Genomic DNA, 72,089 nt, shown 5'->3' on the forward strand with positions numbered 1-72,089 from the left:
ATATCCTCAAAAAAAAATAAAATACTTGGGAGTCAACCTAACAAAAGAGGTGAAAGACTTATACAATGAAAACTACAGATCCCTAAAGAGAGAAATAGAAGAAGATCTTAGAAGATGGAAAAATATACCCTGTTCATGGATAGGCAGAACTAACATCATCAAAATGGCGATATTACCAAAAGTTCTCTATAGACTTAATGCAATGCCAATCAAAATCCCAATGGCATTTCTTGTAGAAATAGAGAAAGCAATCATGAAATTCATATGGAAAAATAAAAGACCCAGAATAGCAAAAACAATGCTAAGCAGGAAGTGTGAATCAGGTGGTATAGCGATACCAGACTTCCAACTATACTACAGAGCAATAGTAACAAAAACAGCATGGTACTGGTACCAAGACAGGCGGGTGGACCAATGGTACAGAATAGAGGACACAGAAACCAATCCACAAAACTACAACTATCTTATATTTGATAAAGGGGCTAAAAGCATGCAATGGAGGAAGGATAGCATCTTCAACAAATGGTGCTGGGAAAACTGGAAATCCATATGCAACAAAATGAAACTGAATCCCTTTCTCTCGCCATGCACAAAAGTTAACTCAAAATGGATCAGGGACACTGCTACATCGATGTTCATAGCAGCACAATTCACAATAGCAAGACTGTGGAACCAACCTAGATGCCATTCAATAGAAGAATGGATAAAAAATGTGGCATTTATACACAATGGAGTATTACTCTGCATTAAAAAATGACAAAATCATAGAATTTGGAGGGAAATGGATGGCATTAGAGCAGATTATGCTAAGTGAAGCTAGCCAATCCCTAAAAAACAAATGCCAAATGTCTTCTTTGATATAAGGAGAGTAACTAAGAACAGAGTAGGGACAAAGAGCATGAGAAGAAGATTAACATTAAACAGGGATGAGAGGTGGGAGGGAAAGGGAGAGAGAAGGGAAATTGCATGGAAATGGAAGGAGACCCTCAGGGTTATACAAAATTACATATAAGAGGAAGTGAGGGGTAAGGGAAAAATAATACAAGGGGGAGAAATGAATTACAGTAGAGGGGGTAGAGAGAGAAGAGGGGAGGGGAGGGGAGGGGGATAGTAGAGGATAGGAAAGGCAGCAGAATACAACAGACACTAGTATGGCAATATGTAAATCAATGGAAATGTAACTGATGTGATTCTGCAATCTGTATACGGGGTAAAAATGGGAGTTCATATCCCACTGGAATCAAAGTGTGAAATATGATATAACAAGAACTATGTAATTTTTTGAACAACCAACAATAAATAAATAAATAAATAAATAAATGGAAAAAGAGAATTTCTTTGTGACGGAAGAAAATAATATAGATCAAAATCTCAACTCTACATTAAAAAGAGGCACACTAGAGAAAGAATAAATGAATATAAAATAAATTCTATTTTTCTTATTCTTAGTCAATCTAAATCATAATGTTTAAAATGATATCAACATTTGAATAAATCCAATGTATTATGAAAATGTCATACAAGCTAAGAGGAAGAAATTGGGAATACATTGTAATATATTACCTGCACTGATGGCAAGTGAAATGGTATAGTGTTTTTCAAGGGTAGATTTAGTTAAAAATGTACATTTCAAACTCTGGGCAACCACTGAAAAATATTTAAAGGAGAATAATAGTTGTGCTAAGCAAGGAGATAGAATGGGATTAGTTTTTTTAAGTAGGTATAAAGAAAATATGCAATACATAGGAAAAGTTCCATACATAGTAACTATTGATCCAATTATATCAATATTCATTTTAAACATAAATGTTATGAATAAAAAAATAAAAAGAGATTTAGAGTGGTTAGGAAGAAAAACAAGATTTAAATACATATTATCTACATGAATATATTTACTTATTATCTACTTTATCTACATATTATCTACTTTATATATAAGACAGGTCAAAGAAAAAATGAGAGAATATTATATTATGGAAACACCAAACAAAAGAAAACTGGAGGAGGTATATTAATTTCATACAAAGCAGACTTTAGAATAATAAAACCAGGGATAAAGAGGAGTGTTATATAATGATAAGTATTGTGATGACATAACAATCATACACATATATTCATTTAACAATAAAAATATAAGGGCAAAAATTGATAGAACCTAAAGAAGAAATAGACAAATCCACTAGTAAATTTGGAGGCATCCATTCTCCCTTTTCAGTTGTTTAATAGATCAAGCAGGTAGAAATCAGTGAGGGAGGGTATAGTTGTCCTGAACAACCCTTCTAATTTACATTTATATATTACTCAATAAACATTCACCTCAAACTCCCTAAGCATGGAAACTTCATCAAGCCAGTTATATTCTAGACCATGAAAATACTTCAACAAATTTAAAAGAATGGAAATCTTACAAAGTAAGTTCTCAGAAAACAATGGAATTAATTCATTAACAAAAGATAGCTGCAAAATTCTCTGTTATTCACATATTAAATAACATACTTCCTAAATATTCTTCATTGGTTGAAAAAGAAATCGTGAGAAAAATTAGAAAATATTTGGAACTAAATTAAAATGAAAACAAGGAGGTATAAAATGTAGTGAAAGTAGTGCTTAGAGGGATATTTACATCATTAAACACATGTATTTTAAAAGAAGCAAGTCTAAAATCAATAATCTAAATTTCCATGTTAGGAAACTAAAGAAAGGAGAGGAATTTAAGTATCAAACAAACAGAAGAAAATAAATAATAAAAATCTAAGCACAAATCAATTAAATTGGAAGAAACAACAGAAAAAGCAATGAAACAAAAGCTGGTTCTGTGAAATGATCAATAAAAAATTAAAACTCAGTCATGTTAGAAAAAGAAAATAAAAGAGAAGACACAAACACAAATTATCAGTAACTGAAATGAGAGATGTTTCATCACTACTGACAGCACAGATAATAAGAGAGTAATAAAGGAATCTAATCATAAATTTGAATACTTAGATGAAATGAAGTAATTATTTGAAGTCACAAAAGAGTAAAACTCACACAAAAAGTTGTGTGAAAATCTGAATATGCTTATATCTATGGTTAAATAGAATCAGTAATTCATGGACTTCCTAAAAGAAATAGTCACAGATGCTTTCACTGGAGAATTCTATTAAATATTTAAAGAAATTAAACCAATTCTTACCATATCTTTCAGAAAATAGAATCATAGCAAACATTTCCAAACTCACTGTTTGAGGGTAGCATTACCCTAACACAAAAACCAAATACAAGATACTAGAAGAAAGGAAAACTATAGACAAATACCTCTAATGAACAAAGACATAAACATTCTCAACAAAATATTAACAAATCAAATCCAACAATATAAAGAAAGTATTATACACAAAATGTAATTTATTCCAGGGATGCAAGGCTAAATTCTGCCACATCAACTTGATTCGTGATAAAATTTTTCATCAAAGTGAAAATATAGAATAGCTATAAAAGCCCTATAAAGGACATTACAGCTGATGGTGAGAAAATGGACACTTTCCTCTTTAGATCAAGGCAAGCAAGGATGCACCCTCTCATTCTCCTACAAAGCATTTTTACTGAATGTTAATTAATGAAATAACTAAAAACAGGAAATACAGGATACACACATTGGTAAAGGATAAATAAAGCTATCTTTGCATATGACTTGATTTACTCTCTAAAATCCCAAAGAGTTGACTTAAAAAAAATTACCTGAAAACTAAAAATTGAGCATAGCAAGGAGGACACAGGTTACCGAACCAAAGTCAATTGCTTTTCTAAACACTAATAATAATCTGGAATTTGAAAAAAAAATACCATTTACAATAGCACCCCCATATAGTAATATATAGATAAAAATATTATAAAACATGTAAGAATCTCTATTCAAGAACTATAAAACTCTGGTGCAAGAAATTAAAGAAGATTCAAACAAATGGACGCACAGTCTATAGTCCTGATTTGGAAGACTCTTTCCAACATAATCTATTGATTCAACACAATCACACAGTACAAGTTCAGCCCTCATTTCCTGAATTCTTCAGATCACTCCCAATTGCTTAAGTGTCTAACAGTCTTTATAGAAATATGGGATGAAGGGTGGGGGTTACATTATAGCAAAGTGAATGCTTCAGGATTCAACATCAGACATCATGTTCCTAAAAGTTCTTTGATCACTCCACAATCAAACATTATTTTAGTCATCCTCTTTTTTCCCCACAAACACCAAAAATTCTTCCTTTTTTTCTTTGAACACCTCTCTCTATCTACAACTGTCTAAAATTCTCTTAATTTTTTTACTGAAGCAATATGTTCATATCTTTGCTTTGCTGTCTCCTTTTGGACCACATCCTCCAAGTCTTATCTTTTCCAGTCCAACAAGTGCCTCAGTCCGGCACCATCCACTTTAGTATAGATTATCTGTTGCCAAGAATTGTAGGGAAGAAAAAGGACTGTCTTATCCTAACCCACGCAAAGTCTTACAAGAGAAAATAGTTAAATCTATATTTAACATAGATTTATGTGACATGTGAGCCTTCAAAAACAATCACCGCCAAACCCAGAGAAAACTGGATAATTTTATATGCAGTCTGACGAAAGCAGTAGATAGTTGTAAGTAACATGATTAGACAAAAAAAGAAGGTATGACCTAATTATGTAATAAACTGAGGAGAGAGCCCAGCAAGGCCTGCTTGTTCCGATGCTTGAAGAAGCAGATCCTTTAAAAGGTTTTGTCACTTTGTCTTATTCTTCAAGGTCATGGCTCAGGTGGAATAGCACAGGTGTGACTGGCCAGCAGTGACCACTGATTTTCTACTTCATAGTCCTTCATCCTCTTAGTTTCACTTCCAGGCTAGTCACATGACACTGCCTCTTACTGGCAGCATGAGCAGTGGATGGTTTTATACTTAGGAGCCCTGATGAACAAAAGGACATGAAATTAAATCAAGCATAAGAGAAAAAATATATAATCAAGAGACTCGGTGAGCACAGGAGGAATAAGGCTGGTGCAGCCCTAACATGGAATACTGTTTACAGCACACTTGTTTTTCTTAAGTAAAACAAATGCAAGTATGCTCTAAAATTAAGTATACCCTCTATGTGTGTGTGTAATATACCAATCATATGTATAGTATATGTTAACAGAAGTATACTCTGTACATAAGTATTCTCTATATCAGAGTCTTCCACAGGGCTAGACTTATTGATTTAACCTTTGTGCACATATCAGCTTTCTTACTGATTAACCTAGTTGGAAGATGTGGCAAAGCTACGGAACATAATCAAGCTTCATAATATTTGTCTTTCAAATCCAGACTTCAAAAAAGTCTCACATGAATGAGTGTGAATACAAAAGGAGACAAATTCCCATATTCCCATATGCTCCTTACTTCCACTGTGGGAAGAGAGAGACTGAATGTACAGGATGACCAATCCACAACCTGTGATAACCAATCCAAGAAATGAACCCATTACCTACAGCGACCACCCAGGAAGCCAGCCTGCTGTCTATGAGACTGGAAGTTAGACTTCCATCTCTAGTAACCAGAGTAGGAAACTAGTTAACTCCTGTAATAATTAATTAAAAGTGATCAGAACGTAAAAAAAAAAAAAAAATAGCTAATGGCTTCCCTAATTTTTATCAGTACTTCCAACTTAGAACAAACCAAAGCAAACCAAATGTGTAACTCTAATCAATTCTCTAGGGCACCCGGTTTCTGGTTGCCTGCAGCTTCCCCAAGTCAATAGCCTCCAATCAGAGTACCCCTGAAGTTTTGCTTTTTTTCTACTATACAGGCTTCCAACTGCCTGTCTGCCTTTAACTCTGACAAAGCACAAGTGATGTTCGCTGCCCCCCCTTGCTACTGCACATTCTGAATGAATACCCTGTGCTGGTTCTCATTTGGTTGGGCTGTATGTATTTCCACAGAAGAGAGTGAAAGAGAAGCTTCACCATCTGTATCTCAAAGCTCTGGAGGTGCAAACGGTGGGAACAAAGTGAGATGCAAAGGTCTTCCAGCCTGCTGCTCCTGAAGAAGTTTGTGCCAAGCTGCTCAATCCCTGTTTCTCAGTTTTATAGTTTATACATCTCTCCTAGTACCCCAGAGAGTAGTAAGTGAGTTTAGCATAGAGAGAAAGAAGTAGAGAGGAAATACTTTCTCCTTTGGGAAGTTTGAAGAGTATAGATTAAGTGTGGATCTCTAATGTCCAGATAATTATCTGTGTCTGCAACTTCAACCAATCACAGATGACAAATATTTGAAAAAAAAAATAGTGTTCTAAACATGTAAAGACTTTTCTTCTTGCATTATTTTCTAAACAATGTACTACAACAACTATTTACATATCATATAATTAGGTGTTAGTCGTGATCTAGAGATTTTTTGGTGGGTACAGGAGAATATGTATAGGTAATATACAAATCCTGCATCATTGTATAGGTTTTCGTATCTGAGGGTTTCCTCGAATAAATCCTCCTGGATACAGAGGGAAGACTATAGAGTATTTGGTCTTTGCAATCTTAATTCTTTAATTCATTTCAAAATTAGAATCACATAAGTCAAGAAATTACTAGGCTCCTATATTAATCATCTTTCTGTCATTGTGACAGGATACCTGAGATCAACAAGTTAAAGGAGGACAGATTTATTTTGGCTCATAATTTCAGATATTTTAGTTGATAGTCACTTGGTCTCATAACTTTTAGGCCTGTGGCAAGGCAGAACATAATAGTAGATACCATGTTGTAGACCAAAACTACTCACCTCCTAATAGCCAAGAAATGAGAGAGAGAGAGAGAGAGAGAGAGAGAGAGAGAGAGAGAATGTGAATGCAAGCTTTTATAACAAATTACTTTACCCTGAATCCATTAAGTTATGAATCCATAAATGGACTAATCCATTAATGAGGTCAAAACCCTCAAGATTCAATCACCCTCCCAAGCTCCACCTCTGTTCACTGATACACCAGAAACCAAGCCTTCAGTGCAGGAGGTCTGGAGAGACATTTCAGATAAAAACCATAAGAGCTTCTTGCTCAGCTATTCTTTCTTATTTCAGAACTACTCTTCCCAGGATCCTTCCTCTGCTTAAAATCTGCATAATCAGGAAATTATTATTATAGAACTCAACAGGACCTCAAACCTCTGTAGTGGTGAGTTACTGGGGTCCATGCATAAGGTTTCATTCCCTGCCTCCTGACTGGGTAGAAAGGGAAGATCAGAGAAAATGCCTTCTCTCCCAAAGCCTGAATTCCTGGGATTGTGAACACAGGGATGGAGGGGTGATGGGAAAGGATTTCCATAATATCTCCCTATCTCCTTCAATATAGTAAATGTGAAGAAAAGAGGGGTGTTATGTAAGAACAATGCTGCCTGCCAACAGTGGTCCCTGTGAGAAGAAACAGGTACAGCAGTAAGCCCACCTCTCCAGCTGGGTAAGCTCAAAATATGAGCAAAGGATTTGTAAACAGTCCCGGCTGCAAAACTGGGAATTTTTTCAAAGACTCAATAAAACTATTTTGGGCCCAGACAGGACTTACTTTGCGATTCTCAGCTCAGAATCTAGACCACATTGATACTTGCCCTAATATCTTAATTGGATAAATAATAGCATCTCCTAGTTGTCAAAATCATGTGCATTAATACTCAGTTTGGATGATGCAATAATGTTCCCTTCTTAGCACTTCAAGTCTCAGTTGTGACGAATGGTGTGATTGAACTTTGCCTATGCCCTAACACGGCAAAGAACTGGCTATTAGATAAAGGTACAGAACAAAGACAAATGCATCTCCAGCAGAAGCTGCAAGTCACTGCCTGAACAGATGCATCCAGGCTGTGGAACAAATGGCACCTCAGCACATTCCTGGGATGTCCACAGAGCATGAAGTGCAGCTCAGTTCTTTTCCTGTGTGGTAAAAGTAAATGAGTGGGGAGGTGTTAGAGTCAACTCAGGTGGAATAAGAGTCTGTACTGAGAATCCACTCCAAGATGCAATGTATTTTTACATGTGATTCAAGAGCTTTTCATCTCATAGTATGTAGTCATCTTTACTACAGAGTGAGTCTGGGGAAATCAAGGTTTCACCAAAGAATTCAAGACCAGATCTTTTATTGATAGATTAATCAAAAACCTTTATTCAATACTCAGTAATAAAGGTTGTATTCGGTGTTGAGAATCGGATCTGGGTTTCATTTCCACCTCTTTTCAATCACTAGGTGTGTGATCTTGAGAAACTTACTCAACTTCTTCATGCCCCCATTTCTAAACCTATAAGATAGAGTTAAAGGTAGATATATGTACAAGGTCTCATCATAGACACATAAAAGATGATAACCATTACTTATTCTAACTTCAATGAGTGCTGGAATATGAGCCAGGTGTTTTTAATATGTTTTTGCAATGGTTTTATTATTATATTTGTTTTTCCTCCTCAACATGAATTTGAAAGCATATTCACATTGAAAATGTGTCTACCCCCATGGTCAAATTCATGAGTATATATTTCTGAAAAGGACAGCTCTTATCTCTGGGGATTTGAATACACCAGGAAGCAGCACAGTCAGAGAGTGTAGAGACCTGGTTTCGTATCTGCTTGCTTGTCATGGTAAAGGGTACATTAGATAAATTCCTTAATCACTGTAAGTCTCTGTTTTTCCACTTGCCAGATGGGTAAGATGGAAATAATGTTCCCCTTATTGATTGTTCCTCTTATTCCTTATTCTACACTTATGAGCTCATGCAATCCTTACTATAACCCTTAAAAGAACTCCATTCTATCTCCATTGTCCAGATGAGGAAACTGAGCTCAGTGAAATCTGGTGTCCACAGAACCACTCTGTGGTAAGAGTTTTAACTTATGCTCTGTTTAACTCAGCTCAAACACATCCTGGCTGACTCCACTCTGAATAAACTACTCAGCACTTTTTGACTTCAACTTCCTCATCACTTTTTGGGCTTGTCAATATTACAATTAAGGGCTGGGGATGTGGCTCAAGCGGTAGCGCACTTGCCTGGCATGCGTGCGGCCCGGGTTCGAGCCTCAGCACCACATACCAACAAAGATGTTGTGTCCGCCGAGAACTGAAAAATAAATATTAAAAATTCTCTCTCTCTCTCTCCCCTCTCTCACTCTCTCTTTTAAAAAAAATATTACAATTAAATAATTATTGTGTGTTACATATTCAGATTGGTTCCTGGAATATAGTTGGTGCTCATTAGGTTTAAGGATAAAAACCATGTTCTGATATCAAAATGGGGTGGATAGCAAAGGGTACATTGGAAATTTCTAAATCTAGACACAGCTTCAGAGAATACTATTAGCTTGGTTTGTTTTGAAGTCCCTGACATCATCTTCTGCTCTTCTGTCTTTAATCTTCAAAGCAGAAGAGTTCTGTGGTAGTTCCTGATACACAGAGGTATGGTAGTTCATGCCGAAGCATAAATAGCCTTGAACTCAGTTCTCCTGACTTTCTTTGGTTACTGGCTTATGTCAAGGTTCAACTCCCAGCTGTTTTCAAAGGTATATTTGGGAAAAACAGTCATAATGCAAGGCCTTAAGTTTGTACCGGGGCATGGGGTTCATTAAAGAACATATTTAATGAACATCTACACTGTGCCAGATGTCTTTCAGGCAGAGTTACTTTAGTAAATAAGATAAAGATCGTGACACTCAAGAAGCTTATAATTTGGAGAGAGAGACAATAAATAGAATAAATAACTAAATTACACAGTGAGTAAATAAGTAATCAAAGTGCTATGAAAATAAAGATCAGGATAGAGGGTTCGAGGCATGGGGATGAGGGAGACTGACAGCTATTAAATTGGTTGTCAGAGAATTTTACTCAACTAGCATCAAAATTAATATCACCTTAGAGATAATAGCTCTGAGCTGAATTTTTTCAGGTGTTTAATGCTACTTTGTGTGAAAAGTGCATTGAAATGATAATTTAAGAATAATTATTTTAATTGATGTTTGTGTATCAGAGAGGCAATGAGCTCACTGGTGGGATAGGAAGGTGTGTTTATGATCAGGGATGTTCAACTTCATTTATTTCAATGGATTTTTTTTATTCAAGTCTCTTTGCTGGATGGGAGGCAACACTTCCAGATAATCATGAGCAGTCTCTTTATCTGGAAATGTCTACTAATTTGTTCTCTTGTGATGAGCACAGAAGGTTGAAAGCAGCTGTGAGAAATCTTGAAATGATCAGCCAAAGATTAGAGATGAGAGCTCAGCCAATTGGCCAGGAAGAGCACTACTGTGCTTATTGCTCTGACCTGTCCATATGCTGGAGGTAGAAGCTCACAGGAAATTTTCCACAACTGAGTAGTTAAGAGACTCTTCCGTTTCCAACAAAATGAATGATACTGTGTACAATGCCTTGCAATTACTTCATATGCTAATGATGTAAAAAATAATTTTAAATATATTTGCATAATATCTAGTTATCTAGAAAGATAATCAGGATATATAGAATGGGAAAACTCTATGTAATATGATGTTATATTTTGATACTATTTTTATATATAAGTGAAAAATGACTAAAATATTGGCAGAAGTCATCTCAGGATGGACAATATGGTTGAAGTTTCATAAAATTTGGGTATCATTTTTCAAAAAGAAGAAATGAACAATAAAAGTAGTGTTTTGTTGTGTTTTTGGGGATTGAACCCAGGTCCCTGTGTAGCTAGGCAAGCACTCTAGCACTGAAAAGAACTCAAAAAATTTAATACCAAAAGAAAACCAATCAATTAACGAGCTAAGGAACTAAACCAACACTTCCCGGAAGAAGAAACACAATATATATACAAAACTGTTCAACATCTCAAGCCATTAGAGAAATGCAAATCAGAACTACTCTAAGATTTCATCTCCCTCCAGTCAGAATGGCAATTATCAAGAATACAAGTAACAGTAAATGTTGGGGAGGATGTGGGGAAAGAGGTACACTCATATATTGCTAGTGGGACGGCAAATTGGTGTAACTACTCTGGAAAGCAATATGGAGATTCCTTAGAAAACTTAGAATGGAACCACCATTTGAACCAGCTATCCCACTCATTGGTTTATACCCCAAAGACTTGAAATCAGCAGACTACAGAGATGCAGCCACCTCAATGTTTATGGCAGCTCAATTCACAATAGTTAAACTATGGAACCAACCTAGTTGCCCTTCAACTGATGAAGAGATGAAGAAAATGTGGTACATATACACAATGGAATTTTACTCAGCCTTGAAAAAGAATGAAATTATGGCATTCACAGGTAAGTGGATTGAACTAGAGAATATCACGCTAAGTGAAATAAGCCAGTCCCAAAAAAACAAAGGCTGAATATTTTGTCTGATCAGCAGTTGATAATCCATAGTGGGGTGGGGCAGGTAGGGAAGAATGAAGGAACTTTGGATTGTATCGAGGGGAGTGAAGGGATGGGTGGGACTGTGGGTATGAAAAGGACAGTAGAATGAGACAGACATTATCACCCTATATGATTACTCTACTGGTTGACTGCACCATGTACAACCAGAGGAATGAGAAGTTGTACTCCATTTGTTCACAACATGTCAAAATGCATCCTACTGTCATGTGTAACTAATTAAAACAAATTAAAAAATCTGCTCAATGTTAAAAAGAAAAGTAGTATTTAAAACATAATAAATAAATCCAAACCCTTAAAGATATATCTTTATTTTATATTTATTTTATCTGTATTCTTACCAAAATACTTTAAATCCCTTTAACAGTGTTAGGCTGCACTTAGGTTGTATTTTCAATGTATGTAGTTTTAAGAGGAAGTCACTAGTGATAAACAAATAAGTGTTTAACAGCTGGTGTTCCAGCTGCCACTCCCTCCCCACCCCCACAATTTGAAAAGCCCTGATTTTTAGTGTCTGTCAGTTCCTATGGTGTAAATACTCTCTCCATGCCTCCTTGCAAACTACTAAAGTCAAGTCACTAAACATGGTACCTCATGTACTGAAAAATCCATAATGTAAAATTTTCAAAGTATTAAGTGAAAAATAAACCTTATAGGAATAGCTATTTATGACATCAAAAAGCAAAAGCCTTTCTAGGAAAAGGCATTTGCTGCATACATGTTGTCACGGGGATTTGGGGAGATTGGCTCACAAGGCTCTCTTAAACTTGCATGCTCTGTTCTAGTATTCCACTGGATCATGCTTGCCTCTGACTGATCATGGAGGTGGGCATAGAGCATAGAGCAAAAATGGTCTTAGGAACTGCTGTCTCAATGATGATTCTCTTTTCTCTGAAGAAGGAAGAGGCAGACACAACTACCTCTTGTCTTCCATGACAAGGCCTCCAGAGAACCATAGAGTCTTTGTCAACAGAAAATTCACTGCTGTACTTCTTTTATTTCTTCTTTTTAGTAATACATGACAGTAGGGACAATTTTGACATATTTATACAAACACAGAGTATATCGTATTCTAATTAGGGTCCCTGTCTTGTGGATTAACGACTCTCACAAGACTTTTTTCTCTTCAATAGTATAGAGATTCAGGTTCAAACTTTTTCAGTATAGGAGGTTTCATACCCAGTGTTTGAAGAACTTTTCAGAGATTCTGTGACAGGAGGGAGATGGTCTACTTCTACACATTTGATGTTTCTAGGTGGAAGTGGAAATTCAACATACGAGAAAGGACATAGACATGCACATTGAAGCCGTGTTATTACATAAAAATCACAAGGAGTTGATATTTGCCCTGAGAAACCACTTAACATAAATAAGACTGGGTTATGGCAAGAAATCTTCACTGTGACATAATGATTCTAGTTAACTGGCATGTACTACAAGGCAGGGATCCCAGTTACATCTTTCCAAAAGCCCTATGAACTAGGCATTGTGCTATCTCAACTTTATCAACAAAAAAGAGGCCTGGATTTACAAAGATGGTAAGATTGGGGCTCTAATTCAAACCTCAGTCAGCTGATTCCTCTTCAGTGGATCTCAATAGCATGGAAGTGTGCCACCTACCAGTGTGTGGGTTAGTCACTGGAAGGTCCCTGTGTAAGAAAATATTGTGCCAGAGATATTGCTGTGGGTTTTCAAAACCCATTTTGTTTCTTTCCTGATTATATAGCTTAACTTTATATTTTAGTCTTCTTGACATAGCTTGGCACCATAGAACTGAGAATAGGTAGATGAAATGAAGTCAGAAATAATGTGAGCCACCTCCATGCTTGGCCCATGAAAACCTCCCAGGCTGATTCCTCATTCCTTTTACTCTTCCCACGGTGACCTTGGAAAACACATTTTTAATAAGAAAGTAATAGAAAATCAAAAAAACTGTGTTTACAAAGTGGAATGACTGTGTTTCCAGTCACAGAGACATGGGTTTGCTTGTTACAGCAACGTGACAGAATCCACCCTAACTTGCTTACCTACTCTACTGAAACTTCTTGGCTAAAGGGAGACAATGCAGCCAGAATCTTATCCCACTTAGATTTCTTTTCAGCATAGTTCTCCAGACTTCCATAGTAAAATCCACATGATTCTAAGCCTCACAGCACTCACTGCCATTTGTCTTTCTGTATGTTTATAGGCAGAGCTGGCCTCTGGAGCTAGTCCAGAGGTTGCCATGTTGATTGCATCTCACACATTAACCTGCAAGTGAACTCAGAGACCGTCAAGAACCATTACAGCAGTTTGATATTGTTGCAGTGTTTCTTTGCAATGGAATTATTTTCTCACTCTTTCCTCTAACACTCCAACTCAAGTGGTCCCTTTGTCACTGGTCCCAGAAAGGATCTCTTACAGTTGAGAGAGTGTATTTCTATGATTGTGTGACATCTCTTTATCTCACCATACTGAACACTCCCTAAGAAGCAGGACTGTACATCTTGCTCTCACAATACGCCCAGTGTCTGGCAACAGGCCTACGTGTCTGTGCAACATACCCTGGCACTAAGACTACAGGATTCAGGCTCAGAAGTGAGCAACTTGGAGAATGAAGAGGACTAACACAGTTTAGCCCCATGATAGACACTTCAAGGATTCTTCATTTAGAATTCATAGCCTCCCTGTCCCCTGACATGGTGTCACCCTATCTTTACAGGTCAGAAAACAGCTCACGGACTTCTTCTAAAGAATGAAGCTGGGATTTGGCCAGCATCAGATTGACACCAGGGCTTCTGCTCTTTCCATGGAACCCTTCTCCTTTCTTTACACAGTTGTCCCTCTGGACCCTCCTTCTGCCATTGGGGTCAGGACAGACCAGAGGCCAGTAGATCAGAATGCAGCTCCATTTGAGATTCTGGACCATGATCAATGGAGCCCCCCATCCTCATCTGAGTTCCCCAGATGGCTTTTGATTCAGGGCTGGAAATATTTCTACATTCTCACCAGCACCTTTTTCATTCTGGTGGCTAAAAGCAGACGGTGGGGAGTGAAAAAGCAAGGCAAAAATCACAAAAATTCTTTTGAGTCTGTCAAAAAATGGAACACTCTGAGACTGTTGAGAAATCAAAAATACCTTAAAGCTTTTTGAAGAAAGAATCATACCACTTTTATCTACCAATACACCCTTTAAAAAAAAACCATCCCTCCAATTTGCTCTCACAACTTATTTCTTTCCTATATTAATGGTCTTCTATCATGTGTGCTATAAGACATTTACCCCAGTCATCTGACCCCAGTGACCGGACTGAGATTTTTGTACGGTTGTTACTTTTGGGGACCACTGAGTCAGGTTAGGAAAATGGAGGCTGGCAGGCCACTGTCACATGACTTCCCCTTCCCCTGTAGCTAGTTGACCTCAAGTCCCTTTGAGTACATGGAAAATCAGCATTAGGTTGATCCACTATTTGTATCTGAGCCTGGCTATCAGAATATGGAGTGATCAGTATCTGGTCTATATTTAAAACCTATATCTTGAAAGAGAATTTATAATACAGTCAAATAATCATCTTGGAATTGCATAAATCAAGACTTATCTCTTTGTTACTCCTGTTCTCAAATATGCCTAGAAATGAGGGAATGACTCCCACTTTTACGGCAAACGTTCTCCTTGAGAATGCTTAATGCCACCACCCTTACAAATGGGTGTTGTTTCCAGGGAACATTGGAAGGGAGGCAGCTCATCTTCTGTCCTCCTCTTGATCTGATACTTTTTTCTTTTGATTTTAAGAGTTCTTAAGCTTCTCTAGTAAAAGAAATAATTAGTGTATGATGAAGGAACTGCCAACAATCCTGAGCTTAACTTAAAACAAGATAGAAACTGACTTCCTCCTGTGTCACCCAGCAGAAACAAAAGGGAAACTCTCTGAGTTAATAAAATACAAATTCCACAGACTCACTCACATTCTCTCAGGGGAATCTGAAAAACAACTTTGGCCCTTTTCCCAGCTCATTTAAAAGTGAGAAGTCAATGGAATGATGCTGTTTGTGCCGGAGCCATCATAGTGATAAATAATGCATGACCATTTATTATTTCCACAGTCCTTCCCCTCCCTTGATCAAGGACCTGAGCAAACTTTCTCCTCCTTGTGTTCGTTCTCTGCCAGCTGAAGGGTCCAGTAAGAAATGACTGCTGTGCATGTTCAGGCTCATTTGGAACAGAATCTGAGAACCACGTGTGCTCCACAAGGCCACATAGGATGGCGCACCCTGCTAGGATCTGCCCCAAATCTCCATTTGGCCAAGGAAACTCTTCCTAATAAAGCATCTTACAGCAGCCTATGTTTCTTGGATTCAGCCAAATAAGAGGATGGACTGAATTTTCTCAAAATGGCTTGATGTATGCATCAGTAAGAAGGGGGAAGGTAATACATTGTGCTTATTCAAAGAAAAGGAGAGCCTGACTAAATTGTCACTGGGTTTCCTGTCCATGGTCCTACTGTGGTTGAGTCTTTTGGAAGTGAGACTCCAGGTTAATTCCATGAACACCGGATGACTGGTTGGCTTGGATAACCTGATCCAGGGATTCCCGAGTCTGAGTTCAAAGAACTAGTACCTCCAGATGCCAAAGGGAAGGACACAGTGATCTATGGACACATATGTTCAAGAAGCAACTAGTTTTCAGTAGTACAGAAATTCTCAGGGCCAAAAATATATAATTACAAATGGTGAATCTCCATCATGGTGGGGCTGCACAAACAATGATTCTGAAATGTAATTGACCACAGAATTTCTTTTTCCACACAACTCCTATGAATGGCTCCTAGAATTTATATTCCATAGAGTATACTTCAACAACTGTTTAAGAAAAAAGAATCCACTTAACTTAAAAATATCATTCAGGTCAGGGGTTTGGATTATTTCTCTATTTCTTCGTTAGAATCATTTATTAGCTGTGAGATGTTAGGCAAGTTACTTAACTATATTCTTTATTTTCAAAATGGAGAAATTAAAGTGATTAGATGAAGCAATACATGTAAATGACAAAGGATAATGCCTGACTCATAGTCAGCACTATATGATATACTATTACTATTCTTTTGGTGGTTGTTGCAGAATCCAAGATTGCCATGAATTAGCATCCCCAGAGCTTATGACACATTTGTCTCGAGAAAATATTTTAAGTAGAGTGGAAAGGACATGAACTTGGAGGTAGATAGTATGATTTTAAATACTGTCTGTCATTTTTTGGATGAGGGATATTGAACATGTTACTTCACTTTTATGCCTTAGTTTCTCGTCTGTAAGACAGGACTGTTTTAGTATATCATAGGAATATTTTGAAAATTAAATGAGATGAGTTATGTATGTAAAGGTTTTAATACTCTGTCTGCTGCACTCTCAAACATTACCTGCCATCATCATCCTTATCATCTCAGCCATCACCTCAATTAAAATGCACAACATCCGTGCAGTTTGAGAATTATTATGGATGGAAAATTAAGGCTCAGAGGGGTTAAATAATTTATTGAATTCCACAAATTAGTAAGGGATGGAATGTAAACTTGAACCCAATTCTGTCTGGCTTAAAAATCATGAGGACATTTGGTACCACAAAAAAAAAATTGTTGTGTGTTCTTAAATTTTCCATTGTACTAGGACCAAAATAATGACAAGTAGAAATGTGAAAATTGTGAGTCATTTCTGAATAAGGACCCATATGCTTTGTTAGACCTCTTTCACCCCTATATTTCCTGGTCATGTCATGTTTAGAAAACCTTTATAAATACGGTGTGCCACAAGAGACAAAGGCTAGATTCCTGAGTCACCAAGTGGAAGAAAACCTGAAACAGACTGGATTGTGTTAACCCACTAAAATTTTGTAGTTACTGTGGGGTTGATCAATGTTTATTGCAACACCATACTCCTCCAATTCTACTTAATATATTACTCCCATTCTCAAAGAACTGATTTAACTAGTGTGGGATATAAGATATGCACAAATGAAAGTACATCTTTAATAACCAGGAATTTGGCAGGAACTGTATCACTCAGGATCAAATCAGGAAAAAAAAAACATTCTAGGTGCATTAAACAGAAGCTATTTAATGCAGGAATTGATTACAACAGTATTTCAAGAGCTGAAGGATTAAAAGAAGAGTAAATAAAAATATTAATAACATATACAGGAAACTAGTACTGATTCTAGGTCCTCAAAACTAAAATCTATCTAGAGGCTAGTGTGCTGTGCAGCTGAAGCTCCAGCTATTACAACCCAGTGTCATGAGACAGAATCCTGTACACCCAGGCCCCTGCTGCTTCTTTTATAGCTGTTAGTCTGAAACCTGTTGCTGCCATTGTCACCGCCACCAACATAGTTTCTGCAAGCAAGGTTTTCCCTGATTCTGCTGCCACAATGCTACTTGTGCTGCCATTGGCAGAATATAAGCAAGGAAGTCAGGGATACATTATTTACTATTCATAAAAGAGCAGATAATTGGCATGGATTCAGTTGGGTACAATGTGTATAAGAGCAAAACAGTGAAAACAAGCCACTTCTTTTCTTCCTTTTCTTTCTGTCTTTCTTTCTTTTTTTTCTTTTTTCTGTGTGTGTGTGTGTGTGTGTGTGTGTGTGTGTGTGTGGTGCTGGGGCTTAAACTCAGGGCCTTGTGAGCCAAACACTCTACCAAGTGAGCTATATCCCTATATCCCCAGCCCTTCTTTCCTTCCAGGGACACTTAACCACTGAGTCACATACCCAGCCCTTTCATTTTTATTTTAAGCCAGGGTCTTGCCAAGGTGCTTAGGGCCTTGTTAAGTTGCTGAGACTGGCCTTGAACTCATGATCCTACTGCCTCATCCTCCCAAGTCACTGGGATCATAAGCATGTGCTACTGTACCCTGCCTCACTGATTTACTCTAACATTAGAAGAGCATGCATCTGTTACAATGAATAAGCTTGAGAGCACACCTATCAACATGGATAAATCTCCAAAACATAATATTAAAAGAAAAATGGGAAATAAGGCATATAGTATTGATTAAACTATGTGCAAATTTTAAAAACATAAACATTCAGTATCTATTTTTATGGATATATATACATGTAGTACAATCACAAAACCATTCATTAGAGGGATATGCATGAAGTGCAGGGGCATGAAGAGTGTGGGGAGAGTTGAAGGTAGTGCTTTAAACATTTCATTTCTGGAGGAAAAGAAAATAGACATTTGAAGAGTATTTTTTAAATGTTGATCTTTGCAAATCTGGGTGGGCAAGATGCTTATGTTGTATTATTTTATGAACATGTATGTATTTGTGCTATAAAATATTCAAAGTATTCTATAACTTAAAAAATTAGGAAAGAAATTACAGGGAACTTTATAACATTCAGTTCCCTGAGTTAAACTGAAAGTTAAGTTTAGTCAGAGCCCAGTACAGTAAGATGCATTTTTGCTGAATCTCAAAGAACAATTGTTGTCCCATCTGGGAGAGCTGGGAAAATCCAAGAACAGGGAATCAAGCAGGGTATCTGTCTGGCTTGAACCATCCACATTCATTTATTGAACCCACTGTGTCTTAAAATGGGAATTAGAATATTTCCCGCATTCACTGAATTGTTTTGATGATAAAGCTAAAATAAGACAATCCAAAAGAGAGAAAGCATAAATGTAAAGAATGGGGTTCCCCCAGCAGTTCTTCCTCTGGAGGTTAGGGAATCCCCTAAGCTGTCGGCCTGAATGCTCATGTTCATAAAATGTTCATAAAATACCAGATTATTCTGGTCCCATAGCATCGTTCCTTATAAATGTGTTTGAAATCTATTTGGATCAAATGAATCACATGTTTAGTTATGCTTTGGCAATAATGATGCTGCAATACTATAAAATGGTACAATGTAAAATACGACTGTTATTATATAAATGGGCTGTAAGACTGAATACTTTGATATTTCAGCATCTCTCTAAAGTTTATATCCTACCTAAAGGTCTAAGAAATAGAAAAGAAAGAGGGAAACCCTAGTTCTTTTAGAGAACAATATGAGGAAAAGCCCAAGTGAGAATTTCTAATTGCAAATAACCAGTTCAACTGAACCCAGAAAACCCAGATCTATGTTCAAGCAAAGTGACATGTGGGTACCACAATGTCTTTTTCAATAAGCAGCTTCAATTTATTCACATTGTTTTCTGTGCTGTAGAAGTAATTTCTAATCTATAGTATCTGATATGATTCATTAATCTAGAAAATTAGATTTCTGGGGGAACATGGTATGTGTTTCCAAAAATTAAAATCCAACTTACTATTCTCTTTTGTTCACCTTCAAAGAAACTCTTAGGTTTGAAAATGAAGAACAAATTAATTTTGCAAAATAATTGTTTTCATATTTATAAAATAGCATGTCTGACTTAGTTGTGCAGGACAGGAAAACAAGAGTAGGAGAGTGGGTGTAAATGCCAGAGAGTGTTAATTCACAGTGGGAGCAGGTAGAGCCCCTCTGCCTTGGAGGAGACTCTAGACACAAGGCAACCTCTCTGTCCAGGGACTTGAGAACTGACATCTGGGATAGGTGGATTTTATCAGCACTGTATAGCTTGTCACTAAGCTTTTGAAAGCAATGCTTCAGTGGACAAAGTGATCTAGGATGGAGATTTTCAGCCATGTAGTTGGCTGAGGCAGTTGACAATATTTGAAACCGTGAACACCTGGGGTCAAAAGCTTTGGTGTGGGCCAATGTGTCTAGATTTTCTCATTTATACACAAAGAATAATATTTTTTTATTGGTTGTTCAAAACATTACAAAGCTCTTGACATATCATACTTCATACATTAGAATCAAATGGGTTATGAACTCCCATTTTTACCCCAAATACAGATTGCAGAATCACATCGGTTACACATTTTTACATACTGCCATATTAGTGACTGTTGTATTCTGCTACCTTTCCTATCCCCTACTATCCCCCCTCCCCTTCCCTCCCATCTTCTCTCTCTACCCCATCTACTGTAATTCATTTCCCTCCATGTTTGTTATCCCATTCCCCTCATAACCTCTTATATGTAATTTTGTATAACAATGAGGGTCTCCCTCCATTTCCATGCAATTTCCCTTTTTTTCTCCCTTTCCCTCCCACCTCATGTCTCTGTTTAATGTTAATATTTTCTTCCTGCTCTTCCTCCCTGTTCTGTTCTTAGTTGCTCTCATTATATCAAAGAAGACATTTGGTATTTTTTTTTAGGGATTGGCTAGCTTCACTAAGCATAATCTGCTCTAGTGCCATCCATTTCCCTGCAAATTCCGTGATTTTGTCATTTTTTAGTGCTGCGTAATACTCCATGGTGTATAACTGCCACATTTTTTTTATCCATTCATCTATTGAAGGGCATCTGGGTTGATTCCACAGTCTAGCAATTGTGAATTGTGCTGCTATGAACATCGATGTGGCAGTATCCCTGTAGTGTGCTCTTTTAAGGTCTTCAGGAAATAGTCCCAGAAGGGCAATAGCTGGGTCAAATGGTGGTTCCATTCCCAGCATTCCCAGGAATCTCCATACTGCTTTCCAAATTGGCCGCACCCGTTTGCAGTCCCACCAGCAGTGTACAAGAGTACCCTTTTCCCCACATCCTCGCAAGCACTCATTGTTGTTTGACTTCATCATGGCTGCCAATCTTATGGGGTGAGGTGGTATCTTAGGGTGGTTTTGATTTGCATTTCCTTGACTGCTAGAGATGGTGAGCATTTTTTCATGTACTTGTTGATTGATTATATTTCCTCCTCTGTGAAGTGTTTGTTCATGTCCTTGGCCCATTTGTTGATGGGGTTATTTGTTTTCTTATTGTCTAATCTTTTGAGTTCTTTGTATACTCTGGATATTAGGGCTCTATCTGAAGTGTGAGGAGTAAAAATTTGTTCCCAGGATGTAAGCTCCCTATTTACCTCTCTTATTGTTTCTCTTTCTGAGAAAAAACTTTTCAGTTTAAGAAAGTCCCATTTGTTGATTCTTGTTATTAACTCTTGTGCTATGGGTGTCCTATTAAGGAATTTTGAGCCCGACCACACAATATGTAGATCGGAGCCAACTTTTTCTTCTATCAGATGGAGAGTCTCTGATTTGACATCTAGCTCCTTGATCCACTTTGAGTTGACTTTTGTGCATGGCGAGAGAAAGGGGTTCAGTTTCATTTTGTTGCATATGGATTTCCAGTTTTCCCAACACCATTTGTTGAAGATGCTATCCTTTCTCCATTGCATGTTTTTAGCTCCTTTATCAAATATAAGATAGTTGTAGCTTTGTGGATTAGTCTCTGTGTCCTCTATTCTGTACCATTGGTCCACCCGCCTGTTCTGGTACCAGTACCATGCTGTTTTTATTAATATTGCTCTGTAATATAGTTTGAAATCTGGTATCGCTACACCACCCGATTCACACTTCCTGCTTAGAATTGTTTTTGCTATTCTCGGTCTTTTATTTTTCCATATGAATTTCACAATTGCTTTATCTATTTCTACAAGAAATGCCATTGGGATTTTGATTGGCATTGTATTAAACCTATAGAGAACTTTTGGTAATATCGCCATTTTGATGATGTTAGTTCTGCCTATCCATGAACAAGGTATATTTTTCCATCTTCTAAGATCCTCTTCTATTTCTCTCTTTAGGGTTCTGTAGTTTTCATTGTATAGGTCTTTCACCTCTTTTGTTAGGTTGATTCCCAAGTATTTTTTTTTTTTTTGAGGATATTGTGAATGGAGTGTTTTTCCTCATTTCCTTTTCAAAAGTTTTGTCGCTGATATACAGAAATGCCTTTGATTTATGTGTGTTGATTTTATATCCTGCCACTTTGCTGAATTCATTTATTAGTTCTAGTAGTTTTTTTGTAGACCCTTTTGGGTCGTCTAGGTATAGAATCATGTCATCCGCAAATAGTGATAATTTAAGTTCTTCTTTTCCTATTTTTATGCCTTTAATTTCTTTCGTCTGTCTAACTGCTCTGGCCAGTGTTTCAAGAACTATATTGAATAGAAGTGGTGATAGGGGGCATCCCTGTCTTGTTCCAGATTTTAGAGGGAATGCCTTCAATTTTTCTCCATTCAGAATGATGCTAGCCTGAGGCTTAGCATAGATAGCTTTTATAATGTCAAGGTAAGTTCCTGTTATCCCTAGTTTTTCTAATGTTTTGAACATAAAGGGATGCTGTACTTTGTCAAATGCTTTTTTTGCGTCTATCGAGATGATCATATGGTTCTTATCTTTAAGTCTATTGATGTGGTGAATAACATTGATTGATTTCCGTATATTGAACCAGCCTTGCATCCCAGGGATGAATCCTACTTGATCATGGTGCACAATTTTTTTGATATGCCTTTGTATCCGATTCGCCAGAATTTTATTGAGGATTTTTGCATCTAGGTTCATCAGAGATATTGGTCTGTAGTTTTCTTTCTTTGAGGTGTCTTTGTCTGGTTTCAGAATCAGGGTGATGTTGGCCTCATAGAATGAATTTGGTAGAGCTCCCTCTTTTTCTATTTCCTGAAATAATTTGAAAAGTATTGGTATTAATTCTTCTTTAAAGGTTTTGTAAAACTCCGCTGTGTACCCATCTGGTCCTGGGCTTTTCTTGGTTGGTAGTCTTTGATTGCTTCTTCTATTTCATCCATTGATATTGGTCTGTTTAAATTGTGTGTATCCTCCTGACTCAGTCTGGGCAAATCATATGACCTAATAAATTTATCAATGTCTTCACTATCTTCTATTTTATTGGAATATAGGTTTTCAAAATAATTTCTAATTGTCTTCTGTATTTCTGTAGCATCTGTTGTGATATTGCCTTTTTCATCCCGTATGTTAGTAATTTGAGTTCTCTCTCTTCTTCTCTTCATTAGCATGGCTAAGGGTCTGTCGATCTTGTTTATTTTTTCAAAGAACCAACTTCTTGTTTTGTTAATTTTTTCAATAGTTTCTTTTGTTTCAATTTCATTGATTTCTGCTCTGATTTTAATTAATTCTTGCCTTCTGCTGCATTTGCTGTTGTTTTGCTCTTCCTTTTCTAGGGCTTTGAGATGAAGTGTGAGCTCATTTATTTGTTGGTTTTTCCTTTTTTTTGAGGAATGACCTCCAGGCGATAAATTTTCCTCTTAAAACTGCATTCATTGTGTCCCATAGATTCCGATATGTTGTGTCTGTATTTTCATTTATCTCTAAGAATTTTTTGATTTCCTCCTTTATGTCTTCTGTAACCCATTGATCATTCAGTAACGTATTGTTCATTGTCCATGTGATGTAGGATTTTTCCTTCCTTCTTTTATCATTGATTTCCAGTTTCATTCCATTATGATCTGATAAAGTGCATGGTGTTATCTCCACACCTTTATATTTACTGAGGGTTGCCCTATGGCATAATATATGGTCTATTTTTGAGAAGGATCCTTGTGCTGCTGAGAAAAAAGTATATCCACTTGATGATAGTTAATATATTCTATATATGTCAGTTAAGTCTAGGTTATTGATTGTGATATTGAGGTCAATAGTTTCTTTATTCAACTTTTGTTTGGAGGATCTGTCCAATGGTGAGAGAGGTGTGTTGAAGTCACCCATGATTATTGTGTTGTGGTCTATTTGATTCTTGAACTTGAGGAGAGTTTATTTTATGAACGTCGCAGCGCCATTATTTGGTACATAAATATTGATAATTGTTATGTCTTGTTGGTGAATGGTTCCTTTTAACAGTATATAATGTCCTTCCTTATCCCTTTTGATTAACTTAGTCTTGAAGTTGATTTTATTCGATATGAGAATGGCCAGCCCTGCTTGCTTACGAGGACCGTGTGCATGGTATATTTTTTCCCAACCTTTTACCTTGAGCCTGTGTATGTCTTTTCCAATCAGATGTGTCTCCTGGAGGCAGCATATTGTTGGATTTGTTTTTTTAATCCATGTTACCAGCCTATGTCGCTTTATTGGAGAGTTTAAGCCATTAACGTTTAGAGTTACTATTGATATATGGTTTGTACTTCCTGCCATGTTTGATTATTTATCTCTTTTTTTTTCTAATTTAGTTTGTTTCTCCATGATTAGCTTTCCCCCCGTCCTCTGTCTTTACCGAGGCACTTCCCGCTGATGGTTTTGGTTATTGTTTTTCATTTCTTCCTCGTGTAGAGTTTTGCTCAAGACGCTTTGCAATGCTGGTTTTCTGGCTACAAATTCTTTTAGCTTTTGTTTATCATGAAAGATTTTTATTTCATTGTTGTATCTGAAGCTTAGTTTTGCTGGATACAGAATTCTTGGTTGGCATCCATTGTCTTTCAGTGTTTGAAATACATTGTTCCAGGATCTTCTTGCTTTCAGTGTCTGTGATGAAAAATCTGTTGTTAACCTTATTGGTTTACCCCTAAATGTAATCTGCCTCTTTTCTCTTGTAGCTTTTAATATTTTCTCTTTGTTCTGTATATTGGATATCTTTATAACAATGTGTCTTGGCGTTGGTCTACTGTGATTTTGTGTGCTCGGTGTCCTGTATGAATCTACAATTTGTATATCTGTTTCCTTTTTTATTTCTGGAAAGTTTTCTGTAATTATTTCATTCAGCAGGTTACTCATTCCCTTGGTATGAATCTCTGTGCCTTCCTCTATCCCGATGACTCGTAAGTTTGTTTTTTTTTAAGTTATCCCAAATCTCTTGGATGTTTTTCTCGTGATTTTTTACCAGCCTATCTGAGTTGGCTAGACTCTTTTCAAGATGATATATTTTGTCTTCATTATCTGACGTTCTGGCTTCTACTTCCTCCACTCTGTTAGTGATACTCTCGATTGAGTTTTTAATTTGGTTTATCGTTTCCTTCATTTCTAGAATTATTGTTTGATTTTTTTTTATAATCTCTATCTCCTGATAAAGATGCTTAACTTCTTCTTTTATCTGTTTATGTAATTCATTTTCAATGTGATCTTTAAGGTTCCTTTCCATCTGTCTAAGGTGTTCCTTGAATTCTTTATATGGCTATTTTTCTGATGACTCCAGGTCCTCCTGAATATTTAAGCTGTCCTTCATTGTTTGTACTCCTTTTCTTCCTTGCTTTTTTATGCTCATGATACTTCTTTTTCTGTTTGACTGCTGAGTTACTGTTTACTCTTATAAATTTATTTGATGCTTGGGAGGAGAGATATTAGAAGGGAAGGGAAGAAGTCACTAAAGAGAGTGAGTGTAGGCAGGTAGAATTCAAGAAAGGAGGAATAAGAAAATTGAAAAGAAATGCAAAGACAAAATAAAAAAAGTGAAAAGAAAGAAAGAAAAAATGAAAAAATAAAAATTTAAAACCAAAAAAAATTATAATGATAATAAACAAATGGAAATTAAAGTTTAAAAAATAATAGTAATAATAATAGAATAAAAAGAATTTAAAAAAATTGAAACCATTAATAAGAAAGTTGAAGAACAACAACAACATCAACAACAAAAAGTGAAAATAAAATTTTAAAAAATACCAATAATAATCATTAAAAAATAATAATAATAATAAATGCAGTCATAGAGCTCAATTAACTTCTCTTCCAGAAGGTGGAGCTATGCCCACTGGGCCAGGCTTCTCTTCTTGATGGGTGGGAACCAATCGCTGTGCCTCAGCTCTTCTTCCCAGACTGTGCGGGTCTCCAATCCTGAGTGCCTAGGGCCTTCTCTTTTGGTTCCTCAAGCCAGGCCCCGCTCACCTGTGACGCTCACCACAATACTGGCTACACGCCGGGTCTGCTGCTCCTGGGAGCCCTGTTTCCATGGATGCCTGGGCACACCCTTTCTGTTTGCTTCCCTCAGACCCTAAGTTTGTAGGGCTTGGGGCTGAGGACCCCCAGCGAATTTGTTTGCCCTCAGGTAGCAACTCCCCTGGTAGCTGGTGCAAGGGACCTCTGTTGTCAGCAGAGGGATACCCTGGGTCTGACTGTCGGGCTCAGTTGGCTTTTAACTCTCTGAGTTCAGGTGGGCCGACTAGTTATTTCAGCGGGATCATTAGTGCTGAGTCACGAGAAGCAGGCGAACCAGAACTAGAATGCAGCCCAATCTGGGCTCAGTGTGTTCTGAGAGAGGCAGACTGTTCGCCCGGGATCCCCTTCAGCTCAATAGTGCCTAGTGGTCCTGAGCAAACAGTATTTTGACAGTTTACTTCTCCCTATGCCCGCGCAGCTGAAGGGGTTAGAGACGTGATCTCTCCGTGTCTGCCGCCATGTTGGATCACTTAGATTTTAAATTGTCACTCATCTTATCAGCTGTTCCATTTTACTCGACCGCTCACTTGCGCGGTGAAGAGTCTGCTCTATGGTGCTCCGCGGGAAGCGGCGGCGGCGGCTCAGCTGTGGCCTTCGGGACCCCCGGGGAGGGGGTGCGGGCTAGGGGATGGGAGGCAGCGCCTCGGGGCCCGCGCGGGCCGGGTACTGGACCCGCGGGAGAGCGGGCGGGGTGGGGGAAAGAAATTGAGATCTAGATTTAGGGAGTGAGCGTGGGAGGAGAGACGGCGGGGGAGAAGCAAAGTGTAAAGGCAGAGAGGAGAAGGAGAAGGGGCCGAGGGTGTCGGCAGCTCGGGGGCTGCAGCCTTACTGCTCGCGCTGAAGTCGTGATGGACTCACTCCACCTTGGCTGGAGTCGTGGCAGATTCACTCCACCTAGGCCCCTTTCTTGACACGGTGCTGAGTCTTTGTCGACAGATCTCCTTTAATGATCTTTACTTCTTCTTTTAAGACGCGGCAACATATGCTGCGGGCGGCAGCGCGGAGCACGGAGTGGCTTACTCACTTCCCGCCACCATCTTCACTCTGATTCTCCACAAAGAATAATATTCATCCTCTGAGGATAGTAATGAAGTTTCAGTAGAAGTGCTTTGAAATGCCTGATGTGCTGTAAATGAACAGTGATATTTTCCCTGAGAAATCTGGGGACAGAAATAAACTGACATCCATATCTGCCATAATTAAACACTACTCTTTCAACTCAAGTTCTTCTTTTCTGAGTCTACCCAAAGCACTTACTAAGTGATCATTTGGGAACATACAAGGATTTGTCCAGAGGAGTCAATTATTTCTCATCCATAACAACATTCACGGAAAATAAAGCTCAGAAGACGTTCAGTATAGTATCTGTTTTACTGGTCAACATATTTCATTTGGATTAATCTACATTAACCATAATTCTCTAGCTCTTCACTGCTTGTCTCATATCCAAAACATCCTTCCTAAGCTACACATCATAATCACTAGTTTAAACTAATTGGGTGTTGCTTGGATCTTTTACAAAAATGATTCAGTTCTCTGAGTATCCTGGTTTTATATCTTGCATACCATGTGGCTTTAGAACTACTTTAACCTAATATTAGAGAAATGAGATATGCTTATAATCAAACTCCATTATTCATACAATCTAAGCATCCACACTTTTCAATGCTTTTATTTTATACTTGTTTGTTTTCTTTCAAGGGTTGAATCAACTTGATTAGGTATTCTTATTGTTCAGTGTAAGCCTTTGCCTTTCTTTTCAATTTCCTTTCTGGTTACCATACCTCCATTCCTACTCATTTCTATTCATTTGTGTTTGATTCTATTTCATATGAGCATCCCACTTTGAAGCACTGATGCTCAAGGGATTTTCAACATTTTATGAAATTTTGTCCCCTGGCCCTTTAGCAGCATGGCAGCTGTAGCCATGTAACAAATCCTTCTGTAAGTCAAATGGCCATTTAGCAGCTCAGTTTTTAGGGGATGACAATTTTGGGCTAGGCCCATCTGGAAAGTTCTTCTGATCTCATCAACTAGTGGCCCATAGCTTCATTTGTGTGTTTGATAGTTAATTGGGTGGCTGTTAGGATAAATGGGACAAATGAGCTTGTCATTCAGTATGCTAAATCAAGCTGGTCCACAATGTGATTATCCCAGGACCCCAAGGTCATAAAGAAAAAGCAAGCCCAAATATATGAGCACTTTGAAAGCCTCTCCTTGCTTGACTCCAGCAAGCCATGTGACTAAGCCCAGACCCAGTGTGTGTGTGTGTGTGTGGTGGGGGCTGCTAAGGAAGAATGAATGAATCCCTTTCCTGCATCTTCCATTCCTAGGGAGATTTCAGAGGAAGACCTTTTACACACCCTTCTACTCTTCCCTAGATCCATTTTTTTTCTTATCATCTTAGCTTGATTCCAGGGATTGGGAGGTCTAGACACCATGAAATTGGACCAAATTTGAGAAGTCTCCCTAAATGAGACTTAATTAATCAATAATCCCTGACTCACAGAGACGTATGAGATGTGACATTTCAAACTCAAACCAGGAATTGAGATCATTTCTATTATTCAAAAATATTATAAGTCACAAGTTGACTATGCTTTCCTGATGGGTTGGACTGCTTATACCTCAAGACATGATTTGTTTATTTCTATGGAAATGCTGGGTCAAATGGTATGTGTATTTTGAAGCAGTTATTGCCAGATTGCTTTCCCTAAAGACATAGCAATTCACATTTCTAACAGCAATCTGTAAATGTACACTTAAATTTTCCATCAGGAAGGGGTTACAGAGGATTTTACAATTTTTGTCAGTTTGATAGTTATATGATATTTCATTGTTACTTCAATTTGTATTTCCCTGACTACGAGTAAGATTGAGAAGTTTTAAATATGTATGCTGGCCATTTGAAATTCTTTTTCTTTGAATTGCTTATTCATATATTTGGCTCACTTTTCAGTTCAGTGGTTTCTTTTTTCTGGTCCATTTGCAAGAACTTTTTATATATAATTAAAGTTGTTAATTTTTTTGTTGACTGCACTGCAATTTCTTCCAAATACATAGTTTTTGTTTATTGATCTATTTTTTGCTATGCAGAAGGATTTAAAAATTATTTCTACATAGGCAAGTATGTTTATTTGTTTTTAAATGGTTTCTGGTCTCCTTATCTGGGTAACAAAGTTTTTTCTTGGTTTTAGATTTTATATATGTATGCAATCTCCTTTTTTAAACTAAGAATTTTACATTTTTATTATTTATATTTAAGTCTTTCATTCATCTGGAATTTATTTGTATAGGTTATTTAATATATAAGACCAAAGTTATTTTCTTAATAATGAATAACCATTCATACTTTCACCACTTAATTCACCCTTTCTCCACTAAATCAAAAGGGTATCTATAGCATTGATTAACTTTTAATATATGCTGGAATTTTTTTCTGAATTTTTTTGTCTTATCTGTTAGTCTGACATTTCCATTTTTTATTTGATTATAGTATTCTCTAGTATCTGGTAGGATAATGTCCCCACTTCTATGTTTTTACAGACTAATATTGAGCAATTTTTATTCAATACAAACATCTAATTTTAAAAAAACTTTTTCATGTTACAATTTTGGGAAAATTGGCATTTTTATGCATTGTTGTATCTGAGAATATATAATATTTTTTATTTGTTCATATTTTTAAAGGGTCTTCAATGGAATTTTATATTTTCCTTCATGCAGGTCCTTCTTGTTAATCTGTGCCTAGTAACTTAATAGTTTCCTTTAATAGTGCAGGTAATTTTGTTTTCTATCTATATTTCTTGGTCCTCAATTCTAGAATAAAGGAAAGCTCTAGAGGTAATATAGGATAATTATTAGGTCTACAGAGGTAGTATAGAAGACCATGGATTCCAGAATAAGATGGTTTAGGTTGAAATCCTGACTCTACTACTGACACCTGTGTGGTCTTGGGCACAAAGGCTATTTAGCCTTTCTGTGCCTTGTTTTTCTAACCTACGAAGTGGGAAATAATGGTGCTCACTTGTAGATGGCCAGCCACACAGCTGAGGGTCACTCTCCCTCTCCATAACTGAAGAGTTTTCCTGGGAAGTGGCTGTCCAGTACCCATAAAGACTATATTCCCCAGATTCCTTGTATCTTCATAGTTCCAGAAGATTGAGTTAAAGGCCAACAGAATGTAGCCAAAGTATTGTTTCTCAGGTTTAAGCCTGAGTCAAGAATATCCAAGGTATTTTTCTGTATTCATCAGTTGCATATTAATCTCTAGGGAATGGAGGTCTTGAAGTAAATGTGGCTGAACTATCAGCCCAAGTTTCTTGAATGACTCCAAGGAATAACTTGCTTCCACCCCATCTCACCTATTAAATTTTTCATGGGGGAAACATGAACTTCCACTATGATGTGTCACTGGGTTTCCAAGATTTATCTGCTACATCAGTTAGTGTAGCTCTATGTAATATTTCACGGGCCTTAAGATGATATATATGTATGCATGTGTATGCAATAATAGAAGCTATTGGGAGTTATTAGAATTATCTTGTATCCAAGCACCTAGCAAGTACTGTTATTAATTTAAGTTCTGTGTGTGTGTGTGTGTGTGTGTGTGTGTGTGTGTGTGTGTATTGGGTACTGGGGATTGAACTCAAGGGTACTCAAATACTGAGCCCCATACCCAGTCCTATTTTTTAATTTTATTTAGAGACAGGGTCTCACTGAGTTGCTTCGTGCCTCGCTGTTACTGAGGCTGACTTTGAACTCAAAATCCTCCTGCCTCAGCTTCCCAAGGTCCTGGGATTACAGGCATGCGCCACCAATCCCGGCTTTAACTTTAGTGTTGCTGTTATTCTTGCTAGAGCCTCTGGGCTTTTCTGGGTATACCATCACACTATCAGTCAAAGAAAGAAAGAAGATAGCTGTATTTCTTTCAGTGTTTATATCATTCTCTTATTTTCTTATCATATTTTATAAGACAATGTTGATTAAAAGTCTTGATAGCAGGCATTGTATTCATTTTCTGTTAGTAAATGATCTTATTTTATTACTCTTTAGACCATTATATGCTATTGGTTTGGGGAAAATATTATATTTGAGTGGCTCCATTATATAATTTCTATTTACTTTGCAATTTTTATAACTCGTGTATATTTCATCAAATGTCTTAGTGTTTTGATATAATTTAGTTCCCATGTATATATTGTCCTTTGTTAATTGATGTAATGGATTAAATCGAGACTTTTCTAACTTGAGCTATCTACACTTTCCTCAAATAAATCTTTTATGTCATATTGTAATGATCTTTTGTTACATTACTAAATTCCTAATAGCTAATAGCCTATTTAGAATTGTAACATTTTAATTCATGATGAAGGTTAGCCTATAGTTTACTTATTTGTAGGGTAGGAATATAATACAGATTTCATAAAATGAAGTGGGAATTAATTTCACATTTTTCTAAAAAGGAATAACTTCAATACCTTTAGAAACACTTCTTCTTTTAATTTAGAGAGCATTCATTTTGAGCCGACTGGTCCTGGTGCTTTTGAATGGTAGATTTTCTAGGCCTTGCCAATCTCTGTAGCCGTTGATCTATACAAGTTATTTACTTCTTTACTCATTGTGCTCCTGCCGTTTATCTTTTGAAAATCTCAGCTTAAAAACAGTGAATCCGTTGTGTCTACCATGCTGTACCTGAAGCTCCTTAAATACTGTTCTGTTGTTGTCCGGTAGCTCTGTAGTGCTGCGCCCCGACTCTGTTTATCATCCTCTTTCTGGTCTCTGAATCTCCATGGATGAGTTATTATGTTTATTGTTGGTTACTCTGTCTCACATTGTGGTAGCAGTCCCCCAGGGATGGAAAGGAAAACGTTTTGTGCCCTGTGGGATTTTGCATCTGTATCTCTCCTGGCCTTAGAGGTAGAGATACCTCAGCTAGGTAATTAACTTCTCTTCAGGATCTGGAGGACTAAGGACACCAGGGATACTTAAGTGCTGCCCCTTGGTTCACGGTTCTGGGGTCAAGGTTTTTCCAGAATGCACAACATAGGGATCCTTAAAGCCTTGGTGCAGGTCTGACTTGGAGTCCTTGATGAGATTCCCCCAGAGCTCAGAACTTCTCAGCAGTTTGAATCAAGGCAGACACACAGATTATTGTTGAGAACAATGGGAAAGTCATCCATTTTTTCCTTGACACAGTCATAAACTAAGTTTATGAGATGAAATAAAGGCCTCTCTTGATATTCTTTAATTAAAATCTGTAGCCACAATAGGCAGTTCTCATGAAGTGTTGCTCTTGATTTAGTAGCTCTTCTTGTTTGTCATTACCTATTGAAAGTACAGAGTGGGTGGGCAGGACAAATCACTGAATAGCAACTACTTTACATGCAACACACAGTCTACATACTCTATTCTAAAAATATTCCTTCAGACAGGCACAAGCATACCTGTATTATGGAAACTATGGTGCAGTGAGGTGAAGTAAATTGCTTAGGGTGACACATCTTAAGAGGTAGATCCATAAGCAATACCCTGATCTGCAGAAATATGAAGTTTATAATCTCAAATAAAAATCTGCTCTTTTGATTTCAATTCTTCCTTCAGTATTTGAACATGTTTTTTTCTTTTTCTTTCTTTCTCTCTTTCTTTCTTTTTTTGATTTCCAAGTGCAACAAGACAAAGTTCTTGGACATACAGATTGTCTTTAAGATGCAGCCTACAAGAACACAAGCCATCTCAAGGCCAAAGTCAAGCAAAATGACAATATTTCAGGTTAAACAGTGTTTATATTAAACCAAAGCAGGCTGTAAAAGGTCTGATGGCCAACACTGTTATGTACACTTTTATAAGATTTATTTTCTCTTTAATTTAGAATAATTTCTTTTATAATTTATTTCTCCCTGTTGACTTCTGTTTTCCATCAATTTTTCAAAATTATTTGATTCATACATAACAATGGTACATATTTATGAACTACATTGTGATATTCTGATACATTTGTATATTGTTTAATGATCAAATCAGGGTAAATTAGCATATCCATTACCCTAAACATTTATCATTTAATTATGGTGAGGCATTCAAAATCTTCTTGCTATTTTCAAATATGTAATACATTACTACTGACTATAGTCAGCAAACCATGCAATAGGATTCAGGAGCTTATTTTCTTTTTTTATTGAATCTTAACACTGTACCCATTCTGCCTCCCTCTAGTCCCCCACCCACTATACTCTTCCCACTATTCTATTCTCAACTTCTACAAAACCAACTTTTTTAGATCCCACATATAAAAGAGATTATGCTGTATATGTTTCTGTTACTGACTTACTTAACTTACTATTATGTTATTGAGGTTCATCATGTTGTCTCAAATCATAGGGTTTTGTCCTTTCTATGGTTCAATTGCCTCCCATTGTGTATGTACCATATTTCCTTTATCCATTCATTAGATGATGGACACGTGGGATGTTTCCATTTCTTAGCTGTTGTGAACAGTGCTGTAGCGAACATGGGAACGTGCATGTCCCTTCAACATTGCATTTTCTTTAACTACATACCTGGTTGTGGAATTGCTGGATGACATGGTAGTTCTATTCTGAATTATTTTTTGGATCTTCCATCCTTTTTTCCACAATTGTTGAACTAATTTAAAATTTCACCATCAGGGTATAAGGGTTCCCTTTTCTCCATATCCTCACTAATATTTGTTATTGTTCATGTTTCTGATAATAGTCATTTAAATTGAGTTGTGATGTTATCATGCTGTGGTTTTGATTTGTATTTCTCTGATGACTACTGACTTTGAACACTGTTTTATATACATATTGGCCATTTGCATGTATTCTTTGAAGACGTATCTATTTGGATTTTTGCCCATTTTTAATCAGGCTATTTATATATTTGTTATTGTGTTTTCTGAGTTTCTTATGTATCTTAGATATTAATACCTCATTACATGTATTATTTGTAAGCATTTTAGTCTCATTTTTTACTGCTGTGACCAAAAAGACTTGACAAAACAATTTTAGAGAGGGAAAAATTTATTTGGCGCTCACAGTTACAGAGGTCTCAGTCCATAGACAGCTGTCTCCATTTCTTTGGGCCTGAGATGAGGCAGAACATCATGGCAAAAGTGTGTGGCAGAGGAAAGCAGCTGGACACACGGCACCAAGGAGCAGAGAGAAATCGATCCTCTCCAGGACAAAACATAAACCTGAAGGTACAACCTTCCCACTATTCTATTCTCAACTTCTACAAAATCAACTTTGTAAAAGTTAATTCCTATCAGGGGATTAATGCACTGATTAGATTAAAACTCTCATAACCCAGTCATTTCACCTCTAAACTTTCTTGCATTTTCTTATGCATGAACTTTTAGAGGACACCTTATATCTAAGCCTTAACAGTAATCTATTCTCCTGTTCTGTAGGTTGTCTCCCATTGCCTTAATAACTCATGTTCATGACAAACAGCCTGAGATTAATCAGTGATAGAAATCTGAGTTCTCTCATTATTCCACATAAGAACATCCAGCAAATCTTGTGTGGAGGTCTCACATTGTCTATTCCGTATATGGAGCATTCATATATACTATTTTTAGTAAGGTGCTTCATAAAATAAAAAGTTTGCAAAACCATCATCTGAATTAATATATAGAGCCCTTTGTAACTTTTGCATTTGCCTGTCTGGTTTCTTAATATTGGACATAAGAGAGGTACTGATAATACCTTGATATTGAGACAGTAGTGAAACCAAGTCACACCCTCTTTGCTGGTTTATGGCCAACTCCTTAGACAGATTAGAGATCTCCAGCCCATGGGCCCAGAGACCCAAAGAAAAGGCAGAGACAAAAGGGTTGAACCTGTTTAATATACAAGAAATATAGGAATTGAAATAATAGAAGGGTAAGAATTGTTAGTTCAAACCCATTTGATCTGAGACGATTGTTCATAAGTGAAGATGCTTCATAGTTAGCCTGGTTCTGACTTCCTTCTTTGCCTTAGATGTCTATTATTCCTGATATATAAAATCAATCTTGTGTTTGCCTTCAAGGAGCCAGGAGGTAGAATGTAGAGGGTAAAAATGAATCCTAGGAGTATTTAATGAAGACGAAAGATATTTCCAAACAGGAAACAAAAATATGAGTATATAGGTTCGTATGACTTGATGTTAAAAACCACGCAGTTGGTTTTTACCCTCTGACTTTTCACTTGATGTATATGATGGTGAGCATGAAAAAAATAAGTAACAAGACAAGAAAGGGAGGAATTAAATCATGAAGGGCCCTGCCACAGAAAATATGATCTAATAGGAGGATAAGGGGAAGGTCAAAATGTCTGAAAACTGGCCCAGACTTTATACCATCTCCTGATATGCGAGTGTCTTCCTCCTGATTCCTCTGGCCCCTAGGAAATGCCTCATTGATTTCCAGGATACTCTTTAATCATGATCCCACCTCTCAATAAGGAGATTCTAGTAACAAGGCTAATATTCAGGGCTATAAACAACTGACCCTCCTTCCTTATGGCAAACCCATAGCTACTGCAAGTTAGAGCTTAGTTCTTGGTCCTATGCTTTGCTACAATCCCACTCCCAAACTGCCGGAGGCCACGCAGTTGGTTTTTACTCTCTGACTTTTCAAGACCTCTCTAACTCTGCAGAATGGGTGTATGTAAAGAAATGCCTTCCTCCTCTTCCTCCTCTACCTGGATCTCAGAATCAACTGCAGAAACAAACCGCACAAATTCCCTTCAAGGGAAACAATTCTTAAGCAGTCCTTAGCAGAAAATACACTGCTCTTTCAATTCCAATAGTTTTCTAGCTATTGTGTATGATGAAGAAGTCAAATATTCAAAGTTTTTTCAAAGGTAGAAAAACAAATTCTTTCCTGTATGTCACAATCAGGGAAAAAGGGACAAAATGCAGACAAGTGAGAAGATTCTTTACTGTGCTTGTCCTGGTTTTTGGTCACATCATTCCCTAGGGCTGGATTGTTCAAAGCTCTTGTCTGTTCTACACATCCCTGTGGGCAGCAAGTCTAAGAAATATCCATGATAGCTCCCCATAGGTAGCTTTGGTTGTCAAAGTTTCCTTTTATATGGTGACATCTGGACATACTAAAGTCATATTTTCATTTTCTCCAAAGATGACTTATTTCGAAAGATTGGGCACCTGTGCTTTAAAAACATGTTTTCCCTCCACAGAAAAAATAGGGTGAGTAATAACAGAGCACAGAAACTGATTATTTCAGCTGTAAAATATGAGTTCCACAGAGAGTGATGATTTTGAGAATGAGGTAGGGTTTTCAAAGATAAAAAGTCTATATTTTCATCCAGCACTTTTTACTCTGCAACAAAAGAGTTATTATTTCAATCCTGTTTTTAACAACTTACTTTTCCCTTTGGCAGACATGACTGTTCCTTTCAAATGAAGGCTGGGAAATCTGATATCATTAAGTTTATAACTACCAGCTAAAATAGCAACTACGCACGATGCTTTCATTAATTAACTAATACCCTTTATTTATTTATTCAATGAATGCCTAAAATTTTTATGCTATGGAAATGTAAAATAATAATGAGGAATAATTCTTGTTTCTAGAAGCTAACCATCTAATTTTATAGGCAAGACATGCAGACAAATAATTGTGAGACAAAACAAGGACTTTTGAGTGGTTTAATTAGTTAAATGCTACAGTGTGGATCAGGGGCTATAAACACAGATGGCTAGGGGATATGGCAGAAAATAAAGGAGAGAAACTAGGGATTGGTGAGAACTAGAGCAACTCAAATTAGAGCTTAGCCACTACTTAAAGAGGGCATCTTCTCCTTTCACTATTCTTCCTATTTTTCACATGAACCTAAAGATCTGGATTTTTGTCCATGAAAAGCCTAAAAATAATAATTATGATGACAACTACCCTATGTAAATCAAAAATGACAAGCTAATGAATCATATCCACATTCCAAATCAAGGCCAAAGCCACCAGTTTTCAAACACTTTTTATAGCTGTATAGTGAAGAAAATAATTATATTGTAACAGAAAAGAATATAGATTTTGGAATCAGGCAGATACTAACGTTAGTTAATTCACTTCTCAGAGCACTAGCAATAAACAACAACAACAAAAACAAAACAGGTAATTCCCAAGGCTGTTGTGAGAATTAAGTGATAGAATATATATGAAGTATTTATTAAGGTTACCAGAAAATTACAAACACTCATTCAATGATATTTTTTCTTCCCCTTCCCTCTGACACACACACACACACACACACACACACACACACACACACAAAATGGAAGTAATATTTTGGAATTTGAAGGCAGAAATATTTATGACTTCTGTTATTTATTCTCTCTTGCATTGCAATAATGCATTCAGAGTAGATGTTGAATTAAATGAGTACCAATATTCTACTATGGGTCTAATTTCCTAATTCTTGGGGGGATATAAATCAGGTTTATTCCAATATGAATGTGTACTTTTATGTTTTTATAAACTTTTTATTAACTAAAAATTGTCTGATAAAAGTAACATTTTGACATTTTATTAAAAATAACTAAAAAATTATAATGAATTCCACTATTTAACAATCCTTTTTTTCTTTCATATTTTTAATTTTTTTTAAAAGTGACAAACATTATATATACTCACAAGGTACAGTGTTATGGTTTGTGGAATTATTAAATCAAACTTAGCATAATTACCATTTCACTTGTTGTGGTGAGAATATTTAAGATCTCTTTGAGCAACTGTGGAATCTATAAAAGTTGCAATTATAGTAGAAAGTACAATGGTAGATACAGATGCTGGGGCAAGGGAGGGTGGAGAATGAGAAGATGTCACTCAAAGATACAAGCTTTCAGTTAGATAAGAGGAATAAATTTTGAAGATATATATGCACAGCATGGTGACTTACATAGAAAGGATAATATATATTTCAAAATTGCTAACTTCTTATGAACTAGTAATTAGACCTAAATGTTAGGACATATTCAGATTTGATTTTTCACCATTTTGTGGATATAAGGTAATTTTACATATAAATTTCCATTAGGAATACATAATGAATAGTTCTTTCTCTTTTGGGGATAATAGTAGCCATTTATGATCAATGACTGGATTCACTAATTCATTAGAGGTTGTCGAATAGAGGTATAATTCTTCATTCCTTCTTTATTTATTAGCTAGAATACTTCAAAAAAAACAAAATCCTATAAGTCTTACTAAAAAGACAGATGAAGATTTTTTGTTTAATTTCTAGTTTTCAAAATAATGAATATTTTCTACCACTCTAAAAAGTCCAAAAATGAGCTTATTAATTTTATTGCCATGACCATTATCAGTATTATTATGAAAGCATAGATTCTGAGATATTTACTCTCTTTCTATTGCAATTCTTGTCCTTCCTGATAGACAAATTTTTCCTTCTTTGTTCAGTAGGAGCCAATTCATTTGGCTATCAAATCCTTTTGTCATGACCCTGATTGACTCTGATACGTTTCCTGCTTTCCACATTATAAAATATTCCAGGATTAAGCTGTACACCTCCAGCTGTGAACCTGGAATCAGCCACTTCTTTCAGGACTTCTGGTTTCTTTTAATGGGAATTGACACTTAGAAACCACAATTTGGGCATTTAGGATGCTCAGTGATACTTTTCTTCCTCTTTCTCTTCTTCCTCCTTCTTCCTGTTTTTAGACTAAATTTCAGTGCTCTCTGTATGTAATTTTTTCCCAAGGACATGCTACACTCTTTCAACATGTTCAAAAATTTCACAATAGCTAAATTGTGGAACCAATCTAGATGCCCTTTAGTAGATGAATGGATAAAGAAAAATTTGGTATATATACTAATGAATATTACTCAGCATTAAAAGAATAAAATCATGGCATTTGCAGATAAATGGATGGTGTTGGAGAATATTATGCTAAGCGAAGTAAGCCAGTCCTCAAACACCAAATGCTGAATGTTTTCTCTGAAATGTGGATGCTGATCCATAATGGGGATTGGGAGGGAAACATGGGAGTAATGGAGAAACTTTAGATTGGGCAAAGGGGGCATGCGAGTAGGAAAGCTGGTGGAATGAGATGGACTTCATTACCCTAAGTGCAAGTAAAAAGACATGAATGGTGTGACTCTACTTTGTGTACAACCAGAGACATAAAAAAATTGTGCTCTATATGTATACTATGAATTGAAATGCATTCTGCCATGGTGTGTAACAAATTAGAATAAATAAATAAGTTTTAAAAAGTGTATTTTTAATTCAGGGACACTTCCTTTTAGTATGTTTTTTGGTATTTGTTCTGCTCCACTGCTTTGAATTTCTCCTCTCGTGACCACACACACACACACACACACACACACACACACACACACTTTCACATAAATCTGGTTTTTTTTTTTCTAATTAGTTATACATGACAGCAGAATGCATTTGATTCATTGTACACAAATGTGGCCCAACTTTTCATTTCTCTGGTTGTACACGATGTAGAGTCACACCTTTCATGTAATCATACATGTACCTAGGATAATAATGTCAGTCTTATTCCACCATCATTCCTATCGCCATGCCCCTCCCCTCTCCTTACTCCACTTTGCCTAATCCAAAGTTCCTCCATTCTCTGCCCCACCCCCACTGTGGATCAGCATTCACTTATCAGAGAAAACATTTGGCCTTTGTTTTTTGGGATTGGCTTACTTCACTTAGCATGATATTCTTACCTGCAAATGCTATAATTTTATTCTCTTTTAATACTGATTAATATTCCATTGTGTATATACATACTACAGTTTCTTTATCCATTCACCTATTAAAGGGCATCTAGATTGGTTCCACAGTTTAGCTATTGTGACACATAAATCCTTTAAATCTGTTTTTCTGGTTTTTTTTTTTCAAAATTCTTTTTCATGCTTTAATTCTCTAAAGGAATTATCTTTTGTATTTTTTTTTGAGAGAGAATTTTTTAATATTTATTTTTTAGTTTTCAGTGGACACAACATCTTTATTTTTTTTTTATTTTTATGCACCTGTCACATGCCAGGCGAGCATGCTACTACTTGAGCCACATCCCCAGCCCTGTCTTTTGTATTAATTTTACTCATGTGTTCTAGTTTTGTCATTATTTCAATTTTTTATTTCATTTTGTAGTATTTTCTGAGTTCTGCAATCTTCTTACCCAATATTCTTTTCTTCTGATCACCTCACTGCTAAATTTGGATAATCCCAATTTATTCTTATTTTTTTCTAGTTATATTTTGAGACTAACTATTCAATTTTGAATAATGGGTAAGGTTTCCATCTGTTTTTTGAGTATCCATTTCTGGTTTGCTGTCATTATCAGTAAGAATATTGCTGTTTTCCTAATAATTCTATTTTAAAAGTTGTATAGCTTTATTGAGTTATAAATGACATAAAATAAATTACACATATTAAGAGTGTATAAATGGATGCATTCGGGCAAATAACTATGAAACACTGAACATAATTAAGATAATGAACATATCTATTTCCCAATTGCTTCCTGAAGCTGGTTTTGCTAAGGGAGTATAGACTTGTTAAGCCACATTGAAAACAAGGTCATGAGTCTGGTAGGATTGGATAATAATGAGGTCTCTTTTTCAAGACAGCCCCTTTCTAATAAAGAGAAGGAGATAAACATAGTCTGCAAAACTGATCAACAACTTCTTTTGTGCTGGGTAGTCCTTACTAACCCCTCAAAATGGCTACTGTGATTTATCTTACCACCATAGGGTGACATGACTGCTTTGCCATCTTCTCTAGTAGTAGGCATGATTATTCAATGAATCACCTGAAAATCTCCTAGGTCACCTTTCAACCAAAACCATATGTTTATGAATTGAAAAACTGAAAAAACATCACAGTCTAAGCATAGTTAACAGTGTTGTCTCTAAGACAGTGAATGTAGGATAATTGGCTCACAACACTGGTATATGGGGACATTGTGTTCCAAATGAGATTTGACCTGGCTTCTTTGGGACTTAAACTTTCTCTCTCCAAGAGATCTATTTAAGCCTCATCTAGTGTCAATACAAACTCCCACCCTCACCTCAGATCATGAAAAGGTAATAAATAAATAAATAAATATGGAGGAGATCATTCCTTTTGAATTTGAGCCACCTTTTCTTTCACCCACAATTCTAGTGCCAAAATCATCTGTGCTCACTTAATCTACAAATATTTATTGAGGACATAATCTGTGCCAGGGACCCTGCTGGAAGCTAGAGAAATAACAGTGCATTTGACCCACAAGTTGGATCTCAACTTCCTCTGGGCTTGTGTGTAGCTCAATTTGAAAACAGTTGCCCCTCTGTATCTGCAGATTCTGCATCTGCCAGTTCAAACAAGCACACATGAGAAATAGTTTTAAAAATTGAGTCTGTACTGAATACATACAGATTTTTTTCTTGTCTTTATTCCCCAAACAAGATAGTATAATGACTTTACATAGCATTTTTACATTTTACATAGCATTTCCAAAGTCCTAGTTATTATGGTTAATCTAGAGAAGATTTGAACATTCAGCAGGAGGGTATGCATATATTGGTATTTTATAGAAGGGATTCGAGCATCTGCAGATGTTGGTATCTAAGAGGTCCTGGAACCAGTCTCCCACAGATACCCAAGAAATGACTGCATTTGTCCCACTTTGTTTGGTCTTCACTCATGTTTCTGAGCTTTGTGGAGGCAATTCCACAACTTTACTCCAGCATGTTGACAGAAAATTGCCTTCTTTCCTAATCACTTCCTATCTAGTCCTTTAGAGAAGCCACTATTGTGACTCTGAATCTCCTATTCCTAATTATCAAGGTGATGAAAGTCCAAATATGCTCATAGCACAATGAAATGTGGATCTGTAAGGACATCTTGTTTACTTAGCAACAAATAACACTCCAGCCTGGAGAGCATTCATGTTACAATGGCTAACCATTTAGTTATTGTTTCTCTTGTAAAAGAAAACACTCCAGAAGCGATCCTTAGGGTTGCTCAGAAAAGAAGGAAGTGCTTGAGGTACTTCTGGATCCTCAGTTATAAAACATCATTCCCTGAGTTCCTGCTAATTTATTATATTTAAAGTGAAAACAGTCTTTTAAAAAAAATCAGCATTATTGTCAGTATACAGGAACATAATAGTAGCTGGTACAGGGCTCTAGGCAGGCAGGCAGAAGAACAGCCCACTCCAGGAAGGAGACCAGTCTTGCACCTGTGCCCAAGGGCCAGCAGCAGTGGTGCTTGGAAAGAAGTAGTTTAGGAGAAGAGGCACGGTACACATCTCAACAGGGTGGACCCTGCTGGGGACATGATATAACTTAGGAAAATGGGGCCAGTATTCACATTATCCAAGCTTGCTTCTCCCCATTCTGTGGGAGACAACCTACAACCGGGTAATTCTGTTAGAAATGCAAATCCTGGGGTGCACTGTCAAAAATGACAGTTAACAAAGTATCACTCCACAAAAGGGAGTTCTCCTTTTGGCACCCCTTTAAGTTACTGCACCTGTACCTCAGAAATTCCTTCAGACCCTTGCTACAGAAACACCATTTTGTCATACTTTGTACAATCAGGAAAAAAAAATCTATGGCTCATTCTCCTTCTTTGCAGTTTTCTCCTACAGTATAAGAAATTAGAAGGTCTAAATAAGCTTTCTGGATAAGTTTTATTTTGCATTAAGACTAAAAGAATGACAGAGATGTGACACTCTTGTGGAAAAGACAAAGAGGTTTGTACTTCCCCCTAAGATAGGGAGCCTACTCTCCTTAGGTACAGAAAATCCATAATGACTCATAACGAACATTCTAGTGATAGACCCCCCACTTCTAGAATCCAGGTCCTCTCTCTAGCTTCCTTTACTCCTTTCTAGATGAACAAAATCAAGAGCTTCCACGGCATGACGCACCACGGGAAGAACACTTCACTTTGTAATGGAGGCTGTGCACCTTGGAGACTGCCACTCAAAGCTGTCCCCTCCCATCCAACCCGTCCGTGAAGCTTGTCAGTTCTATTTTCAAAATATAACTGGAATATGCCCACTTCTCCCTCCCACTCCCTCCTTCATGGCACCTGGGCAGAGCCCTCATCATCTCATGCCAGGATGGTTGCTTTTACCTCTCTACTGGTCTCCCAGTTTTCACACCTGACCCCTGTGGTAGGTTGTCCATTTCAGACTGAATGATCCTATGACAGCTTCGATCCCCTTGTGCCATTCTTCTGGTCAGTGCATTCTGGTGATCCTCCATTTCTCAGAATTAAACCCAAAGTGGTTGGCATGGCCTCCGATATCCCCCACCCTCTAGCCGCCTCCCTCTCTCATCTCATCCCCTACAAGTTTGTATCTTGGTGGGTGCCTGCCAGCCTCATTGATCCTTTCTCCTTCCCATACCTGCTCACACCTTCCACCTCAGAATTCGTTCTATTCTCTCTGTCTAGAAGATTCTTTTCCCAGATACCATGTGGCTAATGGCCTGTCTTCCCTCTGTCTCACTTGTTTTGCTCTAGCCACTCCGTGCTGATCCTCAAACATGCCAGGTCCTCCTCCGCTCCAGGGTCTTTGCTCTTCCTAGTGACTCTCCTTGGGTTACTCTCCCCCCACCCCCATATTTGGCAGGATCACTGCCTTTCTTCATGTCTCTGCACAAATGTCACATTTGAGAAAGTTTCACCCAACCATACCTTCCAAAACGAATCATTCTTTACCCCTTAATTCTGGTCTTTTCCATTATGTTTTGTTTTCCTTTTTAGCATTTATTATCACCAGATTACATTTACTGGCTTCACCATCTGCCTCCCTCCGATAGAACATAAGCTCCCATGAGGGTGAAGCCAGAATTAAAAGAGGCTGTCAGTATAGATAGGTAAATCCAGTTAGGGGGGATCCAGGAAGCCAATTTGGGTCTGGGAAGTTGGAGAGGGATTGAAATGTTAATTCCTTCAGAGCCCTTCCTCCACCCTAACCAAAGTAACCTGCCCTTGCTCCAACATATTGCTAAGGTCCCAGGGATGGTCCCTCCCTACAGGGAACTGTTAATTACACCCTCTTCCTGCCCAGATCACTCCACCTTGGCCCCTCATCTGCTTCTCATGGCTAGAGGGTGGGGGATATCTGAGGCCATCCCACCCAGCATCTCCTGGGCCTAGTCACATACACAGGAAGGAGAGAGATTAGGGGAAGAGGGCAGGAGAACAAAGGAAGCCTAGGACATATAAAAAAGCAGGACACCAGCTATGGCCCCCTTCTGCCTCCGGTGAGAAGTCTATGTTACTCCTTTTTAAATAAACCTTGATATATGTGCTTCTCTATTGTTATACTTCAGCATTTGAGGGAGCAGGACTTGTCACTGATAACCGGCGGTATCAAGAGCAGGAACTTTTTTTTTTTCCTGTTTGGCTGCTATGTCATTTATGAAATGAAGGATTAATAAATATTTGACAAATGGGTGAATTGATGGGTGAATAAATAGCCCTATGAAACAGAAATATGCACAACTGACAAATGAGCAACTGAGAGTGGATAACCAACCCAGTAGAGCTTGCATAGATAGGATTCAAACCCAGGTCCACACTATTAATCACAGACTGAATTCTGTGGCCTACACTATGGAGCCCCATGTTCTCTGTGTGGATTTTAAACATTAATACATAGATGAGTATCTCAACCACATCACTAACAAGAATGTGATATAGATTTATTATTTTTATTAGTGCATTATAATTATACATAATAGCAGGGCTCATTGTAACATATTCATATAGGCACATAACATAATTTGTTCCATTTTATTCCCCAGGACCTCTTTCTTCCCTCCCCTGATCCCCTTCCTCTACTCTACTGATCTTCCGGCTGTTTATCTCTTTTATTAGTACATTATACTTGTACATAAAAGTGGGATTCATTGTGATGTATTCTTATATGCATTTTGCATAATTGAGTTGATCTCATTCTTCAGTTCCTCCTCTTTCCCACCTTTCCTCCCTCCCTCTCCCTCAGTGCAGAATTATGTCTTTGAACAGAGACAATTGTCTGCAGTACCAACCACAGTCCTGCCTGAAATTGTTCTAAACTATTGTGGCTTTTCAGATTTGTGGGTGCACATGTACATGCACAAAAATGAAAAGGGGTCTACTCTTACAAAGAAAGTTGTGATTAGAGAGTGCTTTGCTGTGCAAGATAGACTTAACTTTAGAAAAGTGGCTAAAACTTTCAAAAAATACTGTTTTGCATCATTACATTCTCAGGACTTTTCATTTTTCTATTTAGACTCTCCCCTATAAATCTTACCCTCTTAGCATACCTTCCCATTTATCTCTGATTCTTTCTGCCCATGGTACACATTACCTTAGCTCAATCTCTCATCATGCCTCACCTGGAGGGTTGCTATGGGTTGCTAATTAGCCTCCTGGAATCCTTCCTGATAGTCACAATCCAACTAATCCATCATCTACCAAGGTGAGTAGTCTTTCTAATCATTTCTCTCTCTTGCTTAAAACCCTCCAGTAGCTCTGTATTAGGGACCAGTGGATACCAAGCTTGATGTACTGGTCATCTGGGATGCTTATACAAATATATATTTCCCACCTCTCTAAATTTTGATTCATTTGGGAGATACTTATGTCAAAATCCTGAAGTCTACACTTTGAGAAACCTGTCCCAAAGTCTAAGTTCAAATTCCTTAGCAAGTGCTATCTATGATCTGCCTCTTCCTTATCTCCCAGTGATCACTCCTTACTCTGTTCTTCTCTGCCACTCATCATCCTGTATTCTAACCATGCTGAACTACCTTCAGTTTTTCAGCACATATCTTGTTTTGGAAAGTTGTGTTTTTGCTCTATCGCTCTAGAATGTGACCTTTCTTCCAGATTGTCTGCTTGGTGACACCTGTACTTCTCTATGCAAAGATATTTATGGTGCCACAATATTGAATTGGTTGTTCTCTTATTCCATTTTATCCTATGGGCCTCTTTCAGAGCTCTTATAACATCTAAATACACATTTTGCTTTCTTAAGAGATTAGAAGTTCCTTGAATTCAGAGCCCATGTCTTATTCCTCTGTGTAGCCAAGCATCTGGTATTTTTCCTGGCACACAGAAAGGGCTCAGTAAACATATGTGTTGAAGAATAAATGCAAAAGTGATAGAATTTAAGAAACCTGTGTATTATCTCAAATCAGATTACAAGTAGAGTTGATTTCCTCCAGTTAATGAGTAATGAAGAAAAACAATCACATAGTTTCACTGCACAGAAGGTCATGTGCTCTCAGTCCTGAGTAGGTTGCGGGTACCATAGTTACATCTGTAATCTTGGGGGTTTTGTCAAATTCAGTTTCTTGAGCCAGTTTCTTGAGCCAGAGTCCAATTCTGAATTTCTGCAGTGGGGTCCCAGAAAGCCACAGTTTAAGCAAGTGCCTTAAGTGATTCACATACAGAGAATTCCAGGAGCTCAAGAAGGTGACTGCCTTAAAGGGTTGTTTCTCTTGCAGAAAAAAAAGGAGACAAAATGCATGCCTCAGATCCTGCAACCCAATACCCAGGTGTCTGCTAGTATAAATATAACATAAATATGCTGAGCTGTGGCAAACTACATTTTTCCGCCTTATGGCCCATTGGAGGTTGTAAACACCGTTTAGAGCCGTCAAGCCATGGTTGGTAGGAGAGCACTGCCGTTAGGATGCTAATTGTTGACCATGACAGTGGAAGTTGTAAAACTCTTGAAGAGTTAACTACCAGAGTCAGCGCTCTGCTCAAGCAAGCCATCTAGTAGCCAGCTCTTCCACATGCAGGCCTTACAAATTTCCCTCTGGCCTCCAGAAGGAAGGAGCTCCAGGAAGCTGGGGGCCTGGCTTGAGAGGCTGTGATTTCTTCACGGGTTAGAATTTTGTTGGAATCTCTTCCTCCCTACCCCTGCAACCCTTCCTCCTTGACCTCTGGGAGTGAGAAAAATCTCAACAGAAATGCTGGGGAGATTTCTGGGTGCCATTGCTAGTCATAAAAGGAAATTGCACGACATCCAAACCCCTCCTGATATTATCCCGGCCCTTCCGCCTCCAGGCTCAACATAAAAACTAATCTAATCAAAACAGGCACAACCAAAAAGAAAGAGGTAGATTGAAAGGCCTTCTGGGAGGTGCCCTTGTAGGAAGTGAGGTAAGGTGAGGTGCGGGTGAGGGAGTCCTAAGCCTTTTGACCACCTTGGCTCCTTCCCAGGCCCCAGACCTCTCACTGGGCTCTTCTTAGCAGCCCCATTTGTGACAGAAGTCTCTGTGGATTTCCAATCCCTGAAGCAATGTCTGCTTTGCTTTCTGCATACACTGAACCTTGCCTGGAAAATTGGACAGAAATAAGGAGGCAGTGCTAGGAACAGTCGGAAAGATTTGCATTAACGATAGAAGGTACTTCACGAAAACAGGAGTAATCATCAATGTAGGTGCACCTGATATGTAGGAAATTGGACTCTTCCAAAGTTAGAAGGGCAAAAAGCTGCAGAGCTGGCTTTACAAATTGAAAAAGAAAAATTGCTTGGTATTTTTAGAATAGGCTCAGCCCATTTTTACTCAAATTTAGAAAACAAAAAAAAAATATTTCACAACAACAATAGCTACTATTTATGGAGCATATTTTATGTGCAAAGCATTTTTATGGAGTGTAAAATATTATTGTTATAGCCTTCACAACATCCCAGAAGTATGGAAACTCTCATTCCCATTTTATAGGAGGAGATAGAAGTTCAAAGAGAAATTGCTTACTTACTTTTAATGCCTCAGCAAACACTAGCACTCGCCTGTTCCAGCAATAATAAGACACACCTGTTTGCAAATCAATAATACAAGTAGCATAGAGATTAGGTTATAAATAAATATGTTTTCAGATTTTTTTTTAAAAAGGCCATAGGAGAGGCATAGTCTCAAATATTGTCAAATTCAGAAGAAGAAAGAGATAACAGTGGTTAGAGTGGCTCGGGAATGCTTCCTTGGGCAGGGATTTGAAGAGTGGGTAGAGTTTGGTCTGGCTGAGGAAAAAAAGGTAATTGCATTAGGGTGGACAGGCATGATTAATGGATGCAAAGAGGCAGAACTCTGGGGCACAGGAGTTGTTCAGATTGCCAAGTACAGTTTGTAATAAAAGCATTGTAGGAAAGAAGTTTGGAGGACTTAGTGGGTCTAGGGAAAATAATAAACAGGGCTTTTGAGGGTTAGGTTACACAATCTGGATTTCTCCTCCTACACAATTGGGAATCTTCAAAGTTTTGCTGATCAGGTTTAGGCAATTTGGTACAGGATGAATTAAGTAATAGAATCTATTTGGAAAGTCATTTCACTGGCTGCAAGATAGGAAGATTCAGGAGCAGTGGAAGGAGAGAAAAGGATGGGAGAGAGAAGGAAGGGACAGCTCTGAAGAGGAATAACCTGGCCTTGCTCCCAGGGCCACCGAGGCCTGACTCTGAATCCTGCTTCCTCCATTCCTTTGGACAGTCATAATGATAACAGCCAACACCTACTAAATACTTACATTGTGCTCTGCACTGTGTTATCATTCCTTCATCCCACTCCTACTTGTCAAGCATTTCTCCATGTTCAACAACATTTCAGTCATCCAGAAATCTAGCTGGACAAGAGAGAAAATGGCTCATTCTGGGTCTAACCCTTTGAGACAGATGTCACGGTCATCGCCAAGTCACATCTGAGGAAACCAAAGTTTTGAGAAACTATACAATTACCCAAGATCACATAATTGGAATCCATTACTGTCTGGATTCCAAAATTTGTCCATCAAACCACAGGCTATTACAATCACAGCGTGCAAATAACTAACTTTCTGAGCTTCCTTTGTCTTTCCTGTAAATTGGGGATAGAGAACGTTTTTTGATTTAAGGTAGTGGTGTTGATTTATTCATTCATTCTATACTGGTGGCTGATTGATCAGATAGAGAATGGCAAAGAGCTTCTCAACTATCATTTAAATAAAGCCAGCAGGGTTCCCGGGATCTTAAAGGAGAATGGGGCCCTGCTCACATTCATGGTGGGTTCACTTCCTGTGTTTTGACAAAGGCCACATTTGGATTAGCAAAGATAAAGGCAGATCAATTCATTATTTTCAACCCAAGTTCTGAAGTTTTCTTTCTTGATTTTCCTAGGAGTCAGGAGAAAAGAATTATCCCTGTGTGCATGTGTTTTATTCTGAAATTTTGAAAACAGTGCCATGGATCGAGGAAATTATTATTATAATTATGGGTTTGAGGAGTTTGATAAGAAGCCACTTTTCTTAGGCTAGACTCTAGGAAGAAAACAGGTAAGAGGCTTCTCGTGACTTGGTTAAGTATGTTGGAGTAGGCATCCTGTGTGGGTAATACCACCTTCTTAGTCAAAATGTATATTCATGTAAAGGCGGCCTGGGGAGGGGCCCGGAAATGGTGCACAATCCCTGCAATTGGGACTTGCTGCTGGGCCACCTTTAGTAAGACAGAAAATGCATCAAGAAAAGAAAGCCTCGTTAATAGGTCCTGTTGTTGAGAATACCACCCACCATATCTTCCCACCAGAACAGGTACAGGGAGAGTTGTTCAGAACAGTGAAGCCAGTTCTTCTTAATTTTTAAACACAAAAGAAGAAATGGCCTGGATTTCAATGGGAACTCTATTTGAACAAGGCATATCATTCACAAGATGATTAGAAGATACCTGTCCCAAGCAAAGTTGAGCACAGAGCACAAGTAGGAGATTAGAGATCATTTCATGTGATTTTTCTTAACATTGAATTCATGTTCATTAAAAAGTATTTATGTTCTTGGCTGGGTGCTAAGGATTCAAGGACAAATTTGTATACGGAACAACTGAATGTGGTCATTTGTTTGCTGATAGTACTAAAGAAGTGACCTTGGCTTGAAATATAACAACCCTGAAACTCACTGTCTCATTTGTAGAATATAAGTAATAATGACACTTTGTTCATAGGATTGTTGCGAGGATTATATTAACAACGTATATAAATCAATAGTCCAAGTGGCTGGCAAATAGAAAGTGTTCAGTAAGTGTTACCTACCATTACCAGTCAGTGTTAGTAGAGCAACAAAGAATGCTAGTATACCTACTACCCTCAGGAGGCTTAAAAATCTGTCACATACACTAATTTTCCAAAGAGGCTATAGAAAATATGTCATAGGGTATAAACATCATCCAAGGGAGGTATGGTCAATTTTAGGTAGAGAACTTAAAAGTCTTCTTGATATAGGCAGATTGGAGAAGGAGGTTAGGGGCATGAAAAAAGGAGAGTTCAGGCAGGTTGAAGATATGTAAAAAGATAGTGTGGAAAGCCAGAACTTCTCAGAACATGCAAACAGTCCCTTTGCTATAGTTTAGATATTAGGTGTCCCCTCAAATCTCACATATGAGAAAATGCAAGAGGTTTAGAGGAGAAATTATTGGGTTATGAGGGTCTTGACCCAATCAGGGAATTAATACCCTGATGTGATTAATGGAGTGGTAACTGAAGGTGAGTAGGGTCTGGCTGGAGGAAGTGGGTTCCTGGGGGCGTGCCTTTGGGGTCTATATTGTGTATCTGGTGAGTGAAGTCTGTCTGCTTCCTGATCATTATGTGAGCTGCTACCTTCCACCCTATTCTTCTGCCCTGATGTCTTGCCTCGCCTAGAGCCTTGAGGAATAGAGCCAGCTGTCTATGGACTGAGACCTCTGAAACTGTGAACCTTTCCTCACCTACAGTTGTTCACATCAGGGCCTTTCATCACGGGGGTGGGGGGGTGGGGGGGGGAGGAGTTGACTAAAACATCCTTAGAGTTAGAGCACTAGGGTGTGGGGTACAAAGGCTGAAGAGGAAGCTAGAGGTCAAATCATGGAGGACTTTGGTGCCATTTGGTCCTTGCTGTGATCTGAATGGATTTATTCCTTTAAAATTCAATGTTGGAGCCTAATTACCAAGGTGATGATATTAGAAGGTAGTCTCTGTGGGAGGTGATTTAGTCAGGAGGGCTTCACCTTTCTAAGTGTGATTATTGCATCAGGTAAAGTGCTATGTGAGATTGAAGAAGGAAAGGCCCGAGGTACCATGACAGAGGAACCAACAATGGAGGGGCCTTGCTCCTGTTCCAGACTGTGACCCTCAGCAAGTTAATTGACTTCTTTGATGATTAATATCTTCATCTGTGGATGGAGAACAATAATTCTCACATGTCTATTTCACCTGAGAACAGGAGTGAGTGCTGAGAATATCAGAGGAAAGAAGGATGGGATAGGTCCATGGGAATTATAAAGCACCATCGCTGCATGACAGATCATGACAAAATGATGTTAATATCAATATAATAAAGGTGACAAAGAAGCTGGAGAATATTATAGGAAACATGGTGAATGAAAGGAAAACAGTAAAGATCATTATAATGATTCATTCTGATTCATTTAATCATTCAACAAATACATGTTGAGGGTTGACTGCATGTTGGACACTGTTTTAGCACTATGAAGACAGTAATAAAAGAAAGCACCTGCCTTATTTGATATCTAGAGGAAAATCACAAATAGACTAATAATCATCTAATTTAAGAGTTTTGAATAGCAAGAAGAAAAGCAGAGTGAAGGAAAAGAAAATGGTGGGATATGGCAAGATAATGGTGAGGATGATTCTGGTGAAGAGCTGAAATCTCAGCAAAATCAAAAACTCATGGAAGACTTCAAACCAGGGAGGCAGGGTGCAGCGGGCCCCACCTTCATTTCCATCTCCAGTCGAGTCTTTGTCACTCTAGGTGGTGCATGGTGATTGACAGGTGGTATTATGGCAATTGTGTGGGCCAGAACTGGGTAATGCACTGCAAGAGAGGCCAAAATGTAGAAGAGAAGATCTTATGGATGAGAGCTCATGAAGTTTGTTCTGAGCTCATATGACCAACAGTCTGGGCAAACAAAGACTGGTTGTTTCTTTCATATAAAACATGTTTCTGAAGCTTGTGTTCCCGTCTCCAAGAATGGTTTCTGTGTAAGTTTCAGGAGTCTGGCACATATTGCAGGTTAGCAACATCAATTTTCTCCATAAGAAATAATAACACGGTTGTAATTGACTTTGGCTTTAAACTTGTATTTTGTCCTAAGGGAAACAAAATTGAGGGTGGGTGGAGGAAGGCCATTAAAACCCTCATTCTTTCTGCACATACTGAGAGCAGACGTCACCCACCCCAGTTTTGGCAGCCAGTATCCAAAATCAGCTTCGACAAACTCTGAGGTAAATACCTGAATGTCCTGGAAGCACAGAAAGAGAAGCAGAGGAATGGCAGGGAAGTACCAGGGACAATCAGCACATTCTGTTAACATTTTTTAGATTTACAATCGGTAAAAGAAAAGACCTCAGTGGACCCTGGATGGTCACCAAAAACATGTTTTATTCGTGCCTATGCTCTTTGTCTTTAGTACTGCCTTGGACAAATTAACCAGCAAACATTTAGTTGTTTGAATTTGGGACAGAATATGAGAGAGAATAAGTAGATGACTGGAAGAAGAAATTGACAAGACACAGTGGAAAATAAGTAAAAGAAAAAGATGCAGGATCCAATCCAGGCTTCACCTTTGACAGCTGAAAGAGTCTGGGCAGGGTACTGATCTTGAGCTCCATTTTCCTCATCTGTGAAATAGGATAATGATCACGCCTATCTGAAGGAGAAACTGTGAGGATTATGAAATAATATTTTTTTGCAAAGTTCCTAAGCAGTGCCTGGAAAGTAGATGTGCTCAACAAATGACAGTATTAATTGTATTAGTTATCATGTGCATGATCATTGTCAAGAAAGGATGGCCTCATATGATGAACCGCAGGACCAGAAGGAGGATGCATATTGTAAGTACATTTTAACCAAATGGCTAGTCACGTCATCACTTAGCAAGGGATTTGATCCCCAGTATGTTCTGTCAGTTTATCCCAGAAATATAAAGCAATATACTTATAGGTATTGATCACTTAATATGTTTAACATGTTAAATACTGTGAGAACACACAACAAATTATAAAATGTGAGTTCCATCATCAAGTTGACTTTACTATTTAGAGAAGTAGAGTTAGAAACATTCAAAAAATAAGACACCAAGAATTCCAAGCTAAGTACAATAGGGGTCAGAAGAAGCAAGGATAACTAAGAGGTAGACTAACTGGAGAGAGTACAGAAAATACACTGCAATTCCACCTTCATAAGAAGCAGATGTTCTTAAACTGGATAATGGGAAACAGAGCAATAAAAACAGGAGTTTAATAATGGACATTTCAATTTTAAAACCTTGGAAATTCTAAAATATTATTCTAAATAAACTTTACATCATAGAGGAAATAAATGGTGCTACCATAAAAATTCCACATATCAAATTTATGAGATGTGGTCAAAGCTGTACTAAATGAAATTGCATTGCCATAAATGCTTTCATTGTTAAAGACTATAGAATAAATATAAAGGAAATAATTTTTCAGTTTTAAGAAGTTAGGAAATTAACAGAATATGCCTAAGTAGAAGAAAAGGATGAATAAAGAGGAAAGCAGAAATGAATTAGAAAGCAAAGGAAAAAAAACCACTTTAATAAACCAAAGAAATTGTTCTGAAAAATAATTTTATAATGTAAGAGAAGTAGATACATCTGCAGTGGGGAGAAGTGGAGATTGTGGGGTAAGAAGACAAGACTATCTTCCATTAGAAATGAAAGAGTCCATAAGAAGTAGAAAAAACCCAAAATTTTTAAAATGCCATTAAAGCATTTTAATGACATTATAATGCTTTTGGAGGATATAAATGATCAAAGTTGACTCAAGAAGTAGAAAATAAGAATTGTAATAATCAAAGAAGGTTTTCCTCTCTGATTTCAAAAACAACCTCCATGAGATAAGATTAATTTTACACGTGATTCCTTCAAGGAGTAGAAAATACCCATGTTGTTTTTAATTAGTTCATAAAAAGAGATTGAAAAAAATCCCAATTTGTTTTCTGAAGCTAGAATAACTCTAATAACCAAACTCTGATAAGTAAAACACATATATGTGTGAGTACACGAACACACACACACAGACACGAAGTACCTAATAATAAATATGTCCTATTTAGCTTTGCTAGATTCTGACCAATCAAACTAACCCACCACAACTCCTGGGAGAATAAGATAATTGGTGGGCACAGACCAAGATGAAAGAAGGTGTTTATTGTGTAACAGTGCAGGTTAGGAGACTCACTCCCTTTTACCTACCTTATCTAATTAGAAGATTCAGAAAGACTTTTGAAAAAGCATAGTATTAGTAAAAGAACTTAGTGTACTAATTGGTAAAAAAACAAACATGCCAAACAATGATCTTTTTCTAATTAATTTAAAAATATAATGGAAAATGTTTTCCCCAAGATATAAAATATCTGGAAATAAATGTAGTAAGAATACTTGGAACCTATATAAATCTCTCCCAAAGGACATGAAAGGATGTTTGAATACATGGAAAATTATGCCTTGGTTCCTTGGTAGGGACACTGAATTAGTATCATGTCAAATATACCAAAATAATGTACATGATTACAAAGTTGATCTGAAAAAGGCAAGTAGATTTTAAAAAGGCATGATAACTTTGATTGATTTTAATATATTGGTACTTAAATTGTACTGTTAGCATTTAAATAGACAGTATTTTAAAACTAGAATAAGTTTTAAATGCCTAGAAATATATTAAACTAACATGATAATTATGGATGCCTTTGGGTTGAGGTGACTAGTTGCTTCTAATTTTTTTTCCTCTGTGCTTTCTCTATATTTTCTAAATTTTCAATGATAAAAATGTATTACTCTTATTATCTGAATAAAACTTAATGTTATATTTTGAAGTTATCATAGAAGGCAGATAGAAAAAGTCTAACTTCTGGTCTATGAAGAAACACAATTCTTAGCTCCATAACCTCATGTGGAATTTACTTTCCTAATTTGAGGTTGCAAATGTGTCTCTTCATGGTTCCATGAGGGATGGGTATTTTCCTCTTTTGTTCGCTGCTAAGTATCCAGCTGCTGGTAGCAGGCCTTCCCTGGCCCCCGGGGCCCAGCCCCCAGTTCCTTGTTCTGCATGTCAAAGTGGCCAGCTCACAGGGTCGTGATGCAGGCTTGCGGTTTCATGTTTATCTGCCTCAGACATATGTGCCATTTTGGGAACATCTTGGCCTTCTCGGAGCTTCCTGATAAGGGACGGTCACGGTAACCCAAGAGTAGCAGGTGTTATTCCTCCCCTGTTTTGGCTAAATTTCCACTGCAGTTATAGAAAGTATATAAGGGAACAAACTTGGATAATAAAGCGCACACATGCCTCCTCCTGGATGAAGAACCTTGGTGTCCTGTGGTTTTTTTATTATTTTTTTTATTTTTCTAACCTCGACGTCCCTTGCCGGACTCGGTTCCTGAGGCCGAACGCGGCATCCAGCCTCTATACCAATGTCTGGTTTATAATCTACACTTAATAAATGCTTGATGACTATTAAATGAATATATATTAGGAATGGCTGATGTCTTACTTTAGCTCCTCAACCTCAGCCCCAAGCCTGAGATGAGGACTTGGACATAGGAGTTAAGCCCTGAGCAGGAGGCAGATAATAGGTAAAGTGAAATGGGAAAGGAAGGACGATTAATCTAAGGAGAGGACACATTAACTAAGTGATACCTGTAAGTAATAGGGACCCAATTCCCTTGGTTCCCACTTAGAATCATACAGAAATTTACACCTGAATAATGGGAAACCAGAGGCCCTTGTCCAGGGGCTCCAGTCACCCCTTGATAGAAGTTTTTCCCTAAGGAAACTGATTTCTCTGTTATCATGAAAGAGAGAGAAGACATTAGTGTCTTATGCTTGAGGCAACACTGTCATCGTTAAGTGAGAATTAGTCCCCAGGGAGCTATCCACCACAGCAGCTGCTAAAATCAAACTTGGATCAGGAGATGGACTTAGGGCACCAGAGTATCTACCACAGTCAGTTATATCATGGTTTTGTACTGGAAACGTCTTAAACCTCAAGTAAGGTAGGTTGGTCTTTATTCTGCAGCAAAGAGGACCTTGGAGTTGTCCAGAGACTGAAGAACATACATAATCTTACATGCATGGAATATAATTTGTTCTGTTTCAGTCCCTAGTACTTCCTCTTTCTCTCTGTTCGCCTTCTTCTAGTGATCTTCCTTCTGTTTATTTGTTGCTTTTTTAGTTGGTGCATTATAGATACACGTGAAGGTGGGTTTAACTGAGGTTTATCTATGTACATACCATAATCTGGTTAATTTTTGCAGTTCTTTCCATTTTCTATCCCCTCCTCCCTCTACACCCTTCCTCAACTCCACTGATCCCCCTTCTATTTTTATGGGACCCCTCTCCCTCCCTCCCTTCCTCCCTCCCTTTCTTCTTTCCTTTATTTTCTTATTTTTATTTATTTATTTTTTGCTTATTTTGCTCTAGCTTCTACATAAGAGAGAAAACACCTGACCTTTGACTTTTTGAGTCTGACTTATTTTTCTTACATGATGTTCTCCAGTTCCATCCATTTACAAATACCTTAGTTTCATTCTTCTTTATGGCTGATTAAAACTCCACTGTGTATATGTATGCAACATTTTCTTTACTCCATCTCTTGTCAGGCACTGGGGCTGGTTTTATAATGTGGCAATTGGGCAAAAGAACTAAACAGACATTTCTCAAAAGAAGCAATACAAATGGCCTATATATATATATTTTTTTTTAAATGTTCAACCTCCCTAGCAATCAGGGAAATGCAAATCAAAACTACATTGAGATTTCATTTCACTCAAGTTAGAATGGCAATCTTCAAGAATACAAATAATAATAAATGCTGGCACGTATGGGGTGAAGAGGCATATTCTCATACATTTTTGGTGAGACTGCAAATAAGTACAACCACTTTGAAAAGTAGTATGCATATTACTCAAAAGACTATGAATGGAACCACCATATCCCACTCCTTGGTATTTACCCAAAAGAATGAAAATCAGCATATTGTAATGATAGCAGTGCAATTTACATTTACCTCTCTTTTGAGATAGAGTATTTCCCCAAAGGCTAAGCCTTGCTGATCCCTCTTGTTATTGCCCTTAAAAAAAATCTTTGCATCATTTTCTCTTAAGTCAGAAGCTTTTTGGAGCCTTCTTGTGCTCAGCCAGTTTGAGCAAAGGCTTATCCATCCATGTCCTGGTTGATTTTCTTCCAAGGTTTTTGGTGCCATTGTTTGGATCAGGACTGACTTTTTGCAGTTCTGCCTGGGCCTCATTTATGATAACAGAAACCATCAAATACTTTTGATGTCTTCCCTTCCAGGAATCCCACAGCTGGGTGAGTTCTAATCCAAATGAACAAGAGTTCTGCTTCCTTAGCATTGAAGTGCCACCTAACTCTTTGTTTTTCTTTTTAGTTGTCTTTGGTTTGGTCTTTTGGACTTGCTATATCCCACTACTTAGGGCTCTTCTGGACAAGGTACATATGGATTCCCAATGACTAGTTACCTAATTGTTTCTTTTTCTCTTCAGAGTTGTGGATCCACTGGTTTCTGACCTATTGGGATCATACTGAGGACAGTTTTGAACTTCAGTGACCCCTGTGGCAAATCTGAGATGTGTATAAGAGGATCCATTTTCACAACACCTGAGAATGAATGGATTGAAGTTTCTAAATAATTAATGATGAGCAGTTTTTTCCCATTGTTATTAATAGGCACATAAAAGAGAGGAAAATTCTAAATTCACTTCCCTTAGAGACTCCTTAGAAAAAGTTAATAATAATATACAGAATGTAAAAATTTGAACTTAAACTCTCGTCTTTTTCTCCTGGCTCAAATCCAGATCAACTTCCTCCTACATTCTATATGTATCAGCCCTCCCCTCTCCCTTATTCTGTTCCTTTTAGTACCTCTGAGTCTACACCAGGTAGACATCAGCTTTCCCAGTGGAGAGTGCCTGGAATGGTTTAAAATGTAAGTGGGTATGAAGACCAGTCTTATTGCTCTTGAAGCTTTTAGTATTGATGAAGATGATACTTGCATTAACCATTAATTAAACCCTTGGATAGAAGACAGTTAAATGAAGAATTTAGATTTTTCCCGTGATCTTTTAATCCTGTACTATGTGATCTCTATCAGTTGGTTCATGATCTTGTATGACTTAAAATATTCTAAAATTTACTGAGAAACTACAGGTCAGATTAATTAGCAGCTATCTCGCAAGTCTTTTCTGCAAAATTGATTGGTCAATAATCCAGCTTTTAAATAGAGTAGTAATAAGTCCACCTCTGATTTCAGAAAGTGCTTAAACATTATTTTAAGAGAATACTATAGTCTTAATAGGCACAAAGATATAATAATTGCTTTATTCTCATTCTTTGTTGATGTTCTTAAATCAAGGCTACCGTGTTTAATTAAAAAAAAAAAAAAAAACAGAAGACAAGATGGCAAAAATCTCTCTACCTCCTAAACTATCAGGGCTTACTGAGCACTTTGATGGTACTTTAACTTAGAAAAAGACAGAAGAAAGAAAGAAAGAGAGGGAGGGAGAGAAAAAGAAACAAAGAAAGGAAAAAAAGAAAGAAAGAAAGAAAGAAAGAAAGAAAGAGAGAGAGAGAGAAATAAGGAAGGAAGGAAGGAAGGAAGGAAGGAAGGAAGGAAGGGAGAAAGAAATAAAGAAAGAAAGAAGGAAAGAAGGAAAGAAAGAAAGAAACTCATACACCAAAGTAATAGCTATTCAGAGTAAGCTGTTAAGAGAAATCCATTAACAAGGGTGTCTCTCTATCTGATATACACCAAGATGCTATTCATTACTAGAAGGAAAGAAGACATTGGAGGAACAATTACCCTATTTTAGCTTGAAGGATAAAAGTCTTCATAACTTTAAAAGAATGTCAATTTCTGAAAAGGTAGCCTCCAAACTCTGCCCACAATTGCCCTTAAGCACAAAAGGGAGAGATTTCCATACAATTTCAAAAACAAACTTCCTATTTCCAAATGATTCTGGGCTATTTTATCTTTTATTTTTTTTTTCCTTTGGTTTGGTCTTTTGGACTTGCTATATGTCACTACTCAGGGCTCTTCTGGATAAGGTACATTTGGATTCCCAATGCCTAGTTATCTAGTTGTCTCTTTTTCTACTCAAAATTCTGCATCCACTGGTTTCTGACCTATTACAATCATACTGAGGACAGTAGGATAACTTCCTTCCTTTCTTTCTTCCTTTCTCTCCTTCCTATCCTTAATGTCTGAATTTAGCAAAATTCTCACCAAAACTGTCCCCATATCCACTGGAAAAAAAGGAGGCATTGAAGGACAGCAGCCCATGATAACTTCAGGCCTCCAGATAAGACTCATTCTCCTATACACCTACCCTTGTCCTGTCAGAAGGACAAATGGGCATGGTTGCTCGTTGTCCAAGATAAAAGTATCATTAATAAAAGTGTGCCGTTTGCTTTCCGACAGCCTCAAATTGTAATACCATCAGTATTGTCAATCAATTTTCGTTGTTATAGCTATGCTCTGTATTTTCAGTATACTCTTCCAAGCAGACATAGCACCTATTGCACCTATTTGCATTTGCTTGGAGAAATCAACTATATATACAGAAATACACACACACACACACACACACACACACACACACACACACACACACACTAACTTATGTGGATGATCTGTTATGTTCTCCAAATCAAGTCCTGCAGAATTTTGTCTCTCCACTTTCTGACAGCATTACATAGCAGAGACACAAGTTTCTAAGGATTGTCTTCAGTTTTGTCATAGCCATATACATGATCTAGGCTATGACATCAAGCAAAATGGAAAGACTCTTTCAAAGATCAGATGGTATTTGTGACCTCCTGGGCCAATTCCCAGCACACAACTTAAAGGATTCTGTGGGGTCATATAATCCAGCAGACAATGGATCTGTAACTTTTATAAAATGGCTTCCCCTCTATACAGCTCAATGAAAGTTGACAGCATGAGCCCCATGCTCTGAAAGAATGACTGGAAACAGTCTTTGATATCAAAAAGGACTCTTGAAAAATAGTAGCCTTGGACTTACCAATTGCCATCAAATTTTCTATGTACATTAATTATCAAGATAAACTTTAGGGGTTCTAACACAACTGTATGATGAACATCAATGACCTATGATTTACAAGAGCCTCTCAATTTACCTTGTAGCAAAGTGACCTCCTACAAAACTCCTCTCATCTCTGTTTCTATCATTGTCTCATTAAGCCCCTTCCACTCCCACAGAGAGAACCTTATGACAGCTCTTCTCTTACATAGACTCCTCCTGCCATGCTCTGATTTCCTTAATGCCCATTGAGAAAACCAGCATTTAGAACTATTTATAAAGGATCTTATTTAACCTATCAAATCCCAATTTTTCAGCTCAGCAAATATTTTTTTTAAATTGGACAGGTACATTAAAATAATTTGGAAATCATAATCTAGTGCATTTTAAAACTTAACAATATTGATATTATCTATGAACATAGGATGTTTTCCCATTTATCTATATCATCTTTGATTCATTCCAACAGTGATTTAGAGTTTTCAGTGTACAAGTCTTGTACTTCTTTTGTTAAAATTATTCCTTGCTATTTTGTACTTTTTGGTTCCATTGCAAATGGAGCTGTTTTCTTAATCTCTCTTTATGGATTGTTCATTGCTCATACATACACATACAGTTTATTTATCTACATTGATCTTATACACAGAAAACTTGCTGAATCTGCTTATTAGTTGTTATAATTTTTTAGTGGGTTCCTTAGAGTTTCCTATGTACAAGTCTGCAAATGGAGATAGCTCTACTTCTTCCTTTCCAACACCAGTGATATTGCTTTCTTTTTCTTGCCTAATTTCCTTTACTGGAATCTTCAGTACAACACTGGACAAAAGTGACTAAAATGGAAGTACTGGTGTTGTTTCTGATCTTGGAGAGAAGTATTTCACCATCAAGCAGGGTATTATATATAGTAGATTTGTCGTAGATACTCTATGCATATCATTTGGACAGCTCCAATTCTTCCCTCCCAGGTCTAATGAAATGTTCTTTCTCTGCATCTTTGCTTATTCTTCCTGAGAAAGGAAGAGTCTCTTTCTTAACTGATGAATTTGGAAGAACTGGGCACATCCTTAGATTCTGCTTCTCTGGGGAACCAAGGCACATGTATTTAGCTAGAGAATATGGTATGACCAATAAAATCGATCCTTGATACAAGCTTTAGTGGGCTCTCCAATCATACACTTTGAAATATATGCTTCTTCCATATAAGCAGGGAAAATTAATTTAGATAAACAAGTATAAAATTCTTTGGTAAGAAAGCTGAAGTTCAGTGTGGAAAGAGAAAGAGAACTTGAGAGATAAATATTTTATCTCAGATGATGGACTCAAAGGATTTAATTTTTAAAGGTAAAATAGTATTCCTGTAAATAAAATCAGAGAGCCTTCTTTAGATAGCCAATGATTTTTCACAGATTTTGGACCCCAGTGTAAACTAGTGTTTGCTGTGACTCTATTAACTGTCCCATACACACAGAGCTGAAAAGAGAGGACTGCAATTATGACTACAATCTTCTGATAATTGAAAGCTGTCTAGTGAAGGAGGAATCAGATTTATTTTGAAACCCTCAGAAGGCAGGTCAGACATGACTTACTAAAATGAACACAGAATGGGATCTGGTCAATACAAAGAAGAAGCAGATGCTTAAAGCTGCTGAAAAAATTGAATTGAACACAATGCAATGGAAAAAAGCTGCCCTGTCTGGACATTTCTGCATTAACCAGATGCTCACTTCTAGATGCTGTGTGAAGGGGAATTCCTGCATGTAGTAAGGATTGAACCAAACTTTCCACATAGTCCCTTCCAATTCTGAGATTATAGGACTCTAAAAAGCACTAATCTGAGAACTGTGCACAGTAAACAGAAGACCTCAGTTTGGACTCTTTTTTTTAACTAACAAACTAGCTATATTACTTCAAGAAAATTACTTATATTTTATAGACTGCTGTTTCCTTATCTATGAAATGCACAATCAGAGTTGGAAGAGATAATCATTATTTAGATTCTCTTTTGGCTAACAGTGCTGAGATTAAAATGGAGACTTAGAGAGGTCTGAGCATTTAGAGCAGGAGCCTTCAACCAGGGCAGATGAAGACTACAGGTACAGCACAGCAGTGATCCAGATCCAGTTTACATGGGCTCAGAGGAGCTGATTGAACATCTTTCTCCAAATTCTGAATTTAAGTGAGGTGAGGTTGGTATCATGGGAATATTTAGGTCATGGACTTAAGCAAAGACTATAAATCCTAGTGTTTTTGATTCAGAGAGTAGGTTCATAAGCACAATGACCAGCGGGTATGGTTTTATGTGAATCAATCTCAGGAAGCTGGAGTGGTGGTGGGGTGTCTTTTCCTCCTACTTTATGGAAGAACAGCACATCTCCTGCTATACTAATTCTCACTAAGAAGCCTACCCCACAGTGTAGAGACCTGAGAGCACTAAACAAAGACACAGCTTGAAGTCCTATTATTGATGCTGAGAATGTGAATGACTAATGACTTGAAAATCAGTTTTGCAAGGCAGGTAGTTTTTAGTCTGTTTTCAATAATATTGAATGGGCAACTCAATCTGAGCTGTCAATAAACAGATCATTAACAATAATTTTCATGATAAATCACTGATTTTTTGCACGTAGTTTAGAAAGAGTTCAAAGAATTGTGTGAAATTGTTGTAACAAATATTGAGTATGATTTGTGAGTATTTACATTTTAAAGATAAGAAGACTGAGAGAAATAGAATTCATGTGAATCCTGCAGTGATATTCATTTAAAAGTATATAATCTAATAAAAGCCTACTCATCACATTAAGAAATACATTTACTACAAAATTTTGTTTTAATTAGTGAACATTTTTCAAAAATTTCAATGTTTCTTGTTTTGATCAATATGTGAAGTAATAATTTTAATTATTACAACAGAAAAAAGCTAATGTGTAGAGATTTATGCTCACAGAGAATAAAAAGCTACCTATCAATTTATGCATGCTCTTTTGATGCAGAAAAGCATAATAGGGCTTTCTATCAAATGGTTTCATACATAAAATACATTACATTAGAATAAAAGGCTGTGCAGAAAGTATAATGAAAATTTATGTTCAAAGAGAAAAAGAACTGATATAAAATTCCTAGCTGTTAATCTGTTAATAAACTTACTTGGTGTGTGAGTATGTCTGTGTGTGATTACAATGATGGTAGTGGGTATCAGAGTGCTAATACATTTTGATTCCCCTATATACATTAAAAAAATAGTTGCACTTGATAATGTTAAAATGTATCACACATTGGAAATTACATCCTTGACAGTTTAGTGAGTAAAATGGGTGTGTGCTTGTCTACCTTCTCCCATAATAAATCACACAGTATAGAGGAACAATGGTACTTACCAGTCATACAACTTGGTGACACTACTATGAGCTATTATAGCACTTGCTATAGAGTAGCCTCTCAATAAGGCCCTTAGGGAGGCAAAGTTCATAATTCAGTGAACAATTGGAATACTCAGCGTCTGCAACCCAAAATTCTGTCAACTGGCTAAGGAGTTCTTGTCTTCATTGTGTACTGAGGCTTGGCAGGAGATTCAAACCACACCTAAACCAACAATTTAGATAATGCAATGCAAGAAAGTCTCAAACTTTTTCTGGATCCAAACATGGGATAATGACATTCTGCCCAAGGTATTAGACATGTTTGATATAGTTATGGAGATTTAAGCAGCACAGGTTTTATTTTTTGGTTTTTGATCGTGTTTTCTGGGGAGCTAGGCATGAGAAACATGGATCTTTTAGAGCAAACCTTATAAGATAGATTCTGGGTTCAAAGGGTTGTGATAAGGAACCCTCCCTGGCTTTATTTTTTGAATGTTCCACCTCTATCCTCATTCCTCTCTCTTAAAGAAGAGATTGCTTGTAGGAAAAAAAAAAAAAAAGCAGTGAATCTTGGTGTAGTTTTTCTTTTCTTTTTTTTTTTTTTTGAAGCCAGAATTCTAGTTTGTTCTTTTGTGACTTACTTTTGAAACAGGTCCCCATCAGGAGAGACAGTGGTTGGGCAACACAGCCTTTGGTTAGATGGTAGTCTCATCCTGTGGTCCATTATCAGTCAGCCTGTGCTGCTGTACATGTAGCACAGCTTTGTCTGCAATAGAGCTGATACTTTGTTCTCCACTCTCAGTTTGATGTCTCTCAATCTGACAGGGAAAAGGTGGGGGTCCCTAAGACCTCCAAATAAAAGTCCATCTGTGGAATTAGATTAAGAGGCAAATGTGGTTGCACCAGAAGATAATTTTGATCAGAATCTGAAGAGCATGACATAAAAGAGTAAATAAGACTAGAAAGGGGAGATCTTTGAAATGCCAGGAGTGAAAGCCCTATCTCTTAACTTACCTAACTATGCCCCATCTCTGTAGGCTGGCACTGTGGCATTTATTTTATTTCTCCATATTTTTAGTGGTGCATTATAGTTGTACATAATGGTGGGACTCATTGTGGCTTGTGTTTTAAAACCTGACCTGACCTATTATAAGTCATCATCTGTCCAATGTGAAAAGATGAGCAACATCATAGCATTATAACAATGGAGATTCATTCTGTTGGATTTATATATATATATATATATATATATATATATATATATATAGAGAGAGAGAGAGAGAGAGAGAGAGAGAGAGAGGGAGAGAGAGAGAGGGAGAGATAGATATATAGATATATAGATATAGATATAGATATAGATATAGATATAGATATAGATACACACACACACAAACACTTATACATAAATTATGGCTGATTACAAAAACCCAGCCTATTAGTAACTGGCTTTTAAAATTCACTATCTGCCAGATAGGTTTGTGACTCTGACAATGTGATCCTTGCTACACACGTCCAGCGTCTTCATTGAAGCGTATCCACCACTATGGCTACAGGAGCTCTCACAAGCACACACCCAGGAGACAAGCTCTGTCATTACTAATCTCTGGTGGAACTTCAGAGTGATTTTAGAACATGAGTCTTAGGGCAGAAATCATGAACTGATAAACACGATAGCATCAGAAACGACACCTGATGTGAGGGACATGGAATTCAACCTAGTCAACTTTTTCTCATTCATTCCCTCAACAAGTATTTATTAATTTTCCACACACTAAGTGCTGAGCCAGTTGCTTATTGTAAATTGCACAGCAAGAGTGTATTTCTCTACCTCTTTAATCTAGGCTCGACCATGGGACCTGATTTGGCCAACCTGATTTGCTAATGACAGCTATTAGCAAAATATTTTCAAGGGTCTTGAAAAGTGCTGAATTCATGGGGTTTGCTTTCTCTTATTCCCAGGAACCTTGTGACTGTCACTATATGAAAGAGTCTAAGCAAGTCTGCAGATGAAGAATGGCAGGTAAGTCCACAGTTACCTCCATTGCCCTTGCGGATACCTGGCCAACTGCTGGGCCTGGGAGTGGTCCATTAACTGTTAGCTGACTGCAGATGCTTGAGTGAGCCCAGTTAATATCCCATTGAATAGAGAATTCTGGCTGACCAGAGCCCCTCTCAGATTGCTGACGCACAGAATCATGAGCAAATAAATAAGTGGTATGTTTTGTTAAGCCCCTCAGTCTCAGAGGTGGTTTGTTACATAGTAACAGCTAATTGACCCAGTGCTGGGGTTTCATAGCAAATAAGGCAGAAAATTTTCCTGCTCTTGTAGAATCATCAACATTCTTTTGTGGGAGAACAATAATAATAATAGTATGAAATATTAGAACGATCAGGTTTTCAGAGGATTGAAATGGGGCCTACACAATGGACAGGTGCCTCCAGAAATCCCCAAGGCTGGAAATGACACTTACAGTGAGATTTGAATGGCCCAAAGGAGCTGGCCAGACTAGGGATAAAACTCTTCTATGCTGGATTCTAAAAGCAACAATGTTAGATAAGGAACAGATTTCTGGATAAATTGAGATGGTGTGTTAGCTTTTCATTGCTGTGACCAAAATATTTGAGAAAAGCAATGGATGGAAAGGAGAAAAGATATATTTTGGCTTATAGCGTCAGAGATTTCAACCCACGGTTGCTTGTCCCATTGCCATGGACTTGTGGTGAGGCGAAGCGTCATGGTGAGAATGATGGGCAGAGCAAATCTCCTCACCTTATGGCAGCCAGGAGGTAGAAGGAGAAAGGGGCCTGGGACAAGATGTGCCCTTCCAGCACAGGCCTCCAGTGACCTACTTTCTCCAATAGGCCCCAGCTTCTAGAGTTTCCACCATCTCCCAATAGTGCCATCAGTTATTAATCCCTGAATGGATTAACCCATTGATAAATTCAGAGCCTTCATGATCTAATGATCTTCATCTTCCAATGATCTTCACATCTGAACACTGGTGCATTAGAGACAAAACCTTCAACACAGAAGCTTTGGGGTACAGTCCAGATGCAAACCATCACAGATGGGGGAGTGCAAGGCAATGGTTTCCTAATAAATTTCCTAATAAATTTCAGAACTTCCAATCTGAAGATGTATGGTGTTCTTGCTGCATTAAGACAAACAGAGGGAGAGGGCTGAGGAGTTGTCAAGAATTACAATGCATGTCTTGCAAGAGGAGTTCCCAACATCTTTGTTCAAAGTTTGTGCATTTACTGCTGGGAGCTGGGGAATTTTCCACTTGACAAGTTTGTCCTGGTTACAGAATAAACTTCAAATGTGTATATGACAGGGGCCAAAAAATGTCCTGAAAAGACAGCAAGATGGATGATGTGGAGAAGGTACCAGGCTCCATGGGTCAGCATAGGTTTCTTCAGAACACTAGATTGACCAAACGGTTTACTTCTAAGCTATAACATGAAAGATTTCAAGCAATTTTCCTTTAATTCCCTATCACTTCATTCACAGTAGCCCCGGTTGTCATACCCAGCCTGAGTCCACAGACTGAAGAGAGAAGATTAAAAGAAAGGAAAATAAGAAAAAAATAAATTTCTTTTTTAGTCAGTGGAAGGAGTTGGGGGAGCTTACCACATATCTCCCCATGAAGAAAGTCAAGAAATTTATTCCAAAGAATCATAGTTACCAAAATGAATAATGTTGATATTAAGGTAGAATCCCAAACTATAGCTTGGGATTTATGCACTGTTAAGAAAAGAAATAGTGGAGAAAAATACTGGGAAAATAACATCAAATACAAGTGTAGTTGCACATACACACAATGAACGTTTCTAGCAGAATCAACCATCAGTCATGTAAGACTTTTGCTGTCAGAACTAATTTAGAATAAATTTTGTTATAATATGAAAGAAGGAAGGGAGGGAGGAAAGGAAGGAAAACAACAAAGGAAGAAAATGGGAGATTGCAGAAGAGAAGATATGCAAAGTAAGGGAAAGAAACTATAAAGTTAAGATACTACAGTATTAAGCATGTATTAAAGTTACATTGGAAAACAAAAAACAAAGCAAGCCACCTGTGCCCAACTGTAAAGCAGGATCAGAGACAGACTATAGCGCCACCTCCAGGTGGGAAGAATTTTTGGATGGCAACACCACAAGGCTTTCTCTGCAAACCTGCTTTTCCAGCAGAAGTTTGGGCTGGTGGGATAATCGCTTTTGAATGCTGGTATCATCTTTGGTTCCTACCAATTTTTAAATGCCCAGAAAAGTTGGCTTAAAGGAAAAATCAACATAACACTTTAACCCCATCACTTGTTTTTAGGATCTTTCCACCTAAATTTGTTTAAAGTTAAATTTGCATTATTTTAAAAAAACTAATGTTGCATTTGGCACTGATGTGAACTTTAGCATTCTTATTCATTAGCTAGAAAGCCCTGCCAAAGTCAAAGTTATTTTTAAAGCAAGCCACAACCTTCAGTGTAAGAATGAAGAGCCAAACTAGGTACATACTCTTCTACTCTTACTGTAAAATCTTTAAAAATTACTTTAGGGTTTGGTTTGAGATATACTATCAGATGAAATCTGTACAATTAAAAACCTGAGAAAACAAACAAACAAACAAACAAACAAAAAACACATTTCTTCCTGCAATTGTTTTGAAGGATCTCAGGAAAGACTTGCGAAAGCAACATCAGTTTTTAACAGGATCCCTGTAGAAAAAAGAAGAAACTGCTAGAAGCTGGCAGCCCCTGATACCCTGTGCAGGCCCCTGCCTGACGGGTAAGATTTTTCCAGTAAGCCACCACCCCACCAGTGCAGGAGCTAGGAAGAAAACATCCACCACTCATGCCTAAGAATACATTGACTGTTCCAAGGGTGATGGTCGCCTGGGGTCATGAAAGTGCTTTTCCAAATCAAGATAATGCCACACAATAAAATGGCCCCCTGTTTTCTTACCATTGGAAAGTAATGCTTGCTGGAGACTGAGATTTTAATGACCACATTAACCTCTTTTAACCATGATCAGCAGGCTCATCCTGCCCATGGAGTAGAGACTCTGGCCCATCTGGATGCCTGAGTGAGCACCAAATACTCTGGCCCTTGGTGCAACATAGAGCCCTGTGCAGAAAGGGCCAAGTGGAAACATTTAAGTGGCCACTGTCACATCTCTCCACTCCCTTCTTGCAGGAGTCCCAGCAGACATGCAAATGAAGGCATAGGCTACATTGAGATGGAGTCAAATGAGCAGGAATGACATGGCTTCCTTGAGAAGATGAGAACTCTACCAAGCAGTTGGCCACTGTCAATCATGTTAGCTTCAAAAGGATCTGAGAATCTCCTCTCCCCAATGGTTCAGCCTCCTGCACAGCGGAGCTACTTGTCTACCTGTTGACCGAATTGAAGGAGGTGGCTGGCCTGGGAGGAGAGAGGGCTTAGAAACCAAATAACTTCTCTGAAAACATTAGGAAGAGCCTGGGATGAGGAATTCTGCAGACAGGAATGTGGGCCAGTGCCACACGCAGATGGGAACTTATATCCAGAGAAATGTACCAAGTGTTTACTTCAAGGAGAACCAAATTTTCTCAACTAATAAATGGAAATGCTAAAGAGCATTATTGGGATTTGGGGGATGGGTAAGGATTTAGAGAGGTAATGGATATGGACATGTCTCGCACACCTTCAGCACTCAGTAGATATCATTTCCAATTTACCAATGGCAAGTGAGGCCATTGGTGAAATAGAAATTCAGAGAGGTGAATTGAGTTTTCCAGGGTCCCACAGCTATCAAGTGGTAGGTAAGATCCGACTGGGATCTAGTTCTGATCCTAAGCCCAGCTCTTTTCCCACTAAACCTTTCTGCCTCTATGAAGCTGAAAAAAGAAAAATCAGAAATCTTAGTGGTGCTTGTTGTGGTTGAATACAGGAATGTAGGTACTTAATCTCTGCTGATCTCAGGGAAATGAGGCATCCAATGCTCTCAAATGAGAGGGCTTGAGAGGGGTTGTGAGGGGTCGAGAGGGGTTGAGAGAGTGGGGAGAAGCAAAAGTCTGAATTGGCAAAACAGACTCAGGGATTCCACCACTTAGCTCTGTGTGACCTTCAATGTCAAAATTGTGTGACCTTTTTACCACAAGTTAATCTTGGAGTCAATCCTAGAGGACTGATACCTAACCATTTTGGCAGATGGACGTCACACACTTGCCAGAATTTGGAAAATTAAAATGTTTGCATGTTACAGTTGATACTTCTTCTGGATTTTTGATGGGCTCTCTTCATGCTGGAGAAAAACCTAAAGATGTTATAGCTCATTGCTTACAAAATTTTGCTGCTGTGGACGTTCCAAAACAGTTAAAAACAGATAATGCCCCTGGTTATACTTCTACCTCTTTTAAACAATTTTGCTTGACATTTGGCATTACTCATATAACAGGAATCCCATACAATCCACAGGGACAAGGCATAGTTGAAAGAGCTCATCAAACTATTAAAATGTACTTATTAAAGCAAAAAGAAGGAATTGGGAGGAGGTATATATTCCCCAAAGATAAACTTAAAATAATCCTTTTCACTCTAAACTTTTTAAATTTGGATTCATCAGAGCTTGGTGCTGATAACGCCAAGGTTGCGGGTTCATTCCCCGTACGGGCCACCAAATGCCGCAGTCTGGCTGGGCACAATTCAGGAGCCACTTGTCAAAAGAAACAAACTTTATTTTTAGAACCACACACGCCAAACAAAACAGCTCCTCAGGAAAAACCCTCAGAGCCCAACTGCCACCACCGGCTTCCCACAAGCCTCTCCCTCCACCACCAGCCTCTCCACCTCCCACAATCCTCCTGCTCTTGAGGCCGATTGGCTGGGTCGCATAGGCGGAGCCAAAAAAGTCCCCCAATGAGCAGCTCCGTGGTCTGAAAGGGCAGGGAAACAGCCCAATGAGCATCACCGCAGAGAAGCCAATCAGCTAGATGTTGCTGGGGCCGCTGTGAGCCAATCATCAGCTGGCAGTCTGAAAGGGTGGGGAAACAGCCCAATGAGCATCACCGCAGAGGAGCCAAGCAGCTAGATGTTGCTGGGGCTGCTGTGAGCCAATCATCAGCTGGCAGTCTGAAAGTTTGCTGGGGCCCCTTCGGCTGTGGCTCTCAACAGGGAGAAGCAAAAGTCTGAATTGGCAAAACAGACTCAGGGATTCCACCACTTAGCTCTGTGTGACCTTCAAGAAATTGCTCAAGATTTATATCTCATTGTCCGTTAGATCCTTTTTCTAGAAAACAGGATCTTTTCCTGTTTTTTGTTGGCCATTTTAAAAACTAATGTTGCACTTGGCATTGATATGAAAGTTGGCCAATCATAGTAGATACCTTGTAGTTGTAAAGATTAAAATATAAGATGTATGTGAACAAGGACAGTGTCTGGTCCACTGTAAGAACTCAGTCAATGCTATCTTCCATTACTCAAAGATATGATTCCCAACATGTTTCAGCTGTGAGATAATCAGAGCAAGACCAAGGATTTGGGTCTGGGATCAACCCAACCCTGCCTACCCCTCATTCATCCACTAAAAGCATAACCAGAGTTGTTTTTGTTTTAATGAAACCTATATATCCACATCACCCTCACTTTCCTTCTCAAGGGACATCAGGCTAATGGCAACCCTATTATCTGGATGGGTCTGGCAAATGTTTCAGTAACCAGGCCGGAGGGAGAGGGGTCAAGAGTAAGGGACCACGGTAGGTAGTTACCTGTAATTGTGGAAAAATCATCTCTCTGTCTCTGTCTGTCTCTCTGTCTCTCTGTCTCTCTCTCTCTCTCTCTCTCTCTCTCTCTCTCTCTCTCTCTCTCACACACACACACACACACACACACACACACACACCAAGGGTCTGGGGTAAGAAGACAAAGAATTGTTCCAACTAAGAGGTGAGAATGGGAGCTAAAGCCAAGCCTGGAAAATGGCTCCACGGGTTTTTCTGGCTACCACCCTGTCTCCCATCTGTCCTTCACAGACAGATTCCTCAAAAATGCTTAAGTTTGGTGAATTTATTTTCTCATCTCCCAGACCCTCCTCAATCCCCTCCACTCCGACATACATCCCCATCACTCCACAAAACAGCACTGCATGGGGGCGCCAATGCATGTAAGGTGCTAAGTTCCAGGGACCATTTGACCTGATCACTTAATAGCATTCTTCACAGTTGACTAGTTCTTCCTCCTTAAAGGACTTTCCTCCTGTTTTCTATAACACCTTGGTCTCCTGAGTTTCCTCTGACTTTCTGACTACTTGTCAGTGTCCTTTGAAAATACTCCCATCTTTATGACATTTTAAATATGTGAAGTCCTAAAGATTCAATTCCATACTCCTTTCTCACTTTTTTATTCTTTTCCCAGATAATCTCCCTGTTTATAGTTTCAATTATCTTCTCTACGCCAATGGCTCTCAAATTTATGTTTCTGATTCAGTCTCCTCTCCTAGAAAAGACCCATGTATCTGACAGCCTATATAGTTTCATTTCAGA

The sequence above is a fragment of the Spermophilus citellus genome, assembly GCF_964194105.1.
Source record: "Spermophilus citellus genome assembly, chromosome: 15".
NCBI lineage: Eukaryota > Metazoa > Chordata > Mammalia > Rodentia > Sciuridae > Spermophilus > Spermophilus citellus.